Here is a 69,284-nt window from a genome sequence, read left to right as displayed (position 1 = left end):
CAAGATAATCACATCTGCTGAAGACAGATTATGTCTTCACGGCCGCCGCCGTGTCTTTATTTACCACCTCGGATTCATCCAACCAGCTGCAGAATCTAAAATGATCCTGCACCTGTTCTGATTCTGCTCATTTCTCTGCAACTGTCCCCTGTTTCCGCTTCTCTGACTCTCACTCGGCACCTGTTCAGCATCACAAGTCCCTCAGGAGACAACAAGAACAGAGTGAGATGTCAGAGTGAAGATTTACTCTGAAAAATGTCGCCTATGACGTGTTTTTTTTTTCTTTCTTTCTTTCTGCTTCTCATTCAAACACCCAATTAACCAGCATGTTTCTGCGACATTTAATTGAAGTTCCCTTTGTTTTCAGGGATCAAACGAAATCCACCATCCGGGCACAATAAGAAGCTGTGACCTTTTTCAGAACGTCAGACGATCTTAATACCCCACAGTAATTGCCAAAAAGCTTCAACTTTTCAGTGGGGCGGTAATATTGCTGAATCGCGTCAAACGTTGAGATTCTCCAATATTTTTCCGTTAAACCGGCTCAAGACTCACAGTTTTCAATGCAAACTAAGTTTTCTGTTAAGTGACTATATTCATAGGGTACTTTTTAAGCCTGATTCAAGTCTACGTCTTCAACTCAAGTCATAACCTCATATTGGTGCACTGGTTAGTGGGCAGACGGACAAACCTCGACTCCTCTTGGTATTGAAACAGTGGCACTCCAGGTTTTCCTGTAATGGATTACTAAGCATTAACTTTCACTTTACATAAAATCGGGACAAGATCACAACACACCAATTCATTATTTTGAACCGTTTTTGTTAGTTTCATGAACACGGCCCTCGGGGTAGGGAACATCATATCTCGATAAAGACAAAACATTTTACTACCTATTTTTTTCCATCTAGAATTTCCTTCACAAAGTTTTGGTGAAGAGGGAAATAGAGTCCAAGAAAATTAAACCTCACCTACTGCAATTTAATAAAAAAAAGGGACTGAAACCTTATCCTGGGTAAACTGGGACAGAATGCAAATGAAGAAGAATGAAGATGCAGCGACGAGGACATCATCAGAAACAGCCAGGTAATAATGAGGGGTAATATCGTTTGTGAGCCCGGCTGTGAGAACTGCAGCGCCCAAAAACAAAGACGGTGACACTAAAAAAAAAAAAAAAGAATAATAATAAAAATCAGCAGCGGCAGGCTCTTAAATCCGTCACTCGGATTTACAGCCGCCTCGCTTTTTATATAGTTGCTCTGATGGGACGACAGGCACCAGAGGTTGCCTTCGTGATTGGCTGCAGCTGCGCACGCAAACACACATCCGCACTCTCCTTCCATCAGCTCACCACGTGAGGTTGTTAAAGGAAAGATTCAAGCAAAAAAATAAATAAATAAATAAAAAGATAATGATAATAAAATGGAGATTGCCTGACAGAAGGTTCAATGTGAATAAGTCATGGAAACTGCAAATTCATTACCACACTCACGCTTGGAATGAACAGTGTAGAAATGTGTAAACACAGTAGAGGACATGTACATAAAGATGTGATTACTTATACCGAGAGTCAGGCAACCTTCCCTTAGGCGGTGGCCGACAACTCATGCATGCACACACACACACCTACACGCACTCACGCACACGCACACATCCAAAATGCTAATCATAAAACAAGTTTAGAGAACTCTGCTGAGGGTTTCTGAATATGTTTCACTTCTTATCTATTTATTTCACAGAAAAACCTGCAACATTCTACAAATCCATGAGTTGGAATCTCATTAAAAACTGATCAATTTCTCAAGGGGAAATTGATCAGTTTCTTCTTCTTCTTCTTCACTGAACCTCGGGTTCGCAGACGTACAGTAACCACGAGTGGATCAAATGTTCTTCCATAACTATCCAGATTGAATAGTTACAGCATGAACTAATTATGGTCTCTTTAGCAATCAGATCCATTCAGAGTGAATGCAAAACTGTTAGACTAGGAAATGAAGTTGAAATGAAGTTACACGTGGCATAAAAAAAAATAATAAAACGTGCCAAAGTTATAAAAGTTTCTAAAAGTTACATAAACTGAGGTTTATGTGGGCCAAATAAATACATAGTGATAAATCGTACGAGTTTGTGTTGGTGCAGAATTATTTATACACCTGGCAGATTTAAATTCAAGCGTCTTTTTGATTTAGCCAATAAGTTTGCTTGAAAATTGTTTGGCACGACGAAAATCGCGCCTGCCCTTCTAAATAATCACTCAACAAATGAAACTTGTCTTGTGGTTGTTCAGTAGCTATTTCCAGTTTTTCTTGGCAATTTATCTTTGGGGATGAGCTCTGAGTCTTTGAGATGAAAAAAAGTTTTCTTGCCATCTCCCTGATCTTTAGCTCCCTTGAAAGATCAATCATTAGATTCAAGCCAGGATTCCGACTTGAATCTAAATAAGTAAATACTAATATTACTTCTAGTCAGGAGAAATATATTAGAAAGGATAAAAGATTATCTTAAACCCAAAACTATCAGAACGGTTTACTATTTTGCGCCTAATTCGTCGCACTTCAAAATAAATACTGCTTAAGTTGTTTAAATTCTGAAAAGGCAGGCCCTTTAAGGTCAAAAGTTCAGATGTGTGTCATTACAGCTTTCTGGAAAATAAGCTTAATATCATCTGGAGAAAACAACAAACTTAGCATAATTCCCCAAAAAAACAAAACAAACAAACAAAAAAAACCCAACTGACCCATTGGAGTACAGCAACTCAGCAGGTTTTCCATCACCGCCGGTGTCACACCGAGCAGCGACAACAGCCATCTAAATGTAAATCACAGACTGTGCTCTTACAATAAAGTGAACACATGCAGTCTGAGCTGCGGGCCTCACACAGACACACCTCCCATTTTCCACATAAGTGTTAAAAAATAAAGTGCCAAACGTAAGAGGAGGACAAACCGAGGACACAAACAGCACAGCTATTTTACACTTCAGACCGAGGCACTCGTGACAAAGGAAGGTGCAAACAGTAGAGAGGCAAGAACAGGACAAAAAACACACACACTCAAAACTGCAGATTATAAAGACTGTTTTTCATCTGCAACAAACAGGAAGAACTCGTCTTACGCAGCAGGTTTCTGTCTGCTTTCAGCAAACTGATTCATAAAGAGACAGAACCTTCTTCACCACGCACACTGGAAACGTCAATCAGCATCCTGATGCATCAAACCACAAAAGGAGAACATTCATCCAGCTCTTATTTTGCAGGTTTTAGTTTTGTGTTCAGTCAATCGGGCCAATATACCAGAGATCAGTTAGGAAAGTCTAGGACTTATTGATGAGCTCAATCATAAACCACAAAACGCAACATTTAAGCATGAAGCAAACATGAGTAAGGTTCTTTACCTTTAATCGGGTCCAGTTGTTCTGAACCTGATTAAAGGTTGAAAATTGCTTGAAAAATGTCCAAGCAATTTTGAAAATTCTTGAAAATTTGGTGTAAAATGGACTCTTTAAACGGTCTATAAGAAGCTTGTCAGGTTTCCACAGGATTTAATCTTCCGATGTTGACATGTCATCTGCCCCAACGTGATGCATTCAAGCACAAAGAAACAAAATGGGAGCATTTACTTCTACATAATGACAAATGATATATGCCTGGAATTGTTCAATCTTTGCAAATTTTCACCAACTTTAAAAACTTAAAAAAAAAGGTTTTATTTATCTTGTTACTAACAGCATGCTTGTTTGTATTGAAATTTCTTATTGTGCATGTAAGCTTTTTTAAAAAAAATTGTGGAGAATATTGAAAATAAATAAATAAATAATTTCCAGGTGAACTACAAATAGCCACTTGATATATTTTATTTCTTTTTTTTTGTCTTTGGACTTTTAATTGACTTCATTCCCACAGTTCAGTTGAGAAAAAATACAAATAAATAAAATAAATAAACAATGACAGTTCAATCAAACTACTAAAATAATGACAGGGAAGGCAAAGTGTCAAAACCTGTGAAATATGATATCATATTGAAAAGATTTTTAAATCACTATTTAAATATGAATAGAATATTAAAGAAGCAGCCAACCTCTCTTCCCCAGTCATAATACAAATAACAGTCATTTTACAGATATAATGATCATAAATTTTAGATATTAAATTAGAAAACTAATTACGTTGCAGGCAGGTAGCAGGGAGAGAAACTTATTCAGGGTTAGTCGGAGCTATTCCGGCTGCTGGCTTAAGGCCAGAAGCTGAGCTTTAATCTCTAGTGGTGTGAGCTGTTATTGATCGCTGGCGCCTACAGGAGGTGAAAAGGTGTTAAAGGTCATATTTAATGGGTTCTGTACCATAATCGTCAATATGCAATTTCCTGAGCAGTTCTCTGTGACACTATTGGTTACATGAGTTTAAAAAGGAATTTGGGAGGTTCTAAAGAAAGTTGGTCTGTAACGTAGCAACTCTGACAGAAACAAATGCTGGAAGATGTTTTTGTCATATGTGAAAGGCAATGACCCGGCAGCGGAAAAGTAAAGAGGCAAAGGAAATCAAAAGTGGTTACTTTGTCTATGTTGCACAGAGAACAGCCTTTCTTAAGTTTAGAATTTTCTCATTGCAAACGATATTATCCCTGAGGAAAATATCAAGGAAAGAATGGATTTAAACTGTGCATTTTTCATTATCTTAACCATCACTTAGCTGAAGACTTATCAGCAACCTAATATTTAACTCTCGGGCAGATGACTGCACGCTCATTTGACGACCGTCTGCTCCTCAGTTGGTTTTGTTTTCACCAATCGGTTTTGCGTCCTTTCCACCTCCTGCTTTCTGCCACTTTTTCTCTCCCATATTGCTGTTTCAGCTGATGCGTCGGCTGACATCATTGCCCTCTGCGGCTCACGACGATCACAACAACACTATAAACTTCCACGCCGCTGCTCACGCATGTCACGGCTCGGCAACGCTGGGTTTAAAGAACAAGCTGTGAGTGAGACGGTGAAAGCCTGCAGTTTGGGGAAGCGGAGATGTGCTGCATGTAAATGGCACTTTATGGCTTCATTCAGCTGCTCCTTCTTCTGTCAACTGGAAAATAATCTTTCTCTGCTTTCTCTCTGCTGCAGCTACTTGAGGTTATTTCGAAAAACCTTTTTGGAGATGCTTCTGAAGTTAAGATGCAGAAACAATCCCTGTGGATTTGACCTTCCCTGCACTTGCTATTTCACTTGTCATCATATTGTCCTCCACCAGGTGGCAGTGCAGCTTGTATTTTATCATGTCACAAGGTGCTTCGCCAAAACAAAGAAGAGAAAGGAAAATGAGAAGTTGTCACATATTTGTCGCTTTTTCTTCAGATGTTATTTATCCCTGACCAATCTGCTGTATTTTTTTGGTGTTTGTGATGCTTTTTGTTCATCAACGTATTAAAAAAAAGAAAAAGAAAAGAGGCCCAGATAGCGGCACACGTTTTCACATTTTTATTCCTAGAAAAACATTTTTTTTTAAAAAAGCTGTGTTATCACTTTTCCTACATCTCAAAACTACTACCCACTTTGAATTGACCTTTCAAACAAAAAAAGAAAGGACAGAATCTTCTAATTTTGATTGGTTAATTTTAAGCACATGTCTATGCTGCATTACTTTTGTCAGTTTCAGTGACAGCTGTTCATGTTTTGGTCATTAGAAAGAGAGGTGCCAACCATTTTTGCCATTCAAAAGTTTCCAACCAGTCACTTTCACAAGGCACTTGGTCAGGAAGCAATGCCTATTGACGCCGTCCAGTTCTCTGCAATGAAGTTGAGGACTTTATGTGACCCCCTGGTGGTTGGCCATGGTACAATTTGCCTTTATTGATTGATGATTATCCATCGAGTTGAATGAGATGCACAAGCTTTCATGATTTTTGTGAGTCTTTATTTCAGCAGCATTCAAATCGCCTCAGCCAGTGACAAAAGAGAACTATAATCGGTGATGAGAGGCAGAGGAGTGAGATGACCAAATAAAACAGGAACACAAGCTTCTTTTTTTTTTTAACTACCGCTTGTGTTTGATTTGTTTTATGGTGAACAGAGAACTCGCAGAACATCCACAGTACCCAGAGTGTTTAACCGCAACGGTTCAGAGGTACAGAGTCTGACTGACGCTTCAAACGGCAATAACAGGAAAGCTTTGATGCTGCATTCAGGTCCAGGGGGAAACCAGAGACAAACTCGAGACCAATGATAGTCTCCCAAGTTTGAGCATTTTGACTCTGTTCAAAATTAACGTTTCAACACGTCCGACTTTACAAGCCGAGGACCAAACATCTGCACATAATTTATCACGTGCCTCAGTTGAAGTAGGAGAATTTGCCTGTTTTAATTGATATTAATTTGAAATAAATGTTGAAAACTCATTTGTTAAAACGAGTTTTCAACGAATTTAATCTCTGACGAGAGTAAAATGACCAAATCACTAGTGATTCTACAAAGAAACTGATAAAAAAGTGGATATTTGTATCTTTATCTGTAAGCATAGAGCTTAAAGTAAAAGGAAACAAAAATGTTCGAGAGAGAAATCATTGTTACTGTGCGACATGAACGCAGCATTTATTTGACAACACACAAAATTAAATAATAGAGCAGGTTGGACAAGTCCAGTGTTGCCTCATGTTAAATAAAGTGCTTTCTTTTTTTTTTTTAAGATTATTTAATAAGACATAACAATGAATATTACAGTGAAGGAGACATTTATTTTTCCTAACAGTTTGTTGCATAAATAAGAGTTAATGTAGCTGGACAGCAAAAACACTGCAGCAGATATTATTGCACCAACAAAAAAATAAATAAAAATAAAGTGACACGAAATGGCTGGATGCTTTTCCTTCAAGTTATCCAATCTAAAGCATTCCCACGATGGGATTACAGCAGAAAACAAACAACAACAAAAAACATAACACAAACACACACAGTGCAGTGAATATGGATGCACATAACGCACATTAACATGTTGAACTTCCGTTAATAATTTACAGTGAAATATACAGACACGCGTTCACCTGCATGTGAGCTTATTCTGGAAACCCGCACAACACCGACACATCCGGAGAACTCGGTTAAGCAGAGAGCTCTGCTCTTGTTTCTTAGTTCCTCCCATTTGTTTAGAAAATGTGAAGATTAAAGATTTAATTTGACTCGTCCAGAGTGTGAAAACGGGACAAAGACGAACATTTCCAAGCTGTCAGAGGAAGCCATGTCCAGGTTTCACCAGTTTATCCATACTTGGGATGTTTATTGATCAGGAGCATTTTTAGTGAAACGTCACCAAAAGTCAACAAAACAAAAACAGATGTGATGTTTTGCTGTCAAGATGTCTGGGTTTTTGAACCGAGATGACGTCAAGGAACTTGTTTTAAGAAGATATCGGGGACAAGTATGGAGGACAAACGTCACAAAACGTTGGTGCTCAGAGATTTTTCCAAAAAAAAAAAAAAAAAAAACTCGAACCAGACAAAAAAATTTCACTTATTCAGCTTAATATAGAAATTCATCAGTCAATTTCCAACCACAAAGGATGAAGCAAAGAAAAAATAATGTTCAAACAATAAAGAATGATGACATTGAGGATAAACTAAGGAGAGTTTAAGAGTTTGGGACAAGATGGCTAACAATGAGAAACCAAATGTTTTTTCCTCAGAAGGAAAGTTAGGGTTGATTTAACTAAGTCGATTCACTGGAAAGGAAAAAGAGTTAATCAATTATTGGTTGGACGACTAAAGATTCAGGACTACAGTTTTTCCAAGGGTGGAATACTTTACGAATGTGTGCAAAACTTTGACCTCGTCAAGTTTGATTGTCTGAGTTCATGCTCACGCAAAACAGAAGCTGGAAGCGTTTGTAAAAACAGCAGAGCGTTGGTGGTGAGCAGCTCGGCCGTGTTGGGCTGGACACCGGCATGCTTCGAGGCCAGATCAACGGCAATTCCTCATGGTGAAGGAATCTGCTTAAAATGAAAAGACCTTCACATTTAATCTGGCTCTCGGTCGTCACGGCTTGTGTGAATATTCACCTGCCTAATCCAGTGTAAGCCTTCGCTAAGAAACTGTTAATCTGCTTGCCTTTTTTTTTTTATTACTCCAGAAATCCTGCCTGTGCTCTCTGAGCCTCAGATAAGAACTCATTAGCAGCAGCCGCATGTCCGAACCTTCCCCCGCTTTAACGACAAAGCGCACCAAGGTCAGAAGGGCGCAGGTGGAGCCTGAACACCCGGAAAGTTCAATAAAATGTAGAAACTTTGAACAGGAAACTCTTTGTTTTCTGTAGCTCTTTCAAGGGGGAAAAAAAAAAGAAAAAAAAAATTGAAATCAGACAAAACATTTTGGAAACAAAAAGCTGTGATCTGTTTCTCCAAACCAGTGGAAGATGAAATTTGGGGAAAAAAAAAACAACCTGCCCAACCACCGGCGGGTTTTAATGCGTGTGTGTGATGATTCATTTAACAGGGAACAACAAAAGAAACACGAGGACGCGCTGCGATTCCACACGGATGCTGCTGCAGATCTGCGCTGCCATGGCAACAGGCTTTAACTGCTACACCTGGGCAGAAGCTGCTGTTGCACGGCTGCACTAAAAAAACAGATAAATAAAATAAATCATGCAGCGGGCGAGGTGCGAGGGAGGGAGGAGGACTAGAGAGGCGGTCAGAGTCACGAGGCGGGTGAGCGCTCCGCCATAATCATCTGTGCTTAGCCTGGAAACAAAACGACCAGGAAAAGAAAAAAAAATGCACCTGGCATTTCATCTCGGTTTGACAAAATACGACAAAACGTGCCAGCTTTTTGTTTTGTTTAATGCTTCCTGTTCTGAAAACAGGCTCGTATGTCCAATAAAGGTGGTCTCGATGTTGATGCTGAAACTCAGAGACGCAGATTCAGTTGACTTAAACATTTATCCTCTCTACATTCAGCAGAAGCGTGCACAAAGTTTGACCCGATGAGATCCAAACTTTGGATTGCTCTTTATGCTGACTGGATTTTGTTTGAATTTTTAAATCACGCATTAAAAAATGAAAATATTTTTGGCTTCGTGACATCGGTCTTTGAAAACAGCTGCGCTACAGTCGGTACTAGATTTGCGCAGCTAAATCAACTCAAAGAGACTCTTTTCTCTTTCAGTTAAAGTCTATGTGCAACTGCAATATGTCTAAATGTAATTTTAATATAATTGATAAATGATGCTGAAATTAGGTATCCATGTTGAAGACTCTCACTTGCGCTTAAAAATCTAAAACGGAGCCAAATTATTTTGCATTTATTACTTTATTCTGCAGATGCAAGGGCTACTGTATTTGTTTATTTTTAAGAAATCTGGGCTGTGAAAACTGGAGGTATTAATGCTATTTTTTTGGCATCGGGATCAATTACTTCATTGATTTCAGATTCTTCAGAGGAAAGTTTATTCTTTATCAACTTTTACTGTATTCATGAAAGGAGGGAAGAAAGGAAGAGACTCTTAGAGAAAACATTAAAAACTCGGATTTCTCTGGTGAGCTGGATGTGTAAAAGGTGTGAGAAAAAAAAAGTCAGATTTAAGGAGTTTATGATCTCAGAGAGAATGACCTCTAATTAGTTTCATTTATTCCCACCGGCCAAAAACCCAGGAAGTTTTCTTTCTCTCATTAAAGCCTTAAGCTAAAGGATGGAATCAACCAGTCGTATATAATAAAAAGTCATCGCTTTTCTGAAAAAATTCACCAGCATCTGTGACTTAAAGCGAAGCCAGCTTGCATATTTCTGCGTCCGTTTCTTTTTGTGTGTGTGTTGCATATTTTATTCCAGAGCAGTTTCAAGTGAAAGCAGGCAGAGCTGACAGAGAGTCGCCGATACGGATGACACGGGATCTTACTGGTGGGTTTGAGGCATCGGCGGAGCGAAAATGTCACTGGGTTCAAACTTCCTGAAGGAATCCGGGCGAGTGCATAGCTCCTCGACTTAGCAAAATGTTAAGAACGGTTCCGGAAACGTGTCCCGGTTTCAGATCGGCACCGTGGAAACGTGACATTCCGGCTGAAAGCTCAAATGTCAGGATTCGTTTGAGGAGCAAAAAAAAGATAACTAAAAAGAGATGTTGAAACAAACGGCAGCTCCTCTGCTGAATGTTAACCATAAAGCAACTCCTGTAAGGATTTAGAGCCTTCAGTTCAGAGCTTGGATCAAACGTTGCTTGGAGAAGAATTGAGAGCAAACACTTTAATAGAAATGTCACGGCACGGCCATAGTGCGAGAGAGAAAAAGATTCCAAAGTGGCGTTCTAAAGCGAAAAGGAAAAAAACAATCTCCACACTGCAAAAAAACATTAAATATCATCAAGTATTTTTGTCCAGTTTCTAGTGCAAATATTTTAGCTCGACTAAAATAAGACCAAACCAACTTACTGGTCACTTCAGACAGATAGCAACTTGTTTTAAGTCAATACTTCCTTGATATTAATAAAAACATAAATAAAAATACTAGTTCTATTGGAAGATTTTTTTCACTCATTTTTAAGCTTTGAAGATCTGCAAATAGAAAAAGTATTTTTCCATCAATATTAAGTATAGATTTTAAAAGAAGCTCTTAAAAGTCACGTTTAAGATAATACACTTGAAATTAAACAGAGCTAAGAGATTTGCACCAGAAACTAGACAAAGCAAAAAAAAAAAAACTTGCTAAGATTTTGCGTTTTTGCAGTGCAGCTTAACCGGATAGTCTGGAAGAAGGTTTTTCTGGAAGCAACAGCTAGACAAATCCAAACTCTTCCTTTAGGAAGGAAGATTTCCCTGCGAGAAGCTGGGGATTTAACCAAGAAGAAGAAGTTTGAGGCTCAAAAGCTTCAGAAGAAAAAGTATTTCCTCATGTCAAGGTTGTCTGAAAGAAGAGATGATAGACGGCGGGCAGAAGGACGAAGCGTTCTGCCTCTTCTGTGGTTGTGGATAAACAATTGAATCACATATTAAAAAAATAGAGAGTGTGTGTTGCTGAAGGTGAACTTAAGATATTAGATAGGTTTTCAGATCAAGAACTCCAGTGTTCGATGGAATGCAAACAAGGCCAAGTTTCACGTCGGAGACTTCATTTAAATTAGCGCGAGCACTTTTCCTCTCACAGAGGCTGGGCGTAGTCAGTCTGAATCTCATCAGAGGACCAATAAAGATTAGAATGTAAGCAGCAGCAGCAGCAACATGTGAAACGTCTCAGGTTAGACTTTAAATGACGTTCGGTTCCAGCGATCCGCTGTGAGACGACGGCGTCTTCCAAATCAAAGGCACAAATCCATGGTTTTTATCCGTGACGTCTTCCGAGATCCGGGTGGCATCACTCTTCCTAATGAAGTGCTTTTTTTGTTTAATCTTAGCTCAGAATATCAACATTAAGGATTCAGGACCGGTACAGTCAGTCAGTCGACGCGTTTGATCGCCCGCTGCCTCAGTAGCTCTTTGGTTTGGGGAGACGCGACGATCCGGAGCCGAAGGCTTTTGCCTTCAGCCCGGGAGAGTTGACACGATCCAACAGCTGCCTTGACGGCCTCGCCTTCGGGGATGCCGGCGCGGAGACGTTGGCAGCGTGAGACAGGAAGAGGCGGAGCTTAGAAGGGTGCAGAGGCATCAGGGACCTGGAAGTGGTCCCTCTCTTTTCCGTCTCTTCTTCCTCCCTCCCCGGCTTCCTCTGTGGGTTTCCATCGACCGTCGCTCTTGTTGGGGATGTGCAGGTGGCAGCGATTGGTTCAATAGATGGGGGGAGAGCGTCAGGGAGCATTTCAGCGTGGGCGGGGTTACCTGAAGGCGGCGCTTGGTTTGTCAGTGGTTCCTGGTCTTCCTGATGGGAGGAGTAAAGTACCTGTGACTGAAAACAAATAACAAAACAAAAAAAAACTGATTTTAGGTCTTCATCAGCTAACCTCTCGACGAACATTAAAGGTCGGTTGTGGACTGGGTTCTGAACTAACACAAACCTCCAGCTCTGTAACATCATTTATAAGGTGTTGGAGCTGAGTAGAGACGGATGGAGCTGTTCTGTCAGATGGACAATCGTTTCACACATCCACACTTTGATCAGAGAGTCAAACCGCTTCGATTCAGCCGCGTGTTTGCTTTCATCTGTTTGTGTGTGTGTGGGTCTGTGTGTACGGCTTGATTACAACATTGCACCGTTATTTAAATTTACTTGTTGGGTTTTGCTTGCCTACTGTTGTAGTTGCTGATTACTTTTCCTCTCACAGCTCAGCTCTCTGTGGTTATTGAGTAGAAAAGCAAATGACTTAAGTGTTTCTTGTTCAGAGCTAGGGGACTTGTGTCAGGCTGTCACAAAAATCGTTTTCAAAAAATACTGTTTAAAACGGTCACTTTCATGCGTGATGTCATTTTTCGAAGAACTCAGAACTAAAAGAAGCTGTTTTTACCTGAAGTGTTTTTATCTAACAGAGCACAGCTTTAACTCATGATAGTAACAGAACGTTTTAAACTGGAGTGAACACTGCTGCGACTGAATTATCAAACTAATTTTACCTATTTTCTGTATGTTTGTGCGTTGTTTATGCATCTCATATTGCTGGTTAATAACAATACATATAATAGAAACGTGATGATATCAACAGATAGTTCGTCTGATAAAAGGCTCAACATACAGAATTCACTGAACTCTAATTCAGAGCCTCACAGCATTCTGGGAGATGTAGGCAGAGCAAAAACTTTATCTGCTCAACCTCTCACGCGAGCATCACTCTCTCTCTCTCGCTCTTTGGTTACCTAACAACTATTTGTTGAGTAACTTGCGCAGCAGCAGTTTCAGGTTTTTCCACATAACAGCTTAAAAAAATAATAATAGTAAAAAAAAAAACAGCACTAAGTGACTAAAAGAAGAAAGATTACACTATTAGCTTGGTAGTATTTTAGACATTTCAATCAAAAAGCTAATCAATAATTATAAATAGACTGATATAAAATTCTTATGTGGCGATAGGGTTTTCAGGCATATCGTCCAATCATAATATCTTCTTTCATTAGTGATGTGTTCCCTCTACTTTAGTCACTTTACTTTAAGAAATCCATTTTTACGTTCACACTGTAATGTAGTCATGATTGATTGCTGTCGGTGAATCCTCATGTTAAAACTGTTTATCTAAAAATTGGAAAATGAAGAAAAATCTGATTAAATTTCTAGCTTTCTATCCTTTAATCTACTCCTGATGTTTAAGTTTGTTCAAGGAATGTACATTTAGACAGACAGAATTATTCTAAGTACTTTTCTTTGTCCATACCTATCAATAATTTGGAAGAAGAAAGCTTAGATTTCAGACTTTCCCAAAGTTTATAGTGGAAAAGTAGAGAAAGCTGTGGTAATTTCAGTCTAAAGTAGTTATGAAGACATATTTTGTAGAAAGACAGTTTCGACATATGTTCTGAAAAAACAAACAACACCTGGATGATACCAACAGTTCAAGGCAAGAAACTAAACATTGACTGGTAAACACCGACATCTGGTGGCTAGTAAAGTTACTGCAGCCTGTTGGTATCTGCATTTTCGACTCCATAAAACATGCATGAGCAGCTGGAGTGAATAAAAAGGACAGAATGTAAACTCAAAATCATGACGAGATACCTTAACACTTAATGGTGGTGACAAATGAAGAGTACTCTATTTTCTCTCTTCTCTTTCTGCTGCCAAGCCTTTCCAACCCTTTGAGTGTTCTGATGAGATACTAACATAATGTGCTGATCCACGCAAACTGCCCTCTTATGAGCCCCCCTGAGGCTCATCAGGGCTATAATATCTCGCCACATCGCATCATCACTAAAATCAACAATTAGAATCGTGACAATAATGGGTAAACATGAGCTTGTCGAGCTGAGCTGCAGGCAACGAACAGCTGTCAAACTCCTCAATTACCCTGGAAATTATTAGGACTGTAATGGAGTTCTGCAGAATTATGGCTTGCACACAGATGAGGAGAAACGCAGGGCACTCACAAATGAAGTGAAAAATGCTGATTATTGGGCAATTACTGCATGTAATGCTCTAGGCTTCTTTGGTCAATTAAAATAAGAGAGCAATCGAGACAGACAAGAGTTTTACTGTAAATAAAATGCATGTTGGAAAGAAAAGGTGCTTATTTTACCTTACAAGGGTGAGAGATTCAATGACTTAAATCTCAGTTTAGGTCAGAGAAAAGACAGAAGCTCACAAACTCCATCTCAGACTCAACACACCTCAAAGCGTCTTCTTTCCAAAAGTGGGTATGACTGCACCACTTAGAATTGCCAAGTTATATCTGGATGAAACAATAATTCTGGAAGCTCTCATATTAAGTTGCAATGCTTCATAGGAGTAGAGCAGGAACTCATGTGTTTGCCATTCTAGAACCAAACATGAGGACATTCGTACGCTAACAAAAGAGTGGTCCCAAACACAGGAGAGCAGACCTGGAACTCACTGGAGTGTTTACATGTTCAGCCTAACTTGGGACCACTGACAAGACAAGCTGCCGAGCAGAGAAGCTCAAATCCAGGAACAGAGGGCCGGTCAATGCACCCTTACATATGCAAAGCGGAAAGATCCATAGTCTTGTTGTAATGAGACCATTTGTCCTGACTGTGTGAATTCTTCGCTCTCATACTTGGAGTGTAATTTTATTCATTGGTGCCTTTTTGGACTTTGACGGATGGAAAGGAAATGGGAACATCCTGACAGTTCGTTTTATCTTGACATGAACAAGACTAAAGTTTGTTCCATTGTTGAGAAACTTCCACTGGAAAAGTATTCATCCTCTTGAGGACCATCCTTCAAGATCGATCCCAAAAGAATGCATTCCTTCTCCTCAGTAGGAATGATGGGGCAACGGATTTGTTCAAATCATAAAATATAAAAACTTGTATTCAAATTCAAATGATAGCAGCTGGGTCATCTAAGAACAGATAGTGTTTGAGTGCCAGAGTTGGATTTGTTGAGAAGGTTTGGGGTTTCCGAACTGTTGCAATATTGCTTTACAGAGGTGGATAAGACCGCCTTAACCAGTTCCTATGTTTTTAATGCTTTGATTGGTGCAAGGGGTTGACATGATTGCCTTCTCAGAAACGCTTTGAAGCAAAAACTCAAAGCTTTCTGAGAAACAGCTGAAATGCCCACAATATTTAAGTTAATCTGCACAGGGGCTTGAGAGAACTTAAGGGTTTTGTCTGATGTGAAGCAATCATATGCAGAGAGGCAACCATGTGTTCTCTGCAGCTTTCAGTAAGTCAACCATAAGTCTTTTTAAGACCGTTTGAAATTTAAGTCATAAAAATCCATAAACATATTGGATGGTTGAGACATTGTGTATTACGACCAAGCATAGCAAAACCTGTGAACTCAGCTGTGATTCCATGATCCCAACAGCAGCCAGTTACTGGGAATTTCAACTGCAAAGCAATGAAGAAGTTTTTTTTTCTTGCAACTAAAAAAAATTACATTAAGTAGTCCCACCACTACAAACCGTATACAAGGCCAACTTATATTTTTCTAAGAAATTTAAGGCTTTAATTTCAGACACATAAATTTAAGACTTTTAAGTCACTGTCTAAGTCAGTGACTTTAACTTTCTTCGGTTATGATTTGCAGCACCAGTTCAGGTTACATAATCCTCACAGATAGCTTGCTTTGTGGGAATCACCATGGAGAAATGGAAGGGCGAAAACTGAAAATGAGGAGACAGAGAAAGTTTGACTGCAAGACAAAGGAAAGTTGCTACTGTACCACGCTTTGTCACTGAAGTAAAGCACAAGATTTTCCACTCCTGAGCGAAAGCATGGAGAAGAGACACAGAGAGGACAGGAGGAGGAAAAGTTAGAGGGAAAAAAAGCTCAAAATAGTCAGATTTCACTGCAGTTTGAAGCAAAAGGAAGATTTCCTTTGTTAAAGAGGTCAGGACCAACAATCCTCCAGAATTTCTGAAGGTCTTTCAGTTTCTTTACGCTTTCATTTTTCATTCACTCTCAGTCTAGGATCTGTCTATTTTCTTTGTTTGTTAAGTTTTCTATTTCTGAAGTATAATTCATTCAGGTACTTAATGAGCCGGAGTTGTGGTGACAAGGACAATTTGGTATAAATCAAATTTTCAGAGAAATTGTTTTGAGCCAAATGTCACTTAGGTCAAAACTGAATCCTACTTCACTTGTCAAATCTCTAAAACTTGTCAAAATTAACAGATTGAAAAAGAAGGGTCTTTGCTCTAACGAGAAGATTTCCAAAGAGGTGTTAGGTGAAAACCCAAACGTTGACCCATCTCTCTTGGGTCTTGACAAGATTTCCTTTACTTAGATGCAGCTGATTTCTGTCAAAACTGTTGCATTCATGACTAGTTTTTCAAAATTTTCTGTACATTTTGAAACATTAAAGGCTAATTAGTGAACGTCTGGTGAAGTAGTCTGACAGTTTCGTGACTCACTCTTTCTAGCGAGGTGAGAGGGAATGCTTGGCTTGGGCCTTCCCTTGATAGGCCTGGAGCGCTGATACTGCCAGGGTGGAGAGAGGAAAGGGACAGGAGGAAACGCCTGAGACAGAGACGGGGACAAAGAGAGACGGAGAAGATGCTCATACTCCTTTTGGAGAAAAATAACGACAGGATAGACGAGGGGCGGGGTGTGGGAAAGAAGACAGCCCTCTCAGAAAGTTTCCCCCATAAGTAAAACATGGTGTTTAAAGTCAATAAGTCAAACGAGGAGTAAAAAAAAGCTGCAGGTAATGAAAGTGAGAGTTCAGAGCGAGGAGAATAAAAGATGCTTTCTGCCTGCACAGTATGTTTAAAAAAAGAAAAAGAAATAAAATCAGAAATTTATGAATCCAACAGCAAGAAAATTTCTAATAAAAAAAAAGATTTCTGAAAGTATAAAGTCTTTCAAAGGAAGAAGAAAAACAAAGTTTTTAACCCACAGAAGAGACTTAAAGATGTTTCCTGTGTGAACCTTCAAACCTGATTAGTTCAGATTATTCCATTCGATTTTCTGGATTTTTCTGTCTTGGACTAACAACAAACATTATTATAGGTTCCTTTTTGTGGATCAGCCTCGATTTCATCCAGATCCAGTTCAAGTGTGTGTGTATGTGTGTGTTCTCACAGTGTGTTCTCTCCACGGTGTCTGCGACGACACACACTCGCTTTTTGTCAGACTTGTCTGCGTTTGCTGCTCCATCCTTTCAGACGACCCCTGACAGCGACACCTGGTGGTCAGTGTGGGAACAGTCTGCACACACATACAAACTTCAGTCATACACAAAAAGACGACTAAAATATTTAATATTTATTAATGTCTAAAGTTCTTTTTTTAGAGACTCTATCCCTTTTTTAAACTAACTTTAACCTAAACTTCTGAGCAAAACTGAGAAAACCGAAGCTGCAGCAGCATCAAACTCACCAGTTGCATGGTTAGTTGTGCAATGGTCCGGTCTCGGCTCCTCAGTTCCTCCCGGAGCTGCTGTACCTCCTGCAGGAGCGCCTCCACCTACAGACAGGCGGAATGTTGAGCCGAGGGTTTATGGGAAATATAACACAGAAAACTAACAGGGCTGAACTTGCTGACCTGCGAGTCTGAACTGTGAGACAAGTCATTTGTTTCTGGACTTAGAGTGTCTGTGGTCAGAGTGTCGTCGTCCAAATCCTCCTCCTAAAAAAAAAAAGTGGAAATAAACATTAAATGCATAAAACCATGGCTAAATGAGAAACAAGATTAGGCTTAATGTTGCCTTGATTCATTCAATATGTTTTAAATGTATTTATTTAATACATATGTAATATATAAACTCTCAAGGCTCCGAGAGCTAAAGGTGAAGTTTTTTTACCCATACTTGGAAAATAAACAATGGATGATCTGATGTTTGCTGCAGACTTCCAAACTTAACATCTCTTTAGACAAACTATTGGTGTTGAAGAGCATTCCCTCTCACCTGCAGCAACAACCTCTGCAGGAACTCCAGCTGTGACCGGACTGCAGAGCAGTCCTCAGCGAGTTCCTCCACATCCAGAACCAGAGTCTGAGGAGCCGGCGAGCAGCAGGCCGACCTGCAGAGTTTTAACCAACAGAAGCAGGCAGTGTACAGAAGCAGGCAGAAAATATAAAGTGAAACTGTGATTTTAAGAGGATGGAGGAAAGAAAAACTGGTAGAGCAGGTCACCCTACCTGATTTTATCCTCCTTTGTTTCAGGGTCCTGGGAGAGTTTGTAGCACTGGATGTCACTGTGGACCGACCATATGACAGATTCAGAGTTAAAGAAGAAAAAAAAAGTAAATTAATGAAAAAACATTTTTAAAAAAAGTTAAGATTCCCAGCACGAATTCAGTTTAAAAATCCGCCTTCATCGACTTCTTAACTCATCGTCAAGGTCTGCAGAAGCCTTAGACATCTGAAGTGGTGTTTATACAGCTCTGAAAGTGCTCCAAAGGTGGAAATTGGCCTCGAGTCTAACCAGTGGCGTCAATGTGCTGAAAGCTTAAGCAGCCTTCACATACTGAGAATATTTAAACATGAGCAGAGTTCACCTCATCAAGCTGTGCGCTGTAAGATTTTCCTCTTTCCCCCCCACAGAAAAAAATAGGTTAAATCTCCACATCTCCCAGAAAGTTCTGCTGGATGTACAAGGATGTGGTGCCCTGGGCTGGAGCCAATTATTTTACTAATGCAAATTACAGTATGTTAATAGGTAGCCCTTCACATCAGCAGATATGGACTGATGCATTGTAAGTTTACTACTTCCGTTTGCCAATAAATAGTAACATTCTTTACAAAGAACTGGTTTTGCCAGAATACACCATATAATACAACAGCCATGAGTTTTATACAAAATTAAATGATTGCAAAACATCCATTCACTTAAAAGAAAATAAAAAGCTTTTGCTGCCCCCAAAAACTGTAGCCCTGGGCTACTGCCCCTGTAAGCCCAGCTCTCACAATCAATTTCAGTCAAAGTGACATCATTTCATATGTGTGCAAAATAAATAATGTTATTGATATTCTGCTAATGTTAAAAAAACACCACAATTTAGCAATTGGTTCCATTTAATGATGGAATTAAAATCACACTTGAAGAAGTTTGTTCATGCGATAAGTCATTGTTCTCCTGTCATCCACTTCATCTTTTCCAGCATCACAACATCCAGGTGGTTGGTCACATGACTTGTATGATGCAAAGGTTTTCCACTGCTGTTTTGCAAATTTCATCCTAGCACAAAACCTTTTTATTGAAAAACATGATTTTTTTTCCCCAAATTGGACTTTATTCAATTAAGAAAATTCTCATAAAGGGATATTTTTTTATGAATGCATTACTACTGTAGCTCTATTATATGCTAGAAATTGTAAGATGGTTTGATTTAACTATAAACAGTCTTAGAGAAACCAGTTGTCTTCTCACCTCTCAATGTCGTTGTCCTGTGTTCCCCAACAGAGTTGTCTTCTTCTCCACTGAGCCATGCTGGACAGCCCCTCTCCATCTGCAAGGTTCAGTGTCTTAGGCTCATTTTTAGCAGATGCAAAACAGGAAGTAACGCCAAGCATCCTTACACATCCTCATGAGGATTCTCTTCCTCAGAGAGAACAGCAGCAAACATATTTCTTTATCTGACTCTACATTATCTACATAAACATACCGCTATGTAGCGAGGAGTCCTCTGGGAAATCTACGTCCAGCATGAGGTCATCGTCAGCCAGATCACAAGAGTCCAGGTTGTTTAAGAGATCCTGCGGAGAAATACATCTTTATGGAAATGTCTGGATAGAGTGAAAGCATTAAACGTCAAGTTATAGAATCGCATGTAGGAAAGAAAAACAAGAAAAAATATTGTTGGATATTATTTGAGTCCATTCCAGCTACTCCGTTTTCTCTTTTTCTCCCCCACACTCAACCAGAATTGGAAGAGAACAATCCCAAAGAGCAACACTGACCCCTGGTGGTCACGACAGACACTCCACTGCAAATGCAGGTGTAAATTCAAACAGAAGACTTCATATTTCAACTGAGAGCTCGTTAAAGTCCTCAGATCGTTAACGGCCGGCGCTCATTAGGATCAAGCCCTGAGCTCATTAACACAGAGGACACACTGAGACAGCAGGCTCATTAACAGCCTTTCAGCATCACTCACCTGGTCCACCGGCTGAACTGAACTGAAGGTCGCAGCCCGGACCCAAGCCTGCTCATCCTCCTTCAGCTTATCTGAAACCTCAGCGCTTCATTTATCGGATCCAAATGCTTATCTCACGGAAACCGCAAAAGCAGTAAAGAGTTGATGTCGGGTGAATAATTATGAAATTAGACGAAACGCAGAGCTGATTCATTTTCTCAGCTGTGACATTAATCTGTTCAAAATGCTTATTTGATCAGGGAAAAAGATGTAAGTTTGAGAAATGGTCCTCCAGAAATGTTATTGTATTTTACATGATTGTAACACTGCTTCTTATCTGAAGATTTTAAGACATTTAAAAAATATGTATACAGGTAAGAACTCAGCTCTGTATGCTGCAAAAGAATAAGAAAAAAACTGAATCCTGCTGGGTTGTACTTCACAGAAGGGACACCAGAGGGAGCCAGTGAACGTTGTTTAGACCTTTTCAAACAGTGCTACAAATTTTATTGATGCACTGTTTAAACCTCAATAAGTTATGGTTCTTATGTGAAATCTAAGGCAATAAAATCAGCCAGACATAAAATTTTTATATTTGACTTCTGGTCCTTACGATGCTGTTGATGTCCGAGTCGAAGCTCCCTATGTGGTGGGTGGTGTTGCTGTTGGTGTGGATGGAGGCGGTTGTGGTGGCGCCCCCAAGAGGCTCCAGACCTTCCTCGTCCCACATGTAGGTACCCCCAGAGCCACAGCTGTCAGAGGGGGACAGGTCCAGAGAGGAGCCGCCCTGCGGAAGGGAAAATCTCAGGATCAGTTTGTACTGACGACAGTTTAATATCAACTGAAGCACTTGAGGATTGTTTTAGAAACTCTCTTTATTCTTCTTTTGGAGTCTTCTCCAAGAGCAGATTATTTCTTTCTGCAAACACTCAATCACATTACATGAGGTCCGATCTTTGTCTTGTCAGTCTTTTAAAATTTGACAGAAATTTTGTTTTTTTCTTTTTGAGACTCATTTCTAAACCTTTGTGGCAAATTCTAATCTAGTGTTCCTGATTTTCTTGCTGTGGACAATTATACCCTCATTGTTTCCACCACAAGCCGTTTCTCCGGCTGGCATTATACTCTTGAGTTTGTTTTGGTTGTAGCTACTTAGAATGCCCAGCTCTATAGTTCGCTTCCTGCTTTTGAAGAGATCTCTTGTCCGCTTACACCCATATTTGCATTCGAACCGCGCCACACCTGGCTTCAACCGAACCGAGAAGCAAGGTTTTTAGACAGACCAGGGTTTGCTTTTTGGTCCGCATCAGAGTTTAATTGTGCATTCACACCTCTGCAAACGAACCGGACTTTCTAGACCAGTGTTTCCCAACCCTTGTCCTCAAAGCACGCTGTCCTACATTTTATAGAGGTTTCTCTGCTTTAATGCGCCTGATTCAACTGATTACAATTCAAGAAACTCCTGTTAATCAGTCATCAACTGAAATCAGCTGGATTGAAGCTGAATCACTACCCTAAAGTTTTCTGCCGTTGCCGTTACATTACATTAAGGACGCACAATATTCGCTCTCGCACTACGAGCTAACAGCTGTGTGGGACAACGCCACGTCCACAGGCAGCTCTGAGGCAAATAATTTCTACAGGTTAAGAAGTGAAACGTTTGCTGAAACAGGCTTTTGTGAAATTAAAACTATTCTTCCTGTGATTCCACATGCTGCTCCGCTCATGTTTGAAAAGAATTCAAAGCAGGAACCACATGAAGCGTTTTGGTCCAGATGTCCAATGGACTTGGTGGGATGGTTGAAAAGGCGCAGCTTGCTGATGGGAGTGTTTAAGAGTCCAAACAATGAACTGATGAGTTCACCTATCTTTGCTTTGGGTGGGGTCAAACTGCACCTGCAGCATCTACAGAGTGCAAAAAAAGCCATGTTTGTTTTGGATTCTTAATTCTGAGCTGTGCAGCATAAATACAGATACCTAGATGGAAATCTGGAGCAAGATGTTCAGTTATGTCACTGCACATTTTCAACTTCTTATGCTTTATTTCAGGAAAATGGCTTCAGTTGCTCGGGTTCAGCAAATTGATCATAAAAATCAATGAATCAATGATCTCTAACAGTATAGTTAATCTGGGTTTAAATGCCTTTGGAGTATTTTTCACCCATATATTTTAATCAAAACAAAATTGGAAACAGAAGTATTGTTTAAGGTTTTGTCTGCACCAGTTACAGATAATGTACCTGTTCATGATAGTCAGGCTGACTTGCCTTTCTCCGACGGGCAAGTTGGTTAAATCGGTGCTCGTCTTTATCACCTGGACACAAAAGCAACTTTTCTTTTAGTTGGAATAATTAAAGTATTTAGCTGACGTTAACAGCAACTTTTTTTAAAATTCACCTCTGATGGAGGTCCAGTCCAGACTATCGTCTAGGAAGCACAGTCCTGTTGTCTTGGCGACCTTGCTAACGGCGTCCTTGTCATCGTCCAGCCTGGTGCATGACTGGTCGAGTCCAGAGTCATCCTCTTCGTTTTTGGATGAAAGCAGTAAGATGCCAACCCCTCCGTTTCCTGAAAACAAAAAATATTAAAAAGGCAAAATGTAAAGGAGATCGGTCACACAGAGAGTCCAGTTCTGATTTTAAACACAGAGGATTTTTCATGTAATGTCACATTACTCATATTAACAAATCACCAATTGACACATTTTCTTTGTTATGTAGCTTCTATGCTATTGTTTACAACAAAACATTTAAAGAGGGTCTCACCGAGGTTGTCAAAGTCATCCATGTATTCCTGGCTGATGTCATTCCTGTCCAGGGAGGAAGTGGAGGACAGGGACATGTCCTCAAGCGTCTCACCAACAATCGATCCCATTCCCTGGGACGCAAGGTCGTCAGAAAGCTGCTCCATCTCTGCAGCGTCTGGAGTGTTTTCTGCAGACGGATCAGATACAGAGATGAAACCAGACCAGAATGAGATCAGAGTCTTCAAATCCCAAAATGACAATCATTTTAAGAAAAAATAAGAAAGATAAAACGAAGGGGAACCTGGGCTGTTTTCGGTAGATGAAGGCGTCTCCACAGAGTTCTTTCGTCTTGTTGGTCCTCTGTTTACTCCCTGTTCACTTCTGCACATGTCTGTTCCTTTTGCTCGTAGGGGTCTGGACTGCTTGACGAGCGACGGGCGGGATAGCTTGTAGCTGATGCCGCTGGACCTGGAGGTCGGACCCGGTAAGAGGGGCTTTCTTAGGGCTGTCTGGGGCAGCTGGGAGGGGGCACCGCCAGCCACCCTGCCTGAAGCGGCTCTGCTCACAGGCGATTTCAACAAGCTGCTTCTAGGAGGAGCCTGCGAGGTGGTGGCGGGGGGAACCCGTTGGGCGGCCCTGGTGGTGGAGAAGGGGCGAGACATGTGAGGAGAGGTGGCGGTCTGGGTGAGGGTGGGGGAGGCCTGCTGTCGGACCTGCGTGAGGCTCCGGGAGCGGAAGCGGTCGCTTTCAGTCAGCCGCGCGGAAGCGGCGCAGCCCAGGTTGTCGCTGGAATGGGAGCGGCTAGCTGTTGGCTTTTTTAGGAGCGGGGATCCCGATCGAGACGCAGGGCCCGAGCCGGGCTTCGAACCCGTCAGGCGAACAAAACTTTGAGGCGGCCTCAGAGAAGCGATCGCCTTCGTCCCTGCTTTGGATCCAGGACTTGTGTTCACACTCTGCTTGGACAGTACAGAAGAGTTCGGAGCCAGTTTGCAACCTCCTGATCCATTTTTAGAAATGGGAAGAGCTCTGGGGCTGGATTGTGGAGACGGGGATGATGATGACGAGGAATACTGTGTAAGCTGGCCACGCCCTTTCGCGGCGGTGGATGTGGTGTGTTTTCTGGCATCGTTCTGGTAGAAATACGGCTGGCAGTTGCTACGATTCTGGACAGCGTTCCCACCTTTCCCTCTCTTGCACTCAGCCTCTCCGTCCATTATCTCATCACCATCAGCTGCGTTTTCCTTCCTCCACTTCGCGGAAAATGAACACGGCACTCGGATGAATCCGTTCTGCTTTGCAGAGGACGGGGTCATGGATACACCCGCCGGTCCGGGATGGTGGTAGAATCCGTTGGTGAGGCGAGTTCTGCCAGCGGCGGTCGCAGCTGCGCCGGATGGAGCCGTCGCTGCAGGAGCCGTCTGGGACCGGGGCCGGGAGCTGAACTTCGGCAGCCTGGAAACCATGGTGGGCATGGTGGGCGGGTCAACAAGAGGTGGGGCTGACATCAGACTCCGCCCACTTCACCATGGAGAGTCAGGAGAGCTGAACAGGGAGCAGAGACGTGATAAGAGGCACAGACCGTGTACTTTCCAATGATAACTGTTATTATATATGCATATGTTGTTGTGGTTTCTCAGTTTTTTTTCTTTCTCCACCTTTAGAGGCAGACTTCTATCTCACTCTTTCCCTTTAAAACTATTCCCCATCTTTCTTCCTCTCTTTTCTTTTCATTTTTTTTTACATCCCCATGACCCTTACATTTGAAATGAACCCAAAGTAATTTCTAATAAAGTTTCCAGCCGTAATGTTCCGCTTGTGAAAGTAAAGCTGTTGTGTGTCACCTTGACATTCAGAAAGCATTTCTGAGTGCCACACTGCTGGACCGAAAACATAAAAAATAAAAAATAAACAAAAAAGTAAGCAAAGCCAACAGAAAGAACAAAATACAATTGGAAAAAATTTATTTTGATACATAATTTTTGCAATAAACCCCATTTTTAGTCTGCGAGTGAGAACAATGAATCATACAAAAATAATAATTCTCATAAAATGTCTGTAATAAAGAAATTAGAGTATTTGAACATGATGTTTCTGTCCACTTTACATATAGCAATTTCAGAAAAATTAGGAAAAATCTCAAATTTCCTTTGACAGCTGACAGATAAGGAATTGATCTTCTTCAATGGTTCTTATTCTCAGCAACAACAGCCACGTCAAAGTACACTCCAGTCTAGCTTTAATCCTGTTTAATGCGGGAGTCGGAAATTTTACTGCTGACTTTAGAGTCAGCAGCCCTGAGAGAACGGAAAAATTCAAAGGGTCCTGTCAGTGATTAACACCTGAAACATGTGGCAGCCGAGTCCATGCTTGCGTGTGTTAACGTGGCTTCAAGCGAGATAATACCTTTAAGTGCCACACCCACAATAAAAATGCTGAGGAATTGCTGCTCCTGCAAATGGAAGGCAGAACACTAATAACACATGAATGTTTCTGACACACCTACAGCACCCTTACAGTGAGTTTCTCTCTCCCCCTCTTTCTATTTTTTTATAATTTTTTTCTCCGAAGAGTTTATGCAAGAGTTTATGCAGTGCTCGTAGGCAGTAGGCAGACAGGAAAGAGGGCGAGGAGAAGGGGGAAGACATGCGGCAAAGGTCGTCGGGACCCGGAGTCGAACTCGCGACGACCACGTCGAGGACTGAGGCCTCCAAACGTGGGGCGTGCAAACCCCCTGCACCACTACGCCCCCTCTTTCATGCACACACAGACACACCGCCCAAGGCAAGAAATGTAAAAACAGTTCCTGAGACAAACTCACAAAAAAGATCAGCGATTAAATAACCAGGAAAATGACAGCTGTCTGGTTTATAATGTTAAATGACAATTAACAATATGACAATAATAATGCAAGTAACAAACTGTGATGCCATTTTTTCCCCTGATTATTTTAGAGGAAGAATGGTACATACTGTATATTTCAAAAAGCATGTATGTACCAAATAAAACAAAAATGTGAAGTGAAAATGCTCTTATTTCTCAAATGTTTCCTTCAAATATCTTAGAAGGTATGCAATTATATTTCCTGACAGTTACTGCTCATTTCTATTGATAACAGAGCTGCTTTAAAGAGTACAGCCACAAATAAAGTGGAGGTTTAAACGTTAAACTGATCATCACATCTGCAGGGTTAGTCCCAAACTAAAACGGGAAAGTTATTTTGGGTGTCAACATGCAAATTGCTCAGAAAGAAAAAGGTCTGTCTTCTTTGTTTATATATAGACTGTATGGCGTCTACCTTATAAACACTGCAAACTGCAAACATTGACTAGTGTGTGTCTTCCTACATACAACATTTAATTTATTTTAAATTGCATTTTACATCTTTTTTCATACCCTATGGGGCTGTGCAAGCCACCAATATTCAATCCACGTTATCAGTTATACACCACAGTTATGTCTGTGATTTGCTCGTTTCTGTTAATTTTGGAGACAGGAAATTTAGCTGTATTTTATATCTGTGACATAAACCTTTTTTCTGTCCATCTGCAGAAGGCTTCATTCAGCTGGCTAACATTTATGACCAACCGGCTTGAGCGACGGACAAAATTTGGTGGACTCCATCTCCCATTTATTTGCACATATACAAAACAGACAATTAGCAGGAAACTAACACTGAAAGCAGCTCGTTAAAAAAGCAGTGGCTGAGGTCTGTAACACCAGGAGTTTATTGGCTTCGGCTCAAAGCTGCTTTTATGGACAATAAAGAAGAAATAAAAGTCTAAGATGGCGTCACAGGCCTGTTTCATCCTCCTTTCATCACATTCGCTTAGACAAATCCCAGTCACATCCAGTGACAACACAGCATTAAAGTTGGATAACCCTTTTGAAAAGGATCGTCACTTCTTCTGCATAAAGAGACTTTCCTCATATTTGACATTTTACAAGAACTAATTTTGCTGGACAATAAATTACTGTGACAGACAACAACATGGTAGTTTTGAGACCATTTTAAATATTGATAATGCCTTTATAATCCAAGACTAGTCAACTTTGATTTTGTAAAGAACACTTAAAATTAAAACTGGAAGATATTTTAAATATTCAAAATAAAACACGACAACCAAAATCATAAAATGAAAAGGAAATAAAAACCACTTGCAACTGAAAACATAAAACAAACTGGATCATGAGATCTTTATGCATAACTCTGCCCTTAAAAAATATATTTTTTATATCACAAGAGAAATGATAGTACTCGTTTCATTCTGTTATGCGATTAGTTGCTTCATTGTGATAATTAAGCAACTAATTGTCGCGATTAAGCAATTGTGACAGATTTAATGCTGTTTTGCTGGTATATTCGCTCATGACTTCATTCAATTTGGATTAGAAACAAGCAAACATGAAAAGTTGTCCTTGTGTTTTTGATATATTCTTCAGTTCCACACACCAGGACCGATAATTCCTCTATAATTTAGCCAGGAATTTCTCTCTGAAGCATTAAAAAAAAAAAAAAAAAAAAAAGGTCAAATATGCCACGCAGGAACACTTTTTGTTCTTGATCCGACTCCAAAAGTCGTCATGGATACAGCACAACATCACCCTGCCGCCCTGCAGCCTCAGCACATGGCGTCTTCATTTAAACTAGAACATAAAACAGCAATTATAACTAGAAGCCTCCGCAGCTTTTTCCTCACCCGGAGCCACCAGGCTACGCATCACAAGCTTCTTCGTACCCGAAAGGAAACAGCTGAGGAGCTTGTGATTTTATTGTGAGACGATGACTTGGTTTTTTTATTTCTTTTTTTCTTTTCCAACCCTCTGAAGGTCATGATGTAAGGTTACACAAACAGTCCAGAATAAAGGCAGAGGCTCCTCCATGTGTCAGATAACAGACTCTGATGATCATTAGGCGATGAGCAGCATCAGCCCTCGACCGCTTCCATCCTGCAGTGAAAAAAAGAGGAAGCTGAGCTGCAGTAATCGGCTGACTCATGACTTCCCTGCTGCTGCGTCACCATCACACGGAGGCAATGCTTCAAGACTCACCAAAACCGCCACAGAGACACAATCGGCAGCAGAAACAACAAACATGGAGTCCAAAACTGCTGCTTTTCAATATTTCACTTCCATCACAAACTGAAAAAACGTTAGAGAATAGCATGGTTGAAAGCAACTGAGCTTCTTTTCCAAGCTGGTTCTGATACTAATGATTCCCTCCAGAACATTAAGCTGCAGCAAGTTCCTTCGCTTCAAACATGCATTCAGTTACAAATGTTAAAAGTTCTCTTTCGGCAGTATGCTTCAAAATGTTTTGGGTTTCGTTCCACAAGCTTTTCAGTGGTTTGCTGGAATTCAGGCCCATTTCTCCTGACAGAACCGGTATGATAAAGACAGATCTGTTGGACGCCTCGCTTGCCTTTTGTTCGATCTCCCTTTTTAATTCAGATATTTTACAGGCATTTTGTGCTATGTTGTTTTACATGTAAAGTGTTTTGGGCCTTTTGATGTCAGAACAATGCCTATATAGAGACAAGGCACTGGTTTAAGTTGTAGCTGGTTATGTCTGAAAGACAGTTCAATGTTTCCAGCACTGGAGGAAAAGAATGTGTGTCTTTGGGGTGTGTGTGTGTGATGAGGTGCACTGCAGCAGACTCTACTGTGAAGGACACACAGGAGGAATGGAGAGAAGAATGAGGTCATGACTCAGTGATAATGAGATGCTGCATCTGTCTCCTTTCTCTGCATGCCTCTGTGGTTCCTCTGCGCTTATTAATCATCATTCTTTTTTTTTTTTTTTTTTTTTTTGTGTGTGTGTGGGTGTGTGTGTCTGTGTGTGAATCTCTTGAGGCTAAGCAGCAGTTTTAGAGAGACTTTCTGGATAAGCCTACCTTACTATTTTGATTCAAATTTTTATTCTTTTAAAGCATCGTTAATTTTTTTTTTTTTAAACGCATCAGCAATCTGTTTTGCTCATCATCTGACATCGTCCCTGCATAAATCATGATGGTTACAGATAGGGCAGTGGTTTCATCAGATCATGATGAAGTTGTTATTTGATTATTGTTTTGTGTAATTTCACATCTACAAATAGTTTCTCCTGTCTTCCTGTGACCTGTGCAAAGCCCACTCACGCCTGCAAACAGGAGAACACATATGCAGCACCACAGGGCTTAAAAGGCATTGTCGACTCTAACACGGGAGTTTATATGACTTTATTGAGTCACGCATAAAGTCTGATTTCAAAGTGGAGACAAAGATCACCTATGATGAAAAGTTTTTTTTATAGCTTCCATTCAGCGCTGGTTTCCCAACTGTGGATAAAAATAGCAATAAAATCACAGCTACTCAAACTCTGCTACAACAAAGCAACTCAGAGGGGATTAAAGCATTGTTAGACGTATGCCAAGAAAACAACTGGTGACACAAGCAGCAGATTTCAGATTTTCCCAGTTAAACTGACAACACTCTGAGGACACCGTTACTGGATGGTGATTCAAGTTTAGCTGTTTTGAGTGTCAGAGAGGCGTTTGAAAAAAAAGCAGTCCAAGGAAGCACAGAGATGTAAAACAGACAGAAAGAGATCAAGGCTTTCAGCAGATAATAGGAAGGCAGCTTTCAATCTTCATCTGTCAGGTTTTCAGGAAGTATTGGGCATCTTTTGGAAACCTAAGTTAAGGTGAAGATCTGCATTCTCTATAAAATATGCAAAATTAGCTGTTTAAGTAATGGTAGCCATGATTAAAAACTAATATAAAAGATAAACAAATAGAAACAGTCATTTTGTCTTGAAATGCTCTTGAAACTTTGTTTTATAGTGATTATTCTACAAACACACAACATCATTGCCACTTCCAAGAGAAATAATCCAATGACTGCTCATTTCAGAACATCTGAAAATGTTGTTATTGTACTTTGCTACACTGTAGTTCTTTAAGGAAAATCTAAATTAAATTAAAGCTTTCCAAAATCCAAAGAGGGAAAACTCTTGGTAAATTGTAACCTAATTTATCAATTTTAAGTCTGTGACACTAACAAAGACATTAAACTGAAGACATCTGCCATATAATTCAGATATTGTATCAGGTAAACATAAGCGGTTTCATTAAAGGTAAGTTTTTCATATAGGGAAATGATGACAAAATGCCTGAAAAAATGGGGAAATACTGTATAGCTCACTGATATTTAAAGGTATATTGAATAGAACCAAATGTAGACAATAAACCATAAAAACAATTGTTTGTTTGTTTTTTAAACCAGGGGAGGAATATCCTTTCAGAATAGCATCGCAGCCCTGTACCATTGAAGAAAATCAAACCAAAAATTAATGTGTTTCCTTTAGAAAAACCTGTTTGGAGATTCACGCAGGGAATCAATAAAAATTTGACACTGATCGGTCTGCCACGCAGGTTTCTGTTGGAAGGGAATGTTCCCTGGGCTCAAAGTGTCACCATGTGACCAGAGCAGATCGATCAGAACCGTCCTGCCCGTGCTGATTCACAACCACCGTTTCTCTGAGGGGAACTAAACCTTAATCTGTCGTCTGTAATCCTGCCCGATTCCATTGTTTCTACGCCTCTATTAAAGAAGGTGCGTGTTCAGGAAACACACATATAGCCAGTGTGGAAATCTTTGTTCTGATGAGTCAGCAGAGTTGGCTAACAGCCACAGAGTCCATCTGAATTAATGAGTGAACCTCTGGGGTCAAAGTCAGCTACAGCACCAACAGGAGCAAAAAGCTCTGTTGTGATTGGTCCAGAAGCAGCAAAACGATCAGGTCATTGTCTGACTACCACTATTAGGAAAAACGTTCAGCAATAAAAGTGATCTGCAATGTAATCCCACAGACAGTCATTTTTAGCAGTTTGCGGCACAGATCTGCTCACATGTCCTGACCTTGACAGCTACATTACCAGCTCTCTGATAACTGATACAACGGCAGGTTAAAGCTGCACATACTGTGCTGGGCTAGCGAGTTGCTTTCATTAATGCAGCGCAGAGCAGCAATCTGTGCCGCAGCACTTTGTCTCAGTTAGCATGTGAGCTGCTCTCTGTGGTAAAGTGGATGGAGTGGTCAGAACAAAGATGGAGGTTTACTTCCACTTATACATTTCAGATCTGCAGATAAATGGCTGAAACTTGGACACACGCTCGTGGTGAGGAGATCAATCTGTTCTCCATCCTGAGCTCTTGATGCATGAGGTTAAAGAAGAGTCAGTGAGTTCATGAATCCCATTTATTAATTCCAAAATAAGCTGGTCCATTCTGACAGGCCATCTTTAAAGAGCTAACAGACAAAATGGCTCCCCAGAATAGTTTGCGATCTCCTTTGTTAGCCTCCATGTAAGCTATCCAGCATCTCCTCCTCCTTTCTGACCCATCTTCTTCCTCCTTCGCTGCACATCAGACCAATCATGCCGTCATGCTCCATTTCTTCGCTCGCTGAGCCGAGAGGAGCTGAGGGCCGGCGGCTAGAAAGCCAGAAAAAGGTCAACAGCTAAATCTCAGGCCTTCAGATTTATCCACTTAATCTGAATAACAACGACAATGATTTCCATTTTATGCTGTTTGCATTTAATGGTAGGATGCCTTCTGAAAACGATGAAAGTGGAAGCCATGTTTTACCAAATAAAATTTAAAAAGAAGCTAAAAGAAAAATTTAAAACACAGGTTAAATGGTGAAGAATTAAATTATTTTCTTTGAGGATCTTAAAATTAGGCCTAATTTAACATAATGGCTGAAAATTGGCTCATGCTTTTGAAAATCATAGTGTAACCAACCACCTCTCTGTGCCACAGATGGACAGGCAAAACGACAGATGGTCCCAGATTGGTCCCAGTGCGGTTTGGAAACTGGTCGACCCTGGTCCCAGAGAGCAGGCTGCAGTCACCAACACATGTCTGTCCATTAAAGCTGTAAGACGAGCTGCAGGATCCTCTTCCAACGTCCACAGATAAATGAATCAATAGAAACCTGATCTGAGGTCAGCCACTCTCAGGCTGAAAAACAAACTGGGCGACAGAGTCAGGATGTGGATCAGCAAAAAAAAAAAAAAACATTATTGGTTATCACGCAATCACTTTCAGCCATAATACCTCCTCACAGACAAATCGGTCAATTACATTCATAACTTCCAAAATCCTGAAACATTGGTATATAGGGTGTCTTTTAGGTTTCAACGACTCAAGTTTAAGACTTTTTCAACACCATTAAGAACAGAATTTAAGCCTGTAACACAACATAAATGTGCAAAAAATCATATTTGAATAATTGCACAAACATAAATCCAATGGGTCGCTCTAGTCTAACTGGTGACGACGGACATTGTTGAGCTAACTAGCGATACATTTTCACTTGCCCGTGATGGACGCACAAAAAGCTAGCTAGCTAGGCAGCAAGGGCACATTAACAGTTAGTAACTGGTTGCTGCAGTTAAACATCCGTTTGATGTTTTGTGAAGTCCAACAAAAAAAAAAACTACATAACTGTACCACAACAAAATTTGTGATTAAAGTATGGAATGTATTGATGATGAGAAAATACTAAGGTAACTGAATAGATTTTAAGAACTTCAACTGAAACATATTGATTTAATTATGTTTGTGTGGAACAATTTCCGGTTGTGGAAGAGTTTCCGTTGTTCCAAAATCAAAATGGCCGTGGCCATGCACTGCTCCAAATTTAGCTTTTTGACGTCGTTCGCAATCAGTGCCGTTAAAACCAAGGAGATTACTTAATACTGTTACCTTGCTGTTGAAACAAATAATACATTTTAATAAGTAATTTTGAGTTGATAGTTTTTATTTAGAAATGAGTAGAATGCAATTGATACAATTTTATAAAAACATAATAATATACCAAACCGCACAGTGTCATTTTTTATGAATAGGCTACTAGAATTGTCTTCAACACCCTGATTTGACACACTCCATGAATGCCCTGCCTTGCTGGGCATTAAACCAACAGCCGCTCACAGACACAAACATCCCAACTGACTGAGCGTCGCCCTCTGACACACGCTTCCAACGCGCTGAAACCATGATGACACCACGACTCTCCTGGTCTCTCTGCCTTCGGCTGCGGTTTTCTTTCCCACAGGTAACTGGTCAAACTGGTTCACGCGCTTCTGCTGCTCTGCGAAACACAAACACAGCTCATCCTTTTCTCTAGCTATAGCTCATCTGACTTTTTGTTTCAAAAAGACTGCACTTTAATTGTTTTCTTTAGATTGATCAAATTGATGTTTATGTTTATCCTTTCAGTTTTTATCTCAAGAGCGAAAAATAATAATAAATCAACCTCAAAGAGCGTAAAATAAATAAATAAAAATAAATCAACCTGCATTAACCAGGATGCAACAGAAACACTTATGATTAAACTTTTTAGGTTCTCTGAGGGAGAAGTTCGGATGCATTTCCTGGGAGCCACTGGAGCCCCTCACAAACCCCCCCGTTGCCCCCTATCCATTCCTCTGGGTTTCACAGCAACTTGGCATGGACAACATTCCTGTTGTGCTGCAGCTCCACCAGCAGCATTAATCTTCTACAAAGCATCTCTTTCACCATGGTGCCCCGCAGCGGAGCAGCAGCTTTCCTCATATGAGCAAACTCAACTCGAGCCTTCAGGCAGGCAGAAAACTTTCTTCTGTTGTGGCGGTACATTAAAAAAAAAAAAACACATCTATAAATAAGAATTTCTTCCTACTTTTTTTCTTTAGATTGATCAAATTGATGTTTATTTTCCATAGAAAGCAGGAGCACTGCTTCAAAGCTGGAGTAGTGTTCGACATGTCGCCCTAAAATAAGATGTTGAGTCCAGTCAGTTTCCCAGCAATTCTTTCTTTTTGTGTGCAAGTACATGTAACAAGTGTTTTTAATTATGTTTGTGTGAATTATTTACCCTCTTCTTGCTTAACATTTTATTAATATATTTTTGTCAGCAATTTTCTAGACTGTTTACATTTATTGTTTTTAAATTAAATTCTATTTTATGTTACACAATTGGCATTTCTTTTATATATATATATATATATATATATATATATATATATATATATATATATATATATTTTTTTTTTTTTTTTTTTTTTTTTTTTTTTTTTTTTTCCTGGGAAAGGTTTTCTAATCTTTTTTGGGGTGTTTTTAGTCATTTACAAACTGGCAGTTTTTTATGCTACAGATTTATCATTTCTCACAGTGCTACATCTATGCAAAATGAGACATCAGTCCTCTTCCTCCTCATCAGCGGTTTGGATTCAGTCGGAGCGGCTCCGTCAGACAGAGGAAGCACCGCTGAACGAGACACCACCCAGGCAGAGAGATGGAAAGATTCACCAAACATTTCCTGCCACCAGCGGCAACGCTGAGAGCAGCGACATCAATTATCCATCAGAGCTCACTGGGAAAAGAGTCTGTGGCAGGAAAACAGAACTGGAGGAGAAAAAAATGAGGACAGGAAGAGGAAAGGAGGACAGAGGAAAATAAAAGCCCTATTAGGATTTAGCGCCCATGCTACACTGCTAGCATTGGCTAATGGAAATTTGTTTTGTGTAAAACATGTTTCTTCTAAAAATCTAACTATACAACAGCTCACCAAGTAAAGTTAGAAACTGGTATATGGTAATAATAATAATAATATTCCCTTGTTTTAATTCCTCAGACTGTTTTGTTTCAAAGTCAATTTTATTGAATTCTTGTTACTTGCAATCCTGTAGAGAAAGTTTCTACTGGAAAAAGAAATTACATTTGTTAGTTATCTCCATTTAATGGTAGAACATGAAGTGAGAAAGTTCCCATCCAACATGTCTATCAATGTAACGCCTCTGGCTAAAGATAACTCGGGTCATGTGATCTAATAGTGGATGATGGAGGACGCCTGAGGAGTCCCTCACTGCAGAGGTTTTCTTGATGTCACTTTTTTCTCTAAATTATTAATCAGACAGACAGGAAATGTTTAATCTTTTATCACATAGATGCAAAGTCATTGTCTACCCTTCCTCCATGAAAAATCACTACGTCTAAGAACGATCTAATTCAGATGCCTGGGCCTGAATGTCAGGTTTATATCAAACAGAAGCAAAAAGAGGTAGAACTTTCTTTCTCTGCAAAGCCTTCCCCACTGTGGGGATTCAAGCAGCCGGAGGGAAGAAATTAAGTGGAAACTCCTGAGAGAGACGGACAGAAAAAATACAAAATAAACAGACTGGATCCCAGCCAGGACGTAACGAGCTCCACCGATCCGTTCTGAGTGGTCAGCAGCTTCCCTCTGACAGCAGCTGAGGCAGCTTGTGTTCCGCCGCTTGGCACCGAGAACCGGGCAGAACCAACAGATCACAAAGTCAGCGGAGAAGCAGTGGAGCAGGCGGAGCGAAGCTGCAATGCGCAGCTAGCAGATAACGACGCCAGACAACAAAATGACTCAACATTTATCAGAAAGCATCACAGAGCTGAAGGAAGTGGGACGATGCATTTAGGGACTTGAGGAGAGAACGTCCAGGACAAGAGGGCAGAACAAAACCCCCCAAAAAATCATTTCAAGTAAATTTGCAGAAAGGCCGAAAATAAGATACCGTGTTTACACGAAAAAAGAATAAAAGTAAACAGTTGATGAACCAGTGCTTTTGCTGAATTTGGAATTGTTTCAGTCATGTTATTGTCATTCTAATCACTGATCTGGTTTCGGAACAGTTTTGATGAATACATAACACTCGTGTCCAGATTTCCTACATTCAGAATATAAATAGTTGCACTCTGAGACAAACAACTGAGACTTCGCCAGGTCTTAAGAAGCAAGAGATAAAAACTCTTTCATCCTATTCTGGTCCGTTTCAATAAAAACACAGCTCGTTCGTTAGATCTTCATCAATCTGATGGTTTTTCGGTTGAAATCCGCAGCAGAAGAAGAATTTCCACAGTCTTCTTTGGTGGTTGAGTTTCACAAAACGACCAGCAGCACTGATAGAATGCTCACTGTTAAGAAGGTTTAAAAACTAAGACATTTTGATTTTTAAAAAGACTTTTACCAATTCCACTACACAAACAAAGTAAATATATGAAGTGCCATTCATTTTACTTGATGCTGATTGGCTATAGATATTAGCTTTCGTGGTAGTGGTAACACCTTTCCACTGTGGATTAACACTTGTTAAGGAATATTAATTTTTTTAACTATTAAACAAGGTTGGTACAAGTCTCATGTAAACAAAAAATATGAAATTAATTAAGCGTCTTTTGGTCCCCCTTTAGAAATCAAATGCTACAAGTTAAAAGGACCGACAAACTGTAGAACACTTTTATGGAACGGAAGAACTGTCCAATCTTACCAATAAAAGGTGCATCGTCAGACGAGCGAGGAACAGAAACAGGAAAGTCAAACCGCACGAGAAACAAACAGAGCCTCAAAAATCAGCTCAACGTGATCAATTCTGCAGAGCAAAAATGACCAAATAACATAATTTATGGAGCAAATCCACCAGAGAACAGAACCTGCAAAACAAATCAGATTTTTTGTATTTTTTTTTAAACTGCAAAACCGGTCCCAGAAAAACAACTGGCATTACAAAAATAAGGACAAAGAAAGCCCCAAAAGGATCTGAGCTTAAAAATAGCTGGTGCCTGGACCGAAGCTAAAAACCCTCACATGACAGAACCATAATGTTCCTTGCTGCTCTGGGGGCCACTGGAGGAAATTTAAAGCAGTGGGACTTCAACTTGAGAATAATGGGGCCAAAGATGTAAAGAATGTGGCTGTTCAGAAAACACTTAATTGGCTCTGGAGACATTCCTCACATTGTCCATGAGCTCAGGACAACAGAACAAGCCCCTCTGTCACTCTGCAGGCCGGACTTCCAAATACTACAGGCAAAAAATAAATAGATAAATAAATAAAAAAGACAACCAAATATTTCTCTTTCACTCGACACAAAAATATATGGTATTTGTAAGGAGTTGAGGTGTGAAGTGTTGATGCAAAATCTTTTTAAAAATGACTTCAGTTTGTTGGAAAGGTTGTAATTGTAAAAGAATCAACTTCTTCAATGATTGTGCCCTTCCACTGGAGGTCAGAGGCTTCGCTGATGGTTTCACAGCATCAACTCTGCAGAGAGCACTGCGGTCCATCCCGACAGGCCGTTTCTATCTGTAGTCACTTTACTGTTTCACAAGATTTCTCCCCTAGCTTACTCGAAGTGTCATGCTGTTTCCCCATGCGTGGTTAAAGACGGACATTACTGCGCTACGGTGACAATAAATGTTGGCATTGACATGCGAATTCTTCTCATGGAGAGTCACTCACCTGCAGACGCTCGGAGCATCAGACCCAGACTAGAATCCCGGAAATGTCGCCGCTCTTATTTCTTTCTTTCCTTTTTTTGTTTGCTTGTTTGTTTGTTTTTAATCAACAGTCAGTAGGTTCAGACGTGTTATAGTTTAATCCAACAGGAGTCAGTCAGACGAAGACGCACGAATCCTAATTAGAGCGATGAAGAGCGGTAAAAAAAAAAAAAAAAAACGTCCCGGAGAACCGGGAAGAGGAGGGATGAGGAGCTGCGGGAGCCTGTGGTCTCCTCTGCTCCCCGCCCGGGGCCTGTGGACGCCGCAGCACGGGGTTTCCGAGAGATGTTTTGTCACCTACAGGGGTTTGCCTCTAACCCCTCGCGCGCCTATGTGAGAACACGGGTTCGGTTAAATTCGCGGAGAGCTGGCGCTGCTCTTCACGACAGAGAGCCGAGTAGGAGCTCCTGCTGCTGCTGCGAGCTGCTGAATCATTCACACTCTCTCTCTCTCACACACACACAGAAGCACAGCTGACTCTGACGTCACCTTCCGGCTGTAAACATAACCCTTTAATGACCGCGCGGCCCGCATGCTGTTTTAAACGACAGCTGGGAGGTAAATACGGTCTGAAAGCTGCTGAAGTCTGAATTCAAATGAACTCTTTCAGGTAATAATCTGGAAAAAGGTTCACTTTTAGCCCAAATCTAGTTCCAGTTCTAGACCTCTAATAATACTGGAATGAGCTTTAAAGGAAAACAAACAAAAACCGAAAAATAAAAGAATCAATAGCTCCCTCTATTCTGGAAAAAAGCGATATGAAACTCCAGATTGTTAAGAGAAAGATTCACATAAAAACGTTTTGTATTCGGAGACGAAAAATATAGAAGTTAAGCTGTTGTATCAATGTCTGTCCAGCAGAGGGCAGAGTTTTACCTTTTTTCGTTTTCTGGGCTTCACTTTCAAATCCTTCTCCGGTTGGATAGACTCCCCACTCAGGGGCGCCCCCGAGTGGGAAACAGTGGGAAACACGGCTTCCTGGCAAACAGGGCGCCCTCCACAATTTTTTATTTTTTTCATAGAAATAAAAAAAAACTGGGGCCCTGTCAATTACAAAGTTGACCATATTTTGTTTTCTAAAATTGTTTTTAGCAGTAAGAATTAATTGTTATCCCTCCCTGACAAAAAAAAAAAAAAAAAGAAAGCACATATTTCCCTGCATCTGCATGAGATGATTCATTCCTGCTTGGAGCTTGACGGTGTTAAGCAGGGTCAAGAACAAGAACGACTGTGGCAGTTACTATGCTGCTAAGAATAAGAGTGTCCATTTGTAACCCAGTTTTTCTCGAGAGAGACTGTGTGAGATTATCAACCATTCAGCATAGTCAGCTTAGCTACAGAATACTGTTTGCCTCCATTTCACTAGCATTTAATGGATTCAAGAAAGAGATTACCAACATCTCCATATATTTAATGAGTGTCCCTGTACCTTTTACCACTTAACAACAGGTGAGTCAGTCAGCAGCAGCTCTAACCCGCCTCCCTCCTGACCCGTCCTCTCCAAAGTGACATTGAAGCTACGGTATGCAACTTCTAGGAAAAAATATTTTGTTTGCATATTTGTTAAAACTGTCATTATGTGACAGTTTGGCATGAGAGATAATCTGTGAAAAAATCTGTCTTCTCTGCCTTTTCCCAGTGGTATTGAGAAACAACCAATGAGAGACAGGAGTGTTTTAGTGCTGTCAATCACAATCTCATGTGGCTGCTCATCCCTACACTGCAGCGAGCATAGGCTGTTGTAAATGCTTAGTCTAGTTAGCATAGCTACCAATGACAGCAGAAAAACAATTTTCCTGTAATGATAGCACATCCAGCAGTGAATGAATTATGTTGATTGACAGCGCTAAGACCCTCCTACCTGTCCTGATTGGTTGTTTTTGGTAAGCCAGTAATAGTGGCTCAGGAAGCAGGTGGAGGAGATTGATTGTTTTCACAGATTATCTGTCTCAGAACTGTCCACATAGTGCCAGCTTTAACAAATATGGAGAAAACATTTTTTTAAATTTACGTTATATACTGCAGCTTGAAGAAGACTGGATTGCTTCATGTATATTTTGCATGTTGCTGCTTGTGAGGAGAGACATTTCAGTGATCTAAAACTAATAGAAACATTTATGCAACCTACTTGCATGTGGACTGTTGCATGTAAAACTTATGAACAGTAAATATTGTGCCTTTAAATATTGAGACTTTGAAATTGTGACACTTTTGGTGGGTCAGATAGACTCAACAGTTGTAACAGATTGTAAATGAAATTTTTAATTAGAAATTAAAAATACACATTCTGTTTCTATACTGCACTAAACGAAAGTCATTTGACCACAGAGTTCATTTAATTACTTATAAAAGTTGTGACATGAATACACTGAATCAAAGCAAATCAGTTTCTAACAAAAACATTTTTTTTATCATTAATTCTTGTTGCGTCACCGTCTTCAGCGTAATCTCTGTAAAATAAAACAGCCATGCTGAATGCGTTGATATAGGTTTAAAGTGAAGCTGAGGGAACGGAGAAGTGAAACATCTTGGGTTGACTGAATCTGTTGCGCCGAGACTCTCCAGATTCAGTCCCCGGATTCTGACCGGAGCGCATCTCTCCGCTGAGTTCCGTCTGAAACACGGATAGGATGGACGCGTCCGGTGGGACTGACAGGGCGTGCTGAGTTTGACTTTTTTTTTTTTTCTATTCATGGGAACGTTTTTAAATATCAGTAAAATCCTGGAGCTCCGAGGCCCACTGAGCCCGCCGCAGGTGGAGGCGGCCGGAGGCGACATAGGTGGCCCGGACCGGGTCCTCGGCGTCCGCGCGCTGACCGGCTGCGTCCTGTGCGTCCTGATCGTCTCCACTCTGCTGGGCAACACGCTGGTCTGCGCCGCCGTCATCAAGTTCCGCCACCTGCGCTCCAAAGTCACTAACTCCTTCGTGGTGTCGCTGGCGGTCTCCGACCTGTTCGTGGCCGTGCTGGTGATGCCGTGGCGCGCGGTCTCCGAGGTGGCCGGCGTCTGGCTCTTCGGGCGCTTCTGTGACACCTGGGTGGCTTTCGACATCATGTGCTCCACCGCGTCCATCCTCAACTTGTGCATCATCAGCATGGACCGCTACTGGGCCATCTCCAGCCCGTTCAGATACGAGCGCCGGATGACGCGCAGGTTCGCCCTCCTGATGATCGGCGTCGCCTGGACGCTCTCGATCCTCATCTCATTCATCCCGGTGCAGCTCGGCTGGCACCGCGCGCACAACTCCAACCGCACGGGCCCAGGCGACTGCAACACCAGTCTGAACCGGACCTACGCCATCTCCTCCTCGCTCATCAGCTTCTACATCCCCGTGGTCATCATGGTGGGCACGTACACGCGGATCTTCCGCATCGCGCAGACCCAGATAAGACGCATCTCCTCTTTGGAGAAGGCTCCAGAAGCCCGCGCGCAGACGCAGCGGCTCTCCACCTCGACGCAAACCGAAAGCGCGCTGAAAAAGACCTTCAAGCGGGAAACTAAGGTTCTAAAGACGCTGTCCATCATCATGGGGGTGTTTGTGTTTTGCTGGCTGCCGTTCTTTGTCCTGAACTGCGTGGTGCCGTTCTGCAACTCGGACCAGCCCGGAGCCACGCCGTGCGTCAGCGACACCACTTTCAGCATCTTCGTGTGGTTCGGCTGGGCCAACTCGTCCCTGAACCCGGTCATTTACGCGTTCAACGCGGACTTCCGGAAGGCCTTCTCCACCATCCTGGGCTGCAACCGATGCTGCTCCGCCTCGGCGGTGGAGACGGTGGACTTCAGCAACGAGCTGGCGTCCTATCACCACGACACCACGCTGCAGAAGGAGCAGTTGACGACGGGGGGTCCCGGGCCGCAGAGACTCGTCCCGGCGCACACGGCCGGGGAGCTTCAGCAGAACTTCGACAAACTTTCCGAATATCCCCGGAACCAGCGGAATCTGCTGCTCCCCGCCCTCCTGCAGTTTGAGTGCGAGCCGGAGATCTCTTTAGACATGATGCCCTTTAGCTCCTCAGATCACAACGACTGCTGTCATATTCCGGGTCAGATCCAGGACCTTTGAGGGTTTTCAGTTAATTTACTGTTAATTTATTAACTGTTACCTGGAAATATATCAGATTGTTTTAGAAGATGTACCACCTTAAATTATCGCCCCCCTTTTTTTTTAACATTTTATCTGGCTCCTCTGCAAAGTCATTTGCACAAGTGAACACATCCCAATCAGATAGAATATTAAAAATGATATATCCATTCATTTTTTTACACCCTTGTCCCCAGAGGGGTCAAGATTATCTGGTGTCCATCTCCAGTTAACGTTCTGGGCGAGAGGTGGGGTACAAACCCCGGACAGGTCACTAGTCTGTCCTGGCAGACAGGATAAACAACCATGCACACACACACAGACACCTAGGGAGAATTTAGAGAAACCAATTAACTTGACAGCCATGTTTTTGGACCGTGGGAGGAAGCCGGAGTACCCGGAGAGAACCCACCATGCACAGGGAGAACATGCAAACTCCGTGCAGAAAGGCCCCAGGCCGGGAATCGAACCCAGGACCTTTTTGCTGCAAGGCAACAGTGCAATGAATCATTTCTTTTAGTTATTAAATTAAAAAAATGAATCGCATAAACTGACCCTTACACACAGTATGAAATATTCCAGGTGTTTCTTGTCATGATTATGACCTACACACACATGTCCTTGACAGTGATGGAAGGTAAGCCGCCAAAGTCAAAAATCAACACTCTAAATGAATATATAACACACTGGAATTCAAAGTTTGCATGAAACTTCTGTTATTTTTGATGATCATTGCATCGCCTCGACATCCTCTCTCAATTTTTTTAATGCTCAAATTTCAGACTCAAATTTCAAAAACCTTCTTAGACACGTTATAACAACTCTCTCATGACTTTCTCTTTCTGAATGAGGCTCAGAAAGTCTGCCATTGAAAAACTGCTGCTAAATCTAATGTCAGAATTGAACATTTCTGATATTTCTGATATTAGACACCCCTAATGCTTCATTCTTTTATTAAATTCATGATAATGATACAGCAGCTGATTTGAATACCGACTGTAAATAATTTTAGTCGGTAAAACGGTGTTGTTGCCAATTGAATGCAAACTCCCCAAAAATTAGTTTTATGCCAACACATTAATGCACAAAACCCCCAAGAGGCTGTATTGTGTAATTGATGCTCTTCCAACTTATATCATGTTGTTTGATGTGAGTGTTGCTGTCTTTGATATGTTAAAGATGTCTCATAGACAGAAGGATAATTGGCAGCAATTATCTCACTAACTTCTAAGGCTGATTGCCTCTTCATGTGATTGTCAGGGCTTCGGGTCGTCCATCTCATGCCTGAGAAACTGAATTAGAATGAAGCAGATCTGTGGTTTTTGGCTGCAACTGAGAATCTGAATGTTTCATTGTTTTTGTTGCTGAGGAGAAGCCTCACTTGGGTCCAACAGCTCCTCCACTCCATCCATTTCTCATGTAAATCCATGAACAATTTCGCTTTCCGGAAGGGGTGCTTTTGGGCAAAGGTGAAATGAAATCTACGGACCATCAGCTCCGTTGCTGTGAGGACTCAGTGGCCGAGTCCGAGTTGAAGTCCCATTAGTTTAATTTGTGCAGAAGCAAACACTCTTCAATAAAAACACACTCCAAATACGTAGCCAGAGAGGTTTATCAAAGAAAGAAAATGAGACGGTAAAAAAAGTGGAAATGCCAGGGAGCATGCATGTGTACACACACATTAAAAACTAGATTCATAAATGAAACAGTTGTAATTGAGAAAGATGGAAACATTAAGAAAGCTTGTGAGACCTGCTTTGCTGAATCCTTGCCAAATTGAACTTGCATGATCAATTAAGGAATAATATTAGGCTGATTTTAATTCAGAAAACAAAAGTCAAAACGTACAGGAAAGATAAAAAAAATAAATAAAAACTTAGTCCTTAACTACATTTTTGTTCATTTTAATTGGTCCAGAAAAAAAATAGGGAACTTGGAAGTTAGTTTACATCAACTCCTTTCATCTGCCCCACATGTTCCACTGTGAACATCAGAATACAAGACGACGTTCTGATTTTTTTCCACCTGTGAATCAGTGAGCCAGAGCCATTAAACACAGGAGCAACAAAACAGGGCCTTGCCTTACTGGTGAGGTGTCTCTGGATGTCATTGTTCAGTGCTGAACTCAGAGGCTGTGTGCGCCGGTCTGAGACTCCACACTGGGGCAATGACCTCTGGTCTGAACAGAGTGCAGGTGCGAGTACCGTTTGAAGCTTTTGTCCCACTTGGCTTAATGTGTTGTCAGAGAAACAAACCACACACACACACACACACACACACACACACACACACACACCCACACACACACACACACACGCAGGAGCTGATGCTGCTTCCAGTTTCAGCAGAAGAAAGCCGGCATTGTTTTGACATGATCCAACCGTCCCGGTACCTTTTGCTTATTGGACAGCTGAGATAGATGAATGCTCCCCCCCAGAAATTTACACTTAACAGTTAGGTTTGAACAGTCTTTATTTCAACTGAAGTTAAGCTTAATATGCTAAACAGCCATTTGGAAAGAGACGTCTCAACGCCTCCAGATCCAGTTACTGAGGAAACTAAAGAAGCGATGAGTCCATCCGCAGCTCCTCTTGATCTCTGCCGCCATCAGCTTTAAGGACGGCCACCGCACATCGTTCACACTCGTGGGATATCTCTGATTGCTCGAGTGGACGTTTATTTATGCTGGAGCATCAAGAAGCTCTTCAGATTGGTTTCAGTGCGAATTCATGCATGTTCAAATCTCCACTTTAGTGTTAACTGTTGCAGCTAGCTGCTGTCTGTGTGGGTCAGGACATTTCTTAGAAAAACTCGGACTGACTTGCATGTTGGTTTCTTTCTACATGTTCTTCCAACATACCAAATAAGGAATACCACATTTCTTTGGAGAAGGGTGTGTGGAAAGTGGGTTCATTCTCTATGCTGTGCAAGTGTGCTTGAGCTTTAGGTCATAAACTGTCTACATTCCATCTTATAAGATACTGACCTTAACTAAAGCCTGCAATATTTGATATTGTTGTGTCTTTTGACAGAAGAATGCTCTCTGGAAAAAATTAATTCTGTCTGTCACTCCTGGGAGGGTTTCTCAAAATTCCTTGCTTTCTACATTTTTGAATGACTATTTCTGTTTAATGTTCCAAATCCTGAAATTAACAAGTTAAATGAGTCGATACAATTCAATTTCTCTAATACAAGCAGATCTCACCCTCGTCGTGACGGGGGATGAAGGGTGTACAGGGCGGGTCGCAACCATTCCCAGAGGAATACGGTGAGCGCTCCAGTAACCCTGCAGGAGACGATGCCTACCGTTGGGACTCAGGCCTAGCAGGCTGGCCACCATTTTAGTAATCTCTGCTTCCTGGGTGGCTGAAGTCGATAGCACAGACACCAGAGAAGCTGGTGGAAGAACCAGAGCCAACATCGCCGCCTGATCCAACGCCGAAACTGGCAGATCCTCCAGAACTGCCCCTTCTATACCCAGGACCTCTGGAGTAGTAGCCTTCATCAGTTTGACCTTAAAATTGCCAGTCAAATCGGAATGGCAATTTAGAGCCCATGTTAATGTGCTTGAGTTAGTGATGGCCCATTATAATCCTTAAAGCATGCAGTGTTCTAGTTAAACCTTTGCACCAAGGGCACCCAAAGCAAGTCAGTAAGTTAGCGCATCGCTCTAAACTCGCATTTTGATGAGAAAAGGGGCTGAAATCCGACCGAAGAGGAAACTTTTAAAGATATTTGTAACACTATCACGTTTACTGACCAGGTAAGCCCTAAAATTGTGGGTTTTATTTCGCAAATTAATTGAAATAGTTACGGTTTTTACACGTTTATTGAGTCATATTTGTCGACAGTTTTTCAGTGTGATGAACATGTTCTCCGCAGCTGGTTTGAAATTGCCATATTTTTCTTTTAACACTATAATAACTTAAAGCTTTACAAAACCGAGGCCCATTATGTAGAATATTTTATATCACGCTTAACTGTCAAGTGTATTAATGTAGGGGAGATGCATTGTAATTTCTGAGCCTGCTGATATTTGCATCATCTGTCTATTGTCCTGTTCATATAAAAATTATAGTGACTCAGAGAACAAGTGTCCTTACGTATAAAAGGTGAAATCCTTCTTCACTCTGTATTTCTCCAAGTTAGCAGGGGTGTGATGGACCGAGTTAAAACAGGAGGAGTCACAGGATATATTTAGAAAAATAGGGTTTTTATTTCAACCCAAAAATCATAAATGACAAAAAATAAACTGAGCTCATAAGAGAGGTCAAAGAAACAAAAACTGAACTCAGGCAAAAGTGTAAGCAAACCAACTGCACAAACAAACATAACTGACCTAACAAAGAAATGACACACAGGGGTTTATATACTGGCTGATCAGACCATGACACAATAGGGGTAACTAAACAAATACAAATAACACAAAACAAATAGTACAGCTAAGTTTGGCTAAACTAAAGATCCAAAAATGAAAATCAAAAACAAACGTCAAATACTAATATTTTCTTAAATACAAAACTTATCCAAACAAACTACCATATCCCCCTGCCTGCAGGAACTATTGGTGTAATCCAATTAGCACTTCTTGTTGACTTCAGGGTGTGGCCATGAATTTGGCCATCACACACCCCCCCACTTCCTGGTCTTCAGTCTGGCACCGAGAAAGGTAATCAGCAGTGATGTTGTCTTTGCCGGGAATGTAGTGAACCTTAAAGCGAAATGGCTGCATAGCAAGATACCATCTGGTGATTCTGCCATTAGTGTCTTTCATTTTTTCTAGCCACTGGAGGGCTCTGTGATCAGTTTGAAGGTGAATTCTCTTCCAAGCAAATAATATTTGAATGAGTCAAGGGCCCATTTAATAGCCAAGGCTTCCTTCTCCACAGCTGCATATCGGCCTCTCCCTTGGCAGCAGCTTGCGGCTGATGTAGGCAACTGGATGTTGGTCCTCTGGTGGTCCCTGCAGAAGTATTGCCCAAGACCCCTTTCAGAAGCATCAGTCTGATCCATTAGTCTTTGAAATGTTGCTGGGGCTCCGTGCAGACCGAATGGAAGGACCGTGAACTCGAACAATCCCCAGGGGGTGCGAAATGCAGTCAGCTCTTGGGATTGCTGAAGGTTGAATGATTCCTAGAGACAGCATGAGGTCCAGCTCCTCCTTCAGCTCCACCCGGAAGCGTTCTGGTATCCTGAGACTGTTGCTCACGGGTGAGATGGCTTAGGTCCAGCCCAGAGGATGCTACTGAAGGCAAATAGTCATTAACCTCTTCCTCTTCGTCCACTCTGCGAATGAGCAATACCTCCATTTCATTCTCCTTCCGTGGAACCCATTCCTTGAGAAGATTAACATGGAGCACTCGACTCCCTCGCTGGAAACCTGGTGTGGAGACTTGGTAGGTAGTAGGTCCAGTTTTCCGCAGTACTTCAAAAGGTCCCTGCCACTTTGCAAGCAACTTGCTGTCAGAAGTTGGCAACATTACCAAAACCTTCTGACCAGAAACAAAGCTTCTGTAACGAGCTTTTTTATCAAACCAAAACTTTTGGTGTCTCTGAGCAGCTGCCATGTGACTCTGAGCCAACTCATTCATCTGCTGCAGTTTATCCCTCATATGGAGAACAAATGAGATAATGTTAACAGGATCTTCTTTACTTTGATCTCCCACCCATGCATCTCTCAGCAGGGTCAAAGGGCCTCTCACATCATGGCCATAAGGAGCTCAAATGGAGAGAAACCTGTGGAAGCCTGAGGAACCTCCCTGTAGGCAAAAAGGAGGTATGGCAGCCACTGATCCCAATCCGATCCTGTATCATTAACAAACTTACAAAGCATTTGTTTGAGGGTTTGGTTAAACCGCTCCGTCAGACCATCCGTCTGTGGGTGATATGGTGTCGTCCTCATGCTCCTGATGCCCAACAGCTTATAGACCTGTTTCAACAGTGTGGACATAAAGTTAGTGCCTTGATCAGTTAAAATTTCCTGTGGGAATCCAACTCTGGAGAAAAGTTGAATGAGTGAGGAAGCCACATGCTTTACTGTAACAGTTTTTAATGGAAAAACTTCAGGATATCTGGTCGCATAGTCTGTAATAACCAGCATAAAGCGATTTCCAGATTTACTTTTTTCCATAGGTCCAACTATATCCATCCCAAGACGTAGAAAAGGTGTGCCAATAACGGGAAGAAGTTGAAGTGGTGCTTTGGTCGGGACTCTAATTGAGGTTTTTTGACACTCAGGGCAGCTTCTGCAAAATAAAGCAACATCTGATCTTAAACCAGGCCAGAAAAAGTACCGCTTAATGCGAGCAGTGGTCTTATACTTCCCAGGTGGCCAGCCCAAGGAATAGAGTGTCCCAAAGTCAGCACTGTCTCATGAGCCTTCTTAGGGACAACTAACTGCTTTAACTGGCCATGTTTATGGTATAAAATGCCATCTTGCAGAAAATACTGCTCTTTATTTATGTCAGACCCTACAGAGGCCTCCCCCTTAGCCTTCAGCAGCAAGACAGACAAAGTTGGATCATTCTGCTGCATTTGTCTGATGTTTGTGGGTATCGAAAAACCCAGTGGCATATCTGGAGCCACTTCAGCTGAACTCTCACACAGTGCATGTTGAAATTTCTCACGCCTTTTTTGGCTTTGTGGCTTTCGAGACTTCCCAGGTTTCTGTCTGCAACTCGGCCTCAAAAAAGGGTAATGCCCCTGAGTGTTGCAACATGCTCATCTTGACTTTTAGCTTGTGCCCTGGTTACAGCCACATTACAGCTCTGTACATCTCTCAATAATCATAAATGACAGGGAGATCCTCCCCAAGAACTACAGGATAGGGTAGGTTATCAGCTACCCCAACCTTCAACAGGTAGGAAGTCCCCTGCATCTCAACAAACATATCAGCAGTGGGGTACACTTTCTCGTCACCATGTACACAGCAAACTGATATTGTTTCAAAAGGGCATATGCAATTAGTTGGTACATGATTCTTGTGTACTAGAGTCTGTGTGCTGCCAGTATCTATTAAAGCATTCATTTTATGTCCAGCAATCTTCACTTGAATGATTTTATTTGACTGCTTCACTTCAAGTTAATATCCATCTTCTGATGAGGCACCAAACACATTTGAGTTAGCTTACTTTGATTCTTGGGGCACATGGGCTTGGTGTGACCTTCTTGTCCACAGAGGTAACACACTGGTGGTCCTTTCCATGTCTTGGAAGGCTGATTTTCTCTTAAAAAAGGCTTACCCACACCCGTTGCTAGCTTTTGATGAGGCTGAGAGGGTTGTGACCGACGTGAGTCTTTGGCAGTTCTCCATGCACTGTTGCTCCATGGCTGACTCCTACTTCTGGCAGCTACAAACACATCAGCCAGAGTAGCAGCTTCTGCAGCAGACTTTGGATTGTGCTCCTTGATCCAAACCTGAAGCTCAGGACACAGCATTCTCAAAATTGTTCCAGAATAATCAGTTCACCAACTTGTTTCACAGTTTTATCTTTAGGCTGAATCCACTTCTCATAAAGTTCTTTCAGCCTTGAATACAGTTCTTTCGGACTCTCATCAAGAATTTCAAGGCAGCGAAATCTTTGTCTATAAGTTTCTGGATTTATATTATATTTTTATAAGATGACAATTTTTACCTTCTCATATTCAAGGGAATCATCCACATCCATGTTAACATAGGCACTGCGAGCCTTACCCGTCAGAAGAGGAATGAGGTGAAAAATCTAGTCTGACTTTGGCAAACAATAAGCAGCTGCAATTCTCTCAAAAGTGGTCAGAAAGTGTTCAATATCATCCTCAGCTGTTAATTTTTCCAATTTAGGATGATGAATGTGCACAGACTGACCTATTGAGCTGGAAGCTGAATCTAAATCCTCAGCTTGGGATGTTGCTTGAGTTTGATGATAGGCTTGATTTTCAACAAGCTGCGGGTCATTTGATGTAGGCTCAGGGGGCGGGGTTGTCCTCGCATGCATTTCCATCTGCAAAAGCCGAAACTGGTGCTGGAGCTCCTCCTTCCGTTTCCTCCCTGTCGGACTGCTGGGAAGCCTCTTTGGTCTCAACCTTGTTTGCTTTTCTTTGGCGCACACCATTCTGCATGGCTCAAAAATTTCTTGGAGGGTTAGTAAAAAAAAAATCCTCCCAAAAGCAAAAAAAGAATAAAAACTTATCCAAACAAACTACCATATCCCCCTGCCTGCAGGAACTATTGGTGTAATCCAATTAGCACTTCTTGTTGACATCAGGGTGGCCATGAATTTGGCCATCACAAGGGGGATGCATTTTTCGGCAATATGGATTTGGTTCCTGCCAAAATTTGCACCCCAGCTATTTTCATCCAATATTATTAAATTGATATCAAAACTCTCACCAGTAATTCATAGAACTGCTCTGGTTATGTAGAAAATGTTATATCATTCCTAACTCTTTATTTCTACGTTAGCAGGGGAATGCATTTTATGGCAAAGCCTATTATCAACCTGCCAAAATATGTCTGGCCCTCTTTATTTTTCTCAAATGTTGACCTATTGATATGAAACTCATACCAGCAATTAAAGGAACAATGTGATTATGTAGAAAAACTTATTTCACTCCTTATGTTTGTTGTTGTTTTTTTAAGTTTGGGGGAGGGCGGGATGCTTTTTTTGGCAATATGAATTTGAGCTGCCGATATTTGCATGCTCTGTTTTAGATAAATGTGATAATGTTACGAATATCTTTAAAAGTTTCCGTTCGGTCGGATTTCAGCCTGTTTTCTCATCAAACTGCGACAGGATGCATTTCTCGGAAGATATGCATTTCTCGGCATATGTTATGCCTACCTGAGAAATACATACGTGTCTTCCGAGAATTGCATCCTGTCGCGGGGAGCGCGCATCACTCTAAACTCGCATTGAGGAAACGGGCTGAAATCCGACCGAAGAGGAAACTTTTAAAGATATTCGTAACAGTATTACGTTTACTTACCAGGTAAGCCCTAAAATTTATTTAGCAAATTAATTGAAATAGTTACGGTTTTTACACGTTTATCGAGTCATATTAGTCGACAGTTTTTCAGTGTGATGAAAATGTTCTCCGCAGCTGGTTTGAAATTCCCAGATTTTGCTTTTAACGCCATAATAACTTAAAGCTTTACAAAACCGAGGCCCATTATGTAGAACATTTTATATCACGCTTAACTGTCAAGTGTATTAATGTAGGGGAGATGCATTGTAATTTCTGAGCCTGCTGATATTTGCATCCCCTGTTTATTGTCCTATTCCTATGAAAATTATAGCAGTGACTCAGAGAACAAGTGTCCTTACGTATAAAAGGTGAAATCCTTCTTCACTCTGTATTTAGCAGGGGGATGCATTTTTCGGCAATATGGATTTGGTTCCTGCCAAAATTTGCATCCCCAGCTATTTTCATCAAATATTATTAAATTGATATTAAACTCATACCAGTATTTCATAGAACTGCTCTGGTTATGTAGAAAATGTTATATCACTCCTAACTCTTTATTTCTACATGTTAGCAGGGGGATGCATTTTATGGCAAAGCCTATTATCAACCTGCCAAAATATGTCTGGCCCTCTTATTTTTCTCAAATGTTGACCTATTGATATGAAACTCATACCAGCAATTAAAGGAACAAATGTGATTATGTAGAAAAACTTATTTCACTCCTTATGTTTGTTGTTGTTTTTTTAAGTGTGGGGGGAGGGGGTGCTTTTTTTGGCAATATGAATTTTGAGTTACCGATATTTGCATTCTCTGTTTTAGATAAATGTGATAATGTTACGAATATCTTTAAAAGTTTCCTCTTCGGTCGGATTTCAGCCCGTTTTTTTTACCATCATAATGCGAGTTCAGAGCGATCCTGACGGCATAACAGTATTATTAGCCATTTCCTAACTGTTCTATTTCTTTCCCATACTTATCACGCTTTCTATTGAAATTTACCATTATTCCTATTGCTGAAACATCTCAGAATGGGTTCATTATTCCTGCAATCTTTATTCCTGTGTGTCATCCTAGTGTTTGTCTGACTGCCTGCTAGCTCAGTGCTACCCTCTCCCATCCCAGATTCACACACGCCTACCCTCCTCCCTGCAATCAACACTCCTTCCTCATCAGCATTTCCTCTCCTTCTCACCAGGAAGCAGCAGCTAATCTGAACTCTTCCTCAATGTGTCAACATATTGATTAACAGATAACATTAATATTTCACAACGCATGGACAGATTTGAGTCATGTTATCAAATGTTTTTTTTAATGCAGGAAACATGGACAACGGTGTCACTCAGGTTGCTGCTCTTGGTCGACCTTTCACCTTAGGCATGCTGTATGATGCTAACAAAGATCAAATCATCCCAGGTAAGAATTAACTTCTTGATGTCTATTAGCTGCACCTGTATGTTTTTGAACAAAGAGAATACTGTTGACTAATCTTTTCAAATCACTAATTTAAAAATTTTATGTAAAAGATACTCATAGATTTGTGTATAAGAAGGGACATTTAATTCCCTTCTTAATTCTTTGGGTTTAGCGATGACAACTTACTTTTTGTGTGGAATTAACTTAAAAGTTCAAACTTTTACATAAAGAACTTTTTATTTCGGCTTCACTTGAAAACGCTGTGTTCATATCCTACATCTGATGTCATGACAAAAGCTTCACTAGAGACAGATATTGTACCAGTCAGGGAGTTGTGGTGGTGCAGGACTAGAGAAAGTTTCACAAAAGGACACCAGAGTCCTTGACATGGCCATCGCTGGTTCAGTTCCTGGCCTGTTGACCTTTGAGTTTTACAGCATGTCTTCCCCCTCTTTTACCACCCTGTGCAACAAAAAGCCACCTGAGCCAAAAAACACTGGTAAAACAAAAATAAAGGAAAACTACCAACAGACAAATTTGGCGCTAGAGAGCCCTTGAAGGGGCATGAGGGGAAAAACATTATTTTGCGTTTCCTCCCAATAATCTACTGATCAGTTTTGCGGCATAATTGAATACTGCAAGCCTTTATTACGGTGGCCACGGCACTTTCCACAGACCGCCGCCCCTCGCCCAAAACAACTTATTTTCTGCAAAGCTCAGAAGTGAACAAATTATTTAAAAAAAAAAAAGTTATACCGTTTCCCTAAGAAACAATTTATAGGCAGGAAGACATATAATCCAACAGAGAAGCAAGAATATGTTTTTGTTTAGCTTAAATACCTTAACTGTGTTTCCTTTTCTGATATTATGTTTTAAAGGTGTCACTCTGTGGGATGAAAAGATTCAACAAAATATGATTCTGGAGAATTTTCAGCATAGCAGTGATTTTAAAATCACCGCCTCCGATTCCTTGGACACAAAGTCTAACCTGCTGGATGTGAACGCCTCCCTAAAAGCCAGTTTTCTGGGTGGTCTGATTGAAGTCGGAGGATCCGCAAAGTATCTGAATGACGAGAAGAAATCCCACAATCAAAGCCGCGTAACCTTCCAGTACAAAGCCACCACCGCTTTCAAGCAGCTGAACATATCGGCTGATGAGATGAAGAAGCAGCTGACAATTCCTGATGACGTGAAGAGTTTGGCCACTCATGTTGTCACTGGCATCCTTTATGGTGCAAATGCATTCTTTGTGTTGGACAGCAACAAGGTGGACACAAAAACCCTTCGGAAGATTGAGACCAGCCTCCAAGCTACCATAAACAAGTTCCCCGGAATAAGTGTGAGTGGAGAAGTCAACATCAAACTGTCTAAAGAAGAACAAGCTGTGGCTGACGCATTTTCCTGCACGTTCTACGGAGACCTGATTCCTGAAAAAAACCCTACAACATTCAAGGATGCACTGCTGACGTACGTAAATCTGCCAGCGCTACTAGGTGCAAAGAAAGAGCACAGTGTTCCACTGAAGGTCTGGTTGATGCCACTGAAGAATTTTGATCCATCAGCTTCCGAGGTGAAAATGGAACTGAGTGTTGGGCTTTTGGGAAAGGTTCAAAATGCCCTGGTAGAGCTTCAGAACTTGAAAATGAGGTGCAATGATTGTTTGGCAGACAGCTATCAATTCCTGCAGATTTCCAAAGCTTTGTTTGCTTTCAAGCAAAGGTGTAGCATGTATGAAGGGATGCTGCAGGATCTGATGAAAAAGAAGATTCCAGGCATCAGGGCAGGAAAGGAAGATGAGAACGAGATATTGAGAACCTTGAATGAGAAAGAACAGTCTCCATTCAGTTCAGACAAATTAAATAAATGGATGGAAAACATGGAAAGAGAAGTCAATGTGATCAAGTTCTCTGTTGAGGCAATGGCTGGAGTAAAGATCCTCCCTAAAGAGTCTGACGTTATGGAGGAGCTTCTGTCCCCTGAAGCAGAAGATGTCATCTGCTTCGTTTTTACCTCTCTGGAAACATCAGATCCTTATCTTGACAAAATGGCAGAGTACCTGGAGACAATGGATTTCAAGGCCACAGGGAATGTTAGTCCAGCCACTGAGGACCTGTGGTACGACTCAGGAGAAGAATTGACAAGAATGAGAGAAAAAGCCGCAGTGATCGTTGAACTTTCTGCAAGTCTGAAGAAACGAAGCAAAGTACAGATTTGTAGTAACAGCCATAAAAAACAAGAAATACAAAGGAGCAACCATTTACCACTACAGGAACAAAAAACTGATCACAGAAGATTTTAAAAAACCCGATTTTGTTAATGTAGTAGAACAAATAACAGAAAGAAGAAATCTCCTGTGGTGTAAGTCACTATTTATTATTTTCATTTTTTGACTGATGTAAAATCAAATTTCTCTGAGCGTCACAAGTTTTCTCTGACTAAAGCCAGGGATTTATATCTGATATGGCAAAGGAGGAGCAGACTGCCTTACAAAGAGAGGAAAGAGAGGTGCATTCAACAAAATGTGTAACATATAACAACATAGAAATATATGTGACATTGGCCTTGTCATCCTTGCTATATGACACCTCATACATTGAACCAAAAAGTGTTTGGGTCTTGTGACAATGTTGAGCATCCACTTGAATTTGTTGTTATTTAGCAACAGTGTACATGAAAGCCAAGTGGACACTGCACTTCTTACACTGAAGATTATTTAGGAAAGAAATGTTTAGACATTGTTCCCGAGTAGATGTATAAAGTATGAAGTTATACATTAAATAAAAACTCTTCAGACCTTTTTGGAAATCATGGCCTTGATCAGGTTTTCTGTTTTTCTCCCCCTCAGATGCCACCAGCCTCAATATGGATCCAGACACAGCACACCCAAACCTCATTCTTGATGGGACCAAGAGAGTGACACACGGAGACTGGCAGTCATATCCTGATAACCACCTGAGATTTGACGAAGTCTACCAGCTTATGTTCAAAGAAAGTTTGACAAAGCGCCACTACTGGGAGATGGAAATGAACATTGACAAAGGTAAAGATAGTGGTGTTGGTGTTTCTTATGAAGGAATACACAGGAAAGGAGGTTTTAGTGAATGGACTGACATTGGTCACACTGCAATGAGTTGGTCTTTGGGGTGGAAGTGGATAAACGGACAACCCACATTCTACATACAGCATCAAGGAACCGTCAAGGAAAAACCCATTCCCAAGACCGGCTTATCCCGTGTTGGGTTGTATCTGGATTATAATGCCGGTTCTTTGTCGTATTATGCAGTCAGAGGTGACAGAGTGGATCACATTCACACTTTCCATTGCAGTTTCTCTGAGCCCGTTTACCCATGTCTGAAAATGTGGGGAATAAACAGCTACGTGGGCCTGTGTCTGTAAAGACATTTGGTTCAGTTTGACACACAAAAAATGGCTTAAACAGAGATGTGAATAATGAAAGCAAAAGTTTACTAGGTAATTTACATCAATCAATCAATCAATCAATCAATCAATCAATCAATCAATCAATCAATCAATCAGTTTCAGACTTCACATCTCTATTTTTGAGTTTTGATCATAATTTATGTATGACCCTCATGCTGCAATAGAATAAGACTAAAAACAATACGTAGAGTTTTATTTGTCCCTCCTCTATAGTTTTACTGTCACGTTAAAGTGCGACAATTTTAAAACGGCCCGTTTGACTAAAAGCTGAGAATAAGAAAGCGAAGATGAGGGGAAAAAAATGTTCCTCACCTTTAGACAGGTTCTGTGCTGCAGTCTGTGTAACTCAATGCATTCCCTCGTTGCCAGAAAGGAAGTAATGAATCTAAAGATAGTTTTTTTTTTCTGGGTGATTTTTTTTTTCTTCTCGCAGTAACACAATTCTTCCTGCAATAAACTGAACTGAAAACTGAAAATCCAGTTGGGTTTTCAGGCGATGGACTTGGCCGGGCTAAAGAAAGTCATTCTTTCTGGGTGATTTTTCTCGCAGTAACACAATTCTTCTTGTAATAAAACTGAACTGAAAGCTGAAATCCAGTTGGGTTTTCAGGCGATGGATTTGGTTGGGTTTGGATTTATTATCAGTAATGTAATTTGTACTGCAGAGGTTTTTGGAACGGTTCAGTTGTAGGAGCTATTTCTCCATTATTTTCAGTTAAAATTTAGAATGTAGATTATTTAGTTTATTTTTTTTTTGTTTTCTAGTTGATTTATAATTAGAATGTTTATGTTGTTTCTAAGTAAGTTTTTTGGTTAGTAATTCACTTCATTAGTTAATTGATTTCAGTTTGGGAAGTTGGTGTGTTTCACAGTATAAATATGTAGGGTTTAGATAAGTCTTGAGTCACGTGGGTGGTCATATGGTTTTTTACCTGTCATCAGGTCTGTCGTCTGTCATCAGTCAGTAAGTCAGTTTTTATCAGTGAGAACAGGTGCAGGAGTAAGGACAGGGTTTTCCGAAGCCTGTAACTTGTTTTTTGGCTAAAACTGAATAGAGAAAACAAAGGGCTGCATTTTGACTTTTTGTTTGGACTGCGTAAACCAGAACCCACGATGCACAGTATTGACTATTTGAGTTTATTTCATTTTGCTTTGATCACCTTTGAGATTTGAGTTTTTTCAATTTTGGAATTAGTTTTGGACAAACGGTCAATATACCAGTGAAACATTTAGTAATTGCCAAATAATGGCTGTTTTGTTGTTTTTGTTTTTGCTCTTGGATTGTTTCTATAAGCAGTAGACGCCGAAATGAAAGGCAAAAAAATAACATTTTGCGTTATATGTCTCTTTTGTAATCAACTGTGCAACTTTAAAACAAATACTTTTTTTGTAAGAAAGACTGCTTGCATCTTTTTGTTTTAAATGCTTTTTATTCACTTATCACATCTATGGGATATATAACAGTGTATAATCTTCCATGATTTTATATATGCTTGACATAGGAAAAAATATATGATGTTGCAATAGTTATAGATTTCATGTTACAATTTCTTTCTTTTTTTTTGTTTTTTACTATTCTACATCTTTGGTGGGGGTTTATAGATTTTGTGGTATGTGATATTCAGTTTTTCTTGTATTCGTGTTGTTATTGATTTTTAACAATTAACAGTTGTGCTTCCTTTATTCATTTCCTGCCACATAATGTGGATGTTTGACTTTGATTTTGAACGACGATTGCTTTTGAAAAAAAAAAAAAAGTTATATATTTCTTCAATCATCTGACTGTTCTCATGCTTGTAGTCTAATGTTGGGAAATCTAATAAAAAGAATGCAAATAAATCCCTGGTTTTTTGTTTTTCTCGTTATATGTGAATATTTTTGTGATTTCATTGACAAGTATGAAAAAGGGGCAACATATAAATAAATCTTAAAACAATAGTCCAGATCTCTTTTGATGAAATCGAAAAGGCTGAAGTCATCAGCACAGACACCAGAGAAGCTCGTGGAAGAACCAAAGCCAACACCGCCGCCTTATCCAACGCCAAAACTGGAGACGCCTCCAGAACTGCCCCTGCTATACCCAGAACCTCTGGAGTAGTAGCCTTCATCAGTGTGACCTTAAAATTGCCAGTCAAATCAGAATGGCAATTTAGAGCCCATGTTAATGTGCTTGAGTTAGTGAGAGCCAGAAATGCCCCATTATAATCCTTAAAGCATGCAGTGTTCTAGTTAAACCTTTGCACCAAGGGCACCCAAAGCAAGTCATTGATTTTTTCCCCCCCAGCATAAAGCAATGTTTAACCAGGCAAACAAGAACATTTGGCACGTCTCGTCAAAACTCCCTCCACTTTACAATACAACTAAGATTTGACTTGGCACCTTAGGGAGCCAAGAGACATAGTTAAAGGACATATACTTGCATTTTTGTGCAGGGACACAGGATCCGATGTTGAAGAGCAGCAAACAAATCCAGGAACAACAGTACAGATACATTCTTTTAGAAGAGTCATCAAATAGCTAGAATGGAGGAAGGGAAGAAAAAACACACCCTAAACCCCCAAACTCACCTGAAAACACCCTGAAGCATCATGCTGTCCTCTGAGATCACATCATTCACTAGACAGAAAGACACAGCATCGTGGTGTGAAGTGTTTATGGATGCAGCTGGCTTTATATTGACGACTCAGCTTGTTCTGATGAAACTCATTATGTTCACCTGGAACTCTGCAGTAAGTAGATGTTGATATGCAGATAGTGATGTAAAACTGAAAAATGCTTTGAAGAGAGACCAAGAAATAGTGGAAAACCAGGTGGGAAAATGAGACAGCGGGATCCACAAAATACAGTTGATGTTACAAGAGTTAGTGGACAAGTAGGAGGGAGGAGATCATCATAAGTAGAATCAGAACTGGTCTTAGTGTTTTGAGTGACTCTCTTTTAAGATGGGGGAAACATCTTATTGGTTCATGTAATTGGTTCAATATCACAGAAATAATAGAGCCTGTTTTTGTATTTGCAGAAAATATGTGATTCAAAAAAAAATATTGAGTGTGGAAATTGGGAACTGAAGTTGGGAAATGTGGTTGCCATGTTGAAAAATGAAAGGAAAGACATTCTTAGAGAGATATCAAAAGAATTTGAGGAAAGAAAATGATGTGCAGTAAAATCCAGGAGATGGCAGTAGTGCACCATTGATGGATGCAAGTTGGTGATAAAAAATGAAAGAAGATCGGCTGTGGAACCCTTCCAAACCGAGTTTGTAGAACTTCAGAAGGTCTTCATTTCAAAAGCACAGTATGGAGCCACGTGCTGAGAGAAATGGTTTCTGTGAAGTGGAGCTTCAGTGTTGGCTCAGATAATGCTACTATAAACTATTATTTTGTTGGCTGATAGTTGATTTGACTCTTCCATTGTTCTTGTTTTTGTTTTTTTGTTGTTTTTTTTACCCCAGGGAGTTGGACGTTTCCTCCCCAAATGATCAGCTCAACTTTTCCATCATTTCCAAACTGCATGTTTGTTTTGAGGGGCAGAGGCCTGTTAAGAGAAGTGGAGTTTTGATGACTTTAGTGAGATCTTTGGGACAATTGAGGATGAAGAATCTTCATCTTCACATCCCAGCATCCCAGATGACCCTCTTCTTTTCTCCAGGGAATGAGGACACAGAACTGCAGCAGGGTGTTGGACTCCCATGTGAAAGGTCTGACCTCGAAGAGGGGGTGTCAAGAAAATACGAGATCATCCCACTTTCCCATGCTTGAGATTTTAGTTAACAGTAACAACAAATAAAGTTACTTTTAAAATAAGTCACACAAATCACATCTAGATCTAACAGTAGACCCAGACTGCAATAAAATAAATCTGGTTGTGTGTGTTGTTTTTGTCTCCTGCAAACTTAGCTTTAATTATACTTATTTTTTCTATCTACCTTGACTCCCGCAGAGACAATTTCTTGGTTGCACAATGCGATTTTCATCCTTGCCCCTCCGTAGGGCTTCTTTTCAAGTGTGCGCCCTGTCGCTGCACCTCGAGTTTCAGGCTGAGCCTCAGTTCAGTTCTGCTTTCTTCTTCCGTAAGTTGTGATGAGCTACTTGTTTTCCTCTTGCGCTGTCAAAGTGTTTTTCTCGGGTACTCCGTGTGATGACTTTACCCAGCTTTTTGTGTTGATGTCAGGTGCTGGTGTTCGTTCCTCTGTTGCTGGAGGTCTACTCGACGGCTGCAGTGGAGAATGCCGTGTATTTCCTCGTCATTGTCGGCTGATTATGTTTTTCTTTGGTTCTTGTGCATGCCTGCAGGCTGGTCTTTTTCTTGTCAGCAATACATCACAAAACACTCCAGCAAGAGTGAGCCAGCATTTCTTTGTCAGGAGTTGAAGTATCAGTTCCTCATTCTTGGAACCAACTTCACACTTGCTTCAGGTCTTCATTGCTTGTTTTGTAACTTCGTTGTTCTGGAACTTGTGTTCCTAATCGCCCGGTTTCTTGCACTTGTCACATGTGGAATTTCTGTTTGTGTCTTTCCTATTCATTTCTCCTGACTCACCTGTACATGTTTCACTTTTCAATAATATGAACTATGAAGTGAAATCATTCATATGTGACAGGGATCGTGACAGTGAAGCTCACATTTATTGACCAAAGTTTTACAAATTTAAATGTGTATTGGATCTATAACATGATCAATAGCAGAAGTTAAATGATTGGCGTGATCACAAACGGGTTGGGATCACTTAATGTGCCACATTATTACATTTTTACTTCTAAAAATAGTGACCTCTGCATTTTGTAATGACTGGTGCAAAGTCTGATAATGTTATTTCATAATGCGACAGAAAATATTACAGAATGCTTTCAAGGATTTTATTACATTTTGAATGAATTATTACACAATGCAGTTTCAATTCTGTTTTATTACATTTTGAAGTCTGATTTTAATTTTACAATGTGGCAAGCAAATTACGAATATCTTGAAAGGTTTCCGTTCGGTCGGATTTCAGCCCGTTTTCTCATCAAAATGCGAGTTTAGAGCGATGCGCGCTCCCGCGACAAGGGGATGCAATTCTCAGAAGGCATGCATTTCTCGGCATAACAGTTCTTGTGCATGCTTTCACGCTGGTCGTTTTCTTGTCATCAATACATCACAAAACACTCCAGCAAGAGTGAGCCAGCATTTCTTTTTCAAGAGTTGAAGTATCAGTTCCTCATTCTTGGAACCAACTTCCCACTTGCTTCAGGTCTTGATTCACAGCAGCTGTGCAGAAAGCTGATGCAGTTCTGTTGAGTTCTCTTCATTTTCCAAGGGATCAGATTCTCCTCCCCGACGTGAGGGGAGATGTGCTACCAGCTCTCCATCTAACGGGTAAATTGAGTTTCCTAAATCTGCTGGGATTTACCCTATCCAGAACTGAAGTAAAAACTCTGTTTAAGCTGGTTTCGAGAAAGGATTCGCCTGACTTCTACAACCTACATCCAGATGTCCCACCTTTCTTCCCCCTGTGAATTAGCCAGACTGAGCACAGCCTACAGCCAACTAGTTTCACAGAGCACATCTGTTACCGGTCACGCCTTCTCTTTTGTTTTTCAACTTGCGCTTGTTACTGAATCAAGTTGGTTGCTGAAACGTCTCAGAACGGGATCATTATTCATTCCATCATTATTCCTGTGTATCATCCTAGTGTTTGTCTGACTGCCTGCTAGCTCAGTGCTAGACTCTCCCATCCCAGATTCACACACGCCTACCATCCTCCCTGCATGAAACACTCCTTCATCAGCATTTCCTCTCCTTCATACCAGGAAGCAGCAGCTAACCTGAACTCTTCCTCAATGCGTCAACATATTGATGAACAGATAACATTAATATTTCACAACACATGGACAGATTTGAGTCATGTTATCAAATGTTTTTATTATGCAGGAAACACGAAGAAAGGTGTCACTCAGATTGCTGCTCTTGGTCGACCTTTCACCTTCGGCATGCTGCATGATGCGAACAAAGAACAAACGATCCCAGGTAAGAATGAACTTCCTGATATCCATTGGATGCACCTGTATGTTTTTGAACAAAGAAGACACTGTTGTCTAATCTAGTCAAATCACTACTTAAAAATTTTTTTGTAAAAGATACTCATAGATTTGTATGTAAGAAGAGTCATTTTGAATTATATTCTGGATTTAACAGGCTGCAGGAAAAGACAGGGTAAAAGAGACAAAAATAAAAAACAAAAATACCTATTTAAAATTATTTGCAGAATTGTTGCTACAGATATGTGGATCACACTCTACAAAGTGCATTTGACCTGTAGTTCATGTTGTGGACTTATATTTACATTAGTCTCAATTAATTCTTTGGGTTTAGCGATGACAGCTTACTTTTTGTGTTGAATTAACTTAAAAGTTCAAACATTTACTTAAAGAACTTTTTATTTCAGCTTCACTTGAAATGCTGTGTTCATATCCTACGTCTAATGTCATGACACAAGCTTCACTAGAGACAGATATTGTACCAGTCAGGGAGTTGTGGTGGTGCAGGAGTAGAAAACGTCTCACAAAAGGATGCCTTAGTCCTCGACATGGCCATCGCTGGTTCACTTCCTTGCCTGTTGACCTTTGAGCTTTACAGCATGTCTTCCCCCTCTTTCACCACCCTGTGCAACAAAAAGCCACCTGAGCCAAAAAACACTGGTAAGAAAAAAAAAGAAAGAAAAACCACCAACAGACAAATTTGGCGCTAGAGAGCCCTTGAAGGGGCATGAGGGGAAAAACATTATTTTGCGTTTCCTCCCAATAATCTACTGATCAGTTTTGCGGCATAATTGAATACTGCAAGCCTTTATTACGGTGGCCACGGCACTTTCCACAGACCGCCCCCTCCAAAACAACTTATTTTCTGCAAAGCTCAGAAGTGAACAAATTATGTTAAAAAAAGTTGTACCGTTTCCCTAAGAAACAATTTATAGGTGGCAAGACATATAATCCAACAGAGAAGCAAGAATATGTTTTTGTTTATCTTAAATACCTTAACTGTGTTTCCTTCTAATTGGTTTTCTGATATCATGTTTTAAAGGTGTCACTCTGTGGGACGAAACGATCCTACAAGACATGATAATGGAGAATTCTCAGCATAGCAGTGATTTTAAAATCTCTGCCTCTGATTCCTTGGACACAAAGTCCAACCTGCTGGATGTGAACGCCTCCCTAAAGGCCAGTTTTCTGGGTGGTCTGATTGAAGTCGGAGGATCCGCAAAGTTTCTGAATGACCAGAAGAAATCCACAATCAAAGCCGCGTAACCTTCCAGTACAAAGCCACCACCACTTTCAAGCAGCTGAACATATCGGCTGATGAGATGAAGAAGCAGTTGACAATTCCTGATGACATGAAGAGTTTGGCCACTCATGTTGTCACTGGCATCCTTTATGGTGCAAATGCATTCTTTGTGTTGGACAGCAACAAGGTGGACACGAAAACCCTTCAGAAGATTGAGGGCAACCTCCAAGCTACCATAAACAAGTTCCCTGGAATAAGTGTGAGTGGAGAAGTCAACATCAAACTGTCTAAAGAAGAACAAGCTGTGGCTGACGCATTTTCCTGCACGTTCTACGGAGACCTGATTCCTGAAAAAAACCCTGCAACATTCAAGGATGCACTGCTGACGTACGTAAATCTGCCAGCGCTACTAGGTGCAAAGAAAGAGCACAGTGTTCCACTGAAGGTCTGGTTGATGCCACTGAAGAATTTTGATCCATCAGCTTCCGAGGTGAAAATGGAACTGAGTACTGGGCTTTTGGGAAAGGTTCAAAATGCCCTGGTAGAGCTTCACAACTTGAAAATAAGATGCAATGATTGTTTGGCAGACAGCTATCAATTCCTGCAGATTTCCAAAGCTTTGTTTGCCTTCAAGCAAAGGTGTAGCACGTATGAAGGGATGCTGCAGGATCTGATTGCAAAGAAGATTCCAGGCATCAGGGCAGGAAAGGAAGATGAGAACGAGATGTTGAGAACCTTGAATGAGAAAGAACAGTCTCCATTCAGTTCAGACAAATTAAATAAATGGATGGAAAACATGGAAAGAGAAGTCAATGTGATCAAGTTCTCTGTTGAGGCAATGGCTGGAGTAAAAATCCTCCCAAAAGAGTCTGACGTTATGGAGGAGCTTCTGTCCCCTGAAGCAGAAGATGTCATCTGCTTCGTTTTTACCTCTCTGGAAACATCAGATCCTTATCTTGACAAAATGGCAGAGTACCTGGAGACAATGGATTTCAAGGCCACAGGGAATGTCAGTCCAGCCACTGAGGACCTGTGGTACGACTCAGGAGAAGATTTGACAAAAATAAGAGAAAAAGCCGCAGTGATCGGTGAACTTTCTGCAGGTCTGAAGAACGAAGCAAAGTACAGATTTGTAGTAACAGCCATGAAAAACAAGAAATACAAAGGAGCAACCATCTACCACCACAGGAACAACAAGCTGATCACGGAAGATTTTAAAAAACCCGATTTTGTTAATGTAGAAAAAATAACAGAAAGAAGAGATCTCCTGTGGTGTAAGTCACTATTTATTATTTTCATTTTTTGACTAATGTAAAATCAAATTTCTGAGCGTCACAAGTTTTCTCAGACTAAAGCCAGGGATTTATATCTGATATGGCAAAGGAGGAGCAGACTGCCTTACAAAGAGAGGAAAGAGAGGTGCATTCAACAAAATGTGTAACATATCACAACATAGAAATATATGTGACATATATTGGCCTTGTCATCCTTGCTATGTGACACCTCAAACATTGAACCAAAAAGTGTTTGGCTCTTGTGACAATGTTGAGCATCCACTTGAATTTGTTGTTATTTAGCAACAGTGTACATGAAAGCCAAGTGGACACTGCACTTCTTACACTGAAGATTATTTAGGAAAGAAATGTTTAGACATTGTCCCTGAGCAGATGTGTAAAGTATGAAGTTACACATTAAATAAAAACTCTTCAGACCTTTTTGGAAATCATGGCCTTTATCAGGTTCTCTGTTTTTCTCCCCCTCAGATGCCACCAGCCTCAATATGGATCCAGACACAGCACACCCAAACCTCGTTCTTGATGGGACCAAGAGTGTGACACACGGAGACAGGCAGTCATATCCTGATAACCACCTGAGATTTGACCATGTCTACCAGCTTATGTTCAAAGAAAGTTTGACAAAGCCACTACTGGGAGATGAAAATGAACATTGAAGAAGATAAAGATACTGCTTTTGGTGTTTCTTATGAAGGAATACACAGGAAAGGTGGTTTTAGTAAATGGACTGGCATTGGTATAAGTGCAATGAACTGGTCCTTGGGGTGGAGGTGGAACAAAAACACAGGACAACCCACATTCTACATAGAGCATGAAGGAACCTGCACAAAAAACCCATTCCCAAGACCGGCTTATCCCGTGTTGGGTTTTATCTGGATTATAATGCCGGTTCTTTGTCGTATTATGCAGTCAGAGGTGACAGAGTGGATCACATTCACACTTTCCGTGACAGTTTCTCTGAGCCCGTTACCCAGGTCTGAAAATGTGGGGAAAAAACAGCTATGTGGGCCTGTGTCTGTAATGACATTTGGTTCAGTTTGACACACAAAAAAATGACTTAAACAGAGATGTGTGTAATGAAAGCAAAAGTTTACTAGGTAATTTACATCAATTAATCAATCAATTAATCAATCAATCAATCAATCAATCAGTTTCAGACTTCACATCTCTATTTTTGAGTTTTGATCATAATTTATGTATGACCCTCATGCTGCAATAGAATAAGACTAAAAACAATACGTAGAGTTTTATTTGTCCCTCCTCTATAGTTTTACTGTCACGTTAAAGTGCGACAATTTTAAAACGGCCCGTTTGACTAAAAGCTGAGAATAAGAAAGCAAAGATGAGGAAAAAAAATTTTTCTCACCTGCAGACAGGTTCTGTCCTGCAGTCTGTGTGACTCAATGCATTCCCTCTTTGCCAGAAAGGAAGTAATGAATCTAAAGATAGTTGTTTTTTTCTGGGTGAATTTATTTTTCTTCTCGCAGTAACACAATTCTTCTTGTAATGAACTGAAACTGAAAGCTGAAAATCCAGTTGGGTTTTCAGGCGATGGATTGGCCGGGCTTGGATTTATTATCAGTAATGGAATTTGTACTGCAGAGGTTTTTGGAACGGTTCAGACACCGTGAAACATTTACTAATTGCCAAATAATGGCTGTTTTTTTGTTGTTGTTGTTGTTGTTGTTGTTGTTGTTGTTTTTGCTCTTGTATTGTTTCTATAGGTAGTACATACCCAAATGAAAGGCAAAATAAGAACATTTTGCATTATATGTCTCCTTTGTCATTAACTGTGCAACTTTAAAACAATTACTTTTTTTTTTTGCAAGAAAAGACTGCTTGCATCTTTTTGTTTTAATTGCTTTTTGTTCTCTTATCACATGTATGGGATATATAACAGTGTATAATCTTCCATGATTTTACATATGCTTGACATAGGAAAAAATATATGATGTTGCAATAGTTATAGATTTCATGTTACGATTTCTTTCTTTCTTTCTTTTATTTTTTTTTACCATTTTACAGCTTTGGTGGGGGTTTATAGTTTTTGTGGTTTTTGATATTCAGTTTTTCTTGAATTCATGTTGTTATTGATTCTTAACTATTAACAGTTCTGCTTTCTTTATTCATTTCCTGCCACATAATGTGGATGTTTGACTATTTTTGAATGACATGATTGCTTTTGAAAAAAAAAAGTTATTTTATTTCTTCACTCATCTGACTGTTCTCATGCTTGTAGTCTAATGTTGGGAAATCTAATAAAAAGAATGCAAATAGACCTCTGGTTTTCTGTTGTCTCGTTATATTGTTATATGTTATATGTTCATTGGTTAAAACTGACATGTGGGTCCTTCTTGATCCAAAACACATCCGTGGCTTTAGAGTTACACCGTCGAGGAGTTTTGCAGGTATTGACATTTTACCGCTCAGCAGTAACCGCTGTTACCTTCCTAAAGAGAGACGGCACTTGTCATGCATTTCTTAAAAGAAAAGAAAATGGTTGTGCACCGCTGCATAGTGCCTCATTTAGGCTATTATATTAGCCATGCTAGTGCTGATAGATCGTGTTTTAGACAGATTCTTTTAACATAATGTTTTAGTGACATGCTGCCCTCTAATGTTTTATATCTCCCAGCTCTTGCTTGAAATGTGTGGTAAGAATATGTGAAAAACCATAAAGTTTTATAATGACTGAAATGTAAGTAGGCCATGTCATATGAAAGCTTTGAATTATAACCTAACTAGTTATATTAATTAATTTTAATTAATGTATTTTTAATTTAGTATTTTAGCTAGCTACAGAAAACTAAAAACTATAGTTTAAATAATAGTTAAAATAGTGTTGTCTCTGCCAAACAGTCATGGAGTGTAAATACCAGGCTCTTATTTTGTGTAGAGAAAAGGGAAGATCTCCCAGTTCTTCTTAAAGAGGCAAAAACCAGGGCCAGACCAGGACCAGACAGAACCTGCAGCAGTGACCAGGACCAGACAGAACCCTGCAGCAGGGACCAATCTGGAGAATCCAGCCAGGAGACTCCAGGCCCAAGTGGATCACCAGCGGGTTAGAGGCTGTGACAGAGAGTTGTTAAGTAGTAAAATCCAATAAGCCTAATTCTAAAGGTTAGCATGATGCTTTTTGCATTTTTTATTGTGTCTGTTTATGCATTTCCAATTGAGTTCCAGAGAGAGATGAGGGTGATACAGATTCAGAGTCAGACTCTGGGGAGGAAGACAGTGAAGCAGAAGGAAATGGCACTGAACTGCCCCCACCCAGCACAACCTATTGCACACCAGAAGCACCAGTTTATTTATTTATGTATTTTTGAGAATTTGTTTTTGGTCATATTCTGGGCTCTGAGTTTACATTTACATGTTCACTGTTCCATAGTGCTGTTTAACGTCTTGTTTGGTCATGGCAAATCTTAGTTAAATAAACCATTTTAATTTGAGTGTGTGTGAGAAAATATTTTTCATTTCGTTCATCATTTGTATATGGACCCTCTGATAAAGCCTTGCCCACCCTTTGGCCACCCCTTGAAAAAAAAGTCTAGCTCCGCCACTACCAAGAAATGCAGCATGCCTTCCGAGAATTGCATACCCTTTTCGCTCAGCATATACGCCCTAGTTCGTGCAGTGCTCGTGCAAGGCGTTGTCCAGTGAAAATGAATGGTGTGCATGGGTAGTGCTTATAGACCTAGAGTCAAAGCATGAGTTGTGGACTTTTGCTTATCTGTGTTCCCATGCGCGGCCGGCCTTGAGCCCCGCCCCGCATACCCTCGCCCTATTGCTATATAAACAACTTACTTTTTCCCTCTTTCAGTAATGCCTGGGTACACTGCTACCTGTCATCTCGACAACTCTCTGAGTATAAACCTTGTTAAGCCTATTTTCACTTCTGATAACGCTCTATACGAAGATTACTTTGTCTGTGCTGATTCATCTGCAGCATCTCCTTTCCATATTCACGTCGCTTTCATCTGTACTTCTGCAAATTACCGCCGTGTTATTTTCGATTTACAATCTGCTACTCTATTTACTTGGTCTCTCGTTCGCCAGAAAGCTTCCATTAAAGTGCCTCGCACTCCATCTGGGCGTCTGAAACAGATTAACTTCGCTTCCTACGTTTCTATTTATTTAATTCCTAAAACTTGTTATGGTGTTTTGGTAAACGCAGTGTTACAAATAAAACACAATACATAGCAAATCCTATGAAGCTTACCGACAACAAATCTGAGGTCCCGCGACAAGGGTATGCAATTCTCGGAAGGCATGCATTTCTTGGCATAACATGGTTCCTGCCAAAATTTGCATCCCCAGCTATTTTCATCAAATATTATTAAATTGATATTAAACTCATACCAGTATTTCATAGAACTGCTCTGGTTATGTAGAAAACTCTTTATTTCCACATGATAGCTGATAATGGCAAAGCCTATTATCAGCCTGCCAAAATATGCTTGGCCCTCTCTATTTTCCTCAAATGTTGTCCTATTGATTTGAAACTCATACCAGCAATTAAGGGAACAAATGTGATCATGTAGAAAAAGTTATTTCACTCCTAATGTTTTTTTTTTAAGCTGGGGGGGAGAGGGGTGCATTTTTTGGCAATATAAATTTTGAGCTGCCGATATTTGCATGCCCTGTTTTAAATAAACATGATAATGTTACGAATATCTTTAAAAGTTTCCTCTTCGGTCGGATATCAGCCCCTTTTCTCATCAAAATGCGAGTTTAGAGCGATGCGCGCTCCCGCGACAAGGGGATGCAATTCTCGGAAGGCATGCATTTCTCGGCATAACACTTGTTTAACCAGAATGTGTGTAATGTTCACTCAATATGTAACAGAGTAATGTCTGAAACTGTTTTCAAATTTTATTATTACACTGAATACGAGAATAGTAACATCGTGTCTGTTTTCATTGTTCCCCTTTACAGGGGCCTAACATCTAGTCATTTTTTAAACATTTTAAATTGTATTATTAGCCATTTCCTAACTGTTCTATTTCTTTCCCATACTTATCACGCTTTCTATTAAAATTTACAATTATTCCTATTGCTGAAACGTCTCAGAACGGGTTCATTATTCATGCCATCATTATTCCTGTGTGTCATCCAGGTGTTTGTCTGACTGCCTGCTAGCTCAGTGCTAGGCTCTCCCATCCCAGATTCACACACACCTGCCATCCTCCCTGCATGAAACATTCCTTCTTCATCAACATTTCCTCTCCTTCTCACCAGGAAGCAGCAGCTAACCTGAACTCTTCCTCAATGCGTCAACATATTGATGAACAGATAACATTAATATTTCACAACACATGGACAGATTTGAGTCATGTTATCAAATGTTTTTTTTAATGCAGGAAACATGGACAACGGTGTCACTCAGGTTGCTGCTCTTGGTCGACCTTTCACCTTAGGCATGCTGTATGATGCTAATAAAGATCAAATCATCCCAGGTAAGAATGAACTTCTTGAAGTCTATTAGCTGCACCTGTATGTTTTTGAACAAAGAAGACACTGTTGTCTAATCTTTTCAAATCACTAATTAGCCCTCTATGGCATGAATTTTTATTTTATGAGGAAACAAATATTTCACCCTAGTTTTGGGAGTTTGAGGGGGTCTTTATAATATATCAATCAGAACATGTGCTCCACCCTGTCCCCCACCAGATTTTGGTTTGTTGTCTC

General features: G+C 40.6%; 3 protein-coding genes and 1 pseudogene across 3 annotated transcripts in view; 3 read left to right on the top strand and 1 right to left on the bottom strand.

The window, feature by feature from the left end:
• Nucleotides 1-8,757: 8,757 nt before the first annotated feature.
• On the bottom strand, nucleotides 8,758-37,578 carry ccser2b (coiled-coil serine-rich protein 2b). Its single transcript, XM_055042764.1, has 14 exons — nucleotides 37,126-37,578; nucleotides 23,134-24,374; nucleotides 22,852-23,019; nucleotides 22,484-22,654; nucleotides 22,327-22,400; nucleotides 20,700-20,873; nucleotides 19,616-19,706; nucleotides 19,381-19,459; nucleotides 18,149-18,205; nucleotides 17,916-18,030; nucleotides 17,552-17,635; nucleotides 17,387-17,473; nucleotides 17,090-17,215; nucleotides 8,758-11,843 (listed from the first exon to the last, which is right to left on the bottom strand). Exons 2-14 carry the CDS (start codon nucleotides 24,335-24,337, stop codon nucleotides 11,427-11,429), a joined length of 2,847 nt encoding a protein of 948 aa, XP_054898739.1. The 5' UTR covers nucleotides 24,338-24,374; nucleotides 37,126-37,578; the 3' UTR covers nucleotides 8,758-11,426.
• Nucleotides 37,579-39,855: 2,277 nt separating this feature from the next.
• LOC129368160 (D(5)-like dopamine receptor) lies at nucleotides 39,856-41,226 on the top strand. Its single transcript, XM_055043023.1, has one exon. The coding sequence runs from the start codon at nucleotides 39,856-39,858 to the stop codon at nucleotides 41,224-41,226; it is 1,371 nt and encodes a 456-aa protein (XP_054898998.1).
• A 10,134-nt stretch (nucleotides 41,227-51,360) lies between these two features.
• On the top strand, nucleotides 51,361-64,728 carry LOC129367911 (stonustoxin subunit beta-like; annotated as a pseudogene).
• A 3,990-nt stretch (nucleotides 64,729-68,718) lies between these two features.
• Nucleotides 68,719-69,284, top strand: part of LOC129367907 (stonustoxin subunit beta-like) — a 6,852-nt gene continuing 6,286 nt past the window's right edge. The window contains exon 1 of the mRNA XM_055042588.1: nucleotides 68,719-69,052. Within this exon, the coding sequence (XP_054898563.1) occupies nucleotides 68,929-69,052 (124 nt within the window). The 5' untranslated portion in view covers nucleotides 68,719-68,928. The remainder of the gene's footprint in view (nucleotides 69,053-69,284) is intronic.

The sequence above is a fragment of the Poeciliopsis prolifica genome, unplaced genomic scaffold (genome assembly GCF_027474105.1).
Source record: "Poeciliopsis prolifica strain line A6 unplaced genomic scaffold, Auburn_PproV2 SCAFFOLD018, whole genome shotgun sequence".
NCBI classification, from domain to species: Eukaryota; Metazoa; Chordata; class Actinopteri; order Cyprinodontiformes; family Poeciliidae; genus Poeciliopsis; species Poeciliopsis prolifica.
This window is presented reverse-complemented; position numbering and strand designations above follow the sequence as displayed.

Bases quoted from the DNA above. Each gene is read 5' to 3' on its own strand.
- LOC129368160 (XM_055043023.1), top strand. From the start codon at position 39,856: ATGGGAACGTTTTTAAATATCAGTAAAATCCTGGAGCTCCGAGGCCCA.
- ccser2b (XM_055042764.1), bottom strand. From the start codon at position 24,337: ATGTCAGCCCCACCTCTTGTTGACCCGCCCACCATGCCCACCATGGTT. The intron at 20,874-22,326 runs GTACATTATCTG...TCCCTTCCGCAG, and splicing joins AGCCTGACTATCATGAACAG to GGCGGCTCCTCTCTGGACCT. The intron at 19,460-19,615 runs GTATGTTTATGT...TGAACCTTGCAG, and splicing joins GGACTCCTCGCTACATAGCG to ATGGAGAGGGGCTGTCCAGC.